Source organism: Phoca vitulina, unplaced genomic scaffold (assembly GCF_004348235.1).
Source record: "Phoca vitulina isolate PV1807 unplaced genomic scaffold, GSC_HSeal_1.0 scaffold27, whole genome shotgun sequence".
NCBI classification, from domain to species: Eukaryota; Metazoa; Chordata; class Mammalia; order Carnivora; family Phocidae; genus Phoca; species Phoca vitulina.
In genome coordinates this window covers 24,378,255-24,449,813 of record NW_022589730.1, presented here as the reverse complement: position 1 = coordinate 24,449,813, position 71,559 = coordinate 24,378,255, and the positions used below count along the sequence as shown (strand labels likewise).

Genomic DNA, 71,559 nt, shown 5'->3' with positions numbered 1-71,559 from the left:
CACAGGACAGGCCCCTGTGATAATCATTTCCCTCTAGCAAGCTAGAGTCCCACTGGTCCACACCCACACACAGAACTGTGTCCTGCCTCAATGCCTCTGTCCATGCTCTTTTCAGAGGCTTCTGAATTCTCTCTTTCCTGCTCTCTCCCTTTCTAAATCATTCACCTGCTTTGGGGCTCTGTCCACATTCCAAATTTCCAAAATACTGACTATGTAATCCTGACTAACCTACACGGTATCCATGTACCTTCTGACACTGTTTGTTTGGAACATGACAACTGATTCTATAACTGAATTATTTAAAAAAAAAAAAAAAAAAAAAAAACACACTGAAGAAGTAATACAGTGGACCCTGAACAAATTAAAAAAAAAAACCAAACACTGAGGAAGTAATACAGTGGACCCTGAACAATGCAGCGGTTAGGAACACCAACCCCTACAAAGTAGAAAATCCACATGTAACTTCAGACCCAAAACTTAACCTCTAATAGCCTACTGTCGACCAGAAGCCTTACCGATAACATTCAGTAGATTAACACATATTTTGTATGTGTATTATATACTGTATTCTTACAATAAATTTAGCTGGAGAAAAGACTAAAATCATAAAGAAAATCATAAAGAAAATACATTTACAGTACTGTATTGTGAAAAATGTGAAAAAAAAAACCCATGTTTGGGCGCCTGGGTGGCTCAGTTGGTTAAGCGACTGCCTTCGGCTCAGGTCATGATCCTGGAGTCCCGGGATCGAGTTCCGCATCGGGCTCCCTGCTCGGCAGGGAGCCTGCTTCTCCCTCTGACCCTCCCCCCTCTCATGCTCTCTGTCTCTCATTCTCTCTCTCAAATAAATAAATAAAATAAAATAAAATAAAATAAAATAAAATAAAATAAAATAAAATAAAAAACCCATGTTTAAGTGGCCCTGCAGAGTTCAAATCTGTGTTGTTCAAGGGTCAACTTTAATTTCCGCTGAAGGACAGAGTGATGACCACAGGTGATGCAGTTAGAATAGCTAATAAAATGAAAGCCTGATCCTGGCCTTTCTACTGAAAATCTTTCAGTGGTTCCCTCTGATACTAGGACAAAATCAAAACTGCTTAGTATTTTCTACAAGGCCCCTCAAATTGGCCAAACCCCCAGCGCTCACCTCTTCAGTTTTGCACAGCTGCCATGTTTTTCCTCACCACTGGGCTTTCCCTCGGCCGCCCCCTGACTGCGGCCAGTCCCCTCCTACTCCTGCCCCCTTCCCTCTGGCTCAGGACTCTGAGCATCACTCCTGCTTTGGTTGCCTCCAAAAAGAAGTACTGGTCGAGGGACACAGGGGTAGGGAAGAGGCTTTCATTAAATATCCTCTGGTACCTCCTGGGATTTAAACCAGAAGTGAAATAAACAAACATACGCCACTTCCTCCTGGAAATCTGTGACTCGCCCTGTCCCATTCTAACTCAGACACTGAGCTGCTGCTGTGTTCATGCTTCCCGGTACTTCTTCTGTAACAGCCTTTATCATACTCCACTGTACTCATCTACTGGTTTACAGATAGATTGTAAGTCCTTTGAGGGCAAGAGACGTTACCTAGTTCCTCATTATATCCTGAGAAGCAAATGAATAAATAATAGCTTATAAACAGTGAAAGGTCATCTGGTCCAGTCATTCTCAGTGACAAGCAGGACACATACTATAAATGTGTTCGCACACACTGCACACTCACGTGGGGATACTCAGATGCCCGCAAACCAAAAAAATAATAAGCACAGTTTTGTTTCTGGTTTTTGCTATTATTCAGTAATTTAGAAATGTATAAAATCAGCCATGCAAGTAATTTAAAAATATTTTATCAAGAAAAATAAACAGCACGTTACTTAAACTTTACTCTTAAATCAATCTTGATTTCATCTCAGAGTTTTGCTTCACAAGTAATTTGAATAAGGTGAAAAGTTAAAAACTATTGAAGAACCTAAATAGGATTTTGCAACCATGCCTGGAAACTCTTAACAAAATCTGATTACTCTAGTGCCAAAAATAATTTATAGTAAGGAAGGATTAGATTAGTCCTAAAGGCCTTACAGTTTCTAAAAAATTGGCAGACACCAATTTTTGGCTGCAAAAATGGGCTGCACTTGAAAACAGCACATATGGGTCCAAGGAATTCCAGGAGTGAGCAATCTCAAAAACGTCCAGATTCAGAATCTTCCCTACAGAGATTCATCTCAGTCCTGAGTAATTCACAAAGTAGGTAATCCCATCCCTGCCTCTGTCAATGAGGTGGCACCTGCTAGCTCAGAGTCAAGATCCTACAGGTCACACGTCAAACACCAGCACTGAGGGGGCGGGTGTCTCAAACAAAGCGACAGAGGTGCACCACCACAAGTGAAGCCCTTGGGGCTATTCCCCCCACACCCACGATATGCAGTGTATTAACTTTCAGCTTTTCACACTTCCTGAGATTCCTGTATACTTTTCTGTATAAACTAGGGTGAATTAAGAAAAAGGAATGACATCCAAAAGAACACATGAGAGCAGCAAAGCATCTTCGAGAAAGAGCAGTAATTAGCAAAGCAAACTAGAGAGCCATGGTAATTCAAACCATGAGGTAAACTCCAGAGGGTTAAGAAATAGACAGAAGTGGCTAACACCTTATTCCCATCACTGTTTCTTAAGCAGTCCATCCTGCCCCCAGTACTCCAAAGTGCCAGTTCGGCATAAGTCAAGTCCATGAGCACACAACACAGCCTTCTTCTTCTCCAAAAGTACTTAGCTATTTAGGTTATTTTCTTTGCCATTTAACTTTTAGAATCAGCTTATCAAAATCTCTCCACCTCACCCCTCCCCACCCCCGAAAAAAGCTGTTGGGATTTTAACTGGAATTGCCCTCTCTATAGGTCAATTGGGGAAGAACTGACTTTTTTGATAGTCTTCTAAATCTTCTCCATTGAGTTAAGTCTTCTTTAATGTCTTTCAGAAGACATGGAAGTACACTGTACTGTAGTTTACATAAGGGAAAAGAGGATTTGTTTTGACAACAAATGATGAAGTCTCCATATGCCCTTTCTTCTCTAAGTATTATTTCAACAGGCGCCATGGTACTCAGGGACAACTCCTCAAGGATTAAGGAAGTGGTTTCAAAATTTGCTGGTGCTACAGCTGTCTCCAGTTTGACCTCTCCTGCCCCTCCACAGCATCTTTAAATTTCCAAGGATCTCAGAAGCAGTAATAAGTACCCGCTTCATATAATGTGCAACTAATCCATGCTATCACATGAACTGCAAACTAAGTGAAACTTCTGAGGCCCAATCCAACTGTATCCAGAAGTTAGAAATTAAACTTTATTGCCAAAATACATAAATAGTTCACAAAAAGGAAATGCCAATAATCCTTAATCCTTAAACACATAAAAATAAACATAACCTTGATCACTAAACAAAGGCAAATTGAAACCATAAGGACCACAACACACATACGTACGTAGATTTTTTTTTTTTTTAATTCACCATAAAAAGACAGAGAGACAGTCCTTCCAAGCCTGGGATTGAGGGAGAGGGGAAATACTTGTCACCATTATACTATTTTCATTACTGAAAATTGGTAAAGGAAAAGAATTAAGTGTTTACCCTTATTTAATAATATAGTAAAAACTGTTATTTTCTATAACCTAAATGATGAAGGAAAGCTCTTCTTTACAGAAAAATTCAGTTAATAAATGTAGAAGAAATGACCAAATTAGAAATACCACCATTTTGTAATTTCTTACGAAACAGGTGATTCAGACCAAAATCATCAACATACTCAAACCTCTGAGCAAACTTAGCATAACTAAAACCACACATTTTCTGTATCCTGATGTTATACAAAGTATATATATAAAAGTATATATATATATATATATATATATAAAGTATATAAAATCACTTACATAATACCCTTACCAAAACTGTTTAAATTTTATCAAGCCTTTCAATCTGACTTCTAGTTTACAGAAAACACAAAAAATAAAGGAAAACACGTTACGAGATATGAGAAGCAATCAGGTAAATCAAGGTCGAACATTCTACAGAAAAACAGACTCAATTTATTCAAAAAATTAATAGCATGGGGAAAAAATTGTGGCAGGGGCTGGAGAGTGAATACTTCTAAAGACATTTAAGAAATATAACTACCAAATGCAACGTATCCACTGTATTTAGTTCCTAATGTTAGCAACCCTTATAAGACAACAGGGGGAATGTCAATATGGACTGGGTAGGAGGAATTACTGTTAATTTTGTTAGGTCTGATAATGGCATTATGGTCACAGAAGAAAACATCCTTATTTTACTTTAAAATACTTAAGAAACAAAAGTAGATGAAGCAAATACGGAAACAATCCAAATGATATTAATTATGAATGGATAAACAATATATGGTATATTCATACAATGAGCTACCACTCAGAAATAAAAAGGAATGAAGTATCGATACATGCCACAACATAACATATTCACAGACTTCAGGGACTAAAACATCTTTAGGTGGCCACTATTCTGCCTGTCACACTAAACCTGTTAAGAAAGAAAAAAAACAAATTTGGGACACCTGGGTGGCTCAGTTGGTTAAGCATCTGCCTACGGCTTAGGTCATGATCCCAGGGTCCTGGGATCGAGTCCCACATTGGGCTCCTTGCTCAGCGGGAAGCCTGCTTCTCCCTCTGCTTGCCGCTCCCCCTGCTTGCACACACTCTCTCTCTCTGACAAATAAATAAATCTTTAAAAAAATAATAAAATTAAAAATTAAAAAAATAAAAATTTTACACTGCAGATACTGAATATATGGGAATTCAATATTCTAGTCACTCTACATTATTATAAAAACTGATAGACATACAAAGTTAAAAATGAGATATTGGTTTTCATGTATCAAACTGGCATAGGTCAGAGTCTAAAAATGCATTAAACTGACAAAAATGTGGGAAAACAGACCTTCCCATACTCTGCTATAGGAGTATAAATTGGTGTGACTTTCATGTAACAGTTTAGCAATATCTACAAAAATTATAAACACACACACACACACACACACACAAAAACACAGAACACTCTAACCCAGCAATTTTACTTTGGGGAATTTATACTAGAGATGTATTTGTACATATGGGAAATGATGTATGCAGCATTATTTGTTATAACAAAAGCCTAAAAAACAACGTCCACAAACAGAAAACTGATTAAGTATATTCTACAGATACTCTGCGAGCATTTAAAAGAATAAGACAGTTGCATATAAGCAAATATATATATATATATATATATATATATATATACATACACACACATACATACACACACACACACAAGATACATTTTACTTAACCGTGGGGGGAAAAAAGCAAGGACAGCAGCAGAAAAAGAAAAAGGTATGTGTAGGATGCTAGCACTTGCGTTCAAATAATTTTCTAAAACTACATGGATACGTGCTTACGTAACCTCGTACTACTCTAGAAAATGCAAAAGAAACTGCTATGAGGAGTCATCTCTGGGGAAGGGAGATGGCTGGGTGGAAGAAAGGAGAGAGAAAACTGTATTTCCTACTCGCATACCTACTGGCACATGTATGACAGAGGATGGATCGATGGACAGACAGAACATTAAGAACATTTTTTTTTTTAAATCAGCATACCACTCAAGTTCATGTGGCCTTCTACATGAATTTTCAATCTCCAAGTAATCTTTTACCTGCTGGTTGGTGCGGGGAAAGAAAATGAGAGAAGCTGATTCCAGAACGGGTCGTTCTCAGAGACAGATTCTGTGCCCGATAACTTTTTTAAGTACTCATTTTTAGGAAGATCACCGATTCTGCTGCTGTTCGATCCCATCTTTAATCTGGTAGATAATTTGCCCTTAAGCCTTCATTTCCACAAGACAACCTATAAAGAATGAAAAGAAATTTCAAACTTGTTCACAATTAGTCATCATATTTTTCCTATCTTTGGCATAAATGTGTAAAAAAAAAAAAACTGTAAACTTACTTAAGGAAATCACACTTCTCTTTATTTTTAAATATATTAGACACCAGATACAGAGTTATAAAGGAGAGAAATGGGGCTAAATCTGTCTTAGCCAAAACACACACAAAAATCCAAGTGTATGCTTGTAGATCTTTGAATGGGCACACCTCTGCCTAAGAATACATCTCAAAGCAAATTCCTAACAATGACAACTTATTACAAATTGTCTGAAAATGAGGCTCCTTTACAATAAACGATGGTGATAGAGACTGGATGTCTTGAATGTGCTCAGAAGAAGAGCAAGCAGTTGAAGTGATGACCACAGGCTACCTATGCTCAGGGGAGAATGAGACTTGAACTGAGTTACATGCTGAACGAGAATGGCCTCCCTGTTCCAAAGCAGTCACTTCGTGTCCTTCTTGTTCTGCTGTCATGCACACCAGCATTTATCGGCATGTCTCTTCTCCTAAACCATGCGGCATTTGGTTTTTTGGGGTTTTGGTTTTTGGTTTTTTTGGCGAGGGAGGGAGAGACGGACGGAGGGAGAAGAAGAATCGGAAGCAGGCTCCACACCCAGCCCGGAGCCCAGCATCAATCTAATGACCCTGAGATCATGACCCGAGACAAAATCAAGAGCTAGACGCTTAACTGACTCAACCACCCAGGCCCCTCTTATTCATCTTTCTATCCCCAATGTCTAGATATTTAGGCATTCCCTAAATAGTATGCTGAAGGAAAGAGTAGGTGAATAAATGTTTAGCATCTTCAATATTTGTTGTGGTTGGCCACTAAGGGGAAAACTAATAGTTTAGTTAAAATATGAATCACTATTTTCATCAAATCACACTTAACCTAGTTCCAGACCATGTTCTATCTCAACTAGTTCAAGAAAAATCTCTCACTGACAATAAAAAAAAATGGTGGTGAGATGAGTAATAAATTACACTATGTTAAAAATTACCATCGCAATGAAAGCAAACGATATCCAAAGGAAGCTCAGGTTGGATAAGAATTTATATTAGTAGTGACTTACTTTCTTAAGTCTATCCCTCCTTAGTCCAGAGACACTGAAGCCAACATCAGAATTTGGAAGCACGGCTTCCACGTTCTCTTTGGAACTATGGGACTGGCTTAGGCTAAATTATCTAAAGACATGAGGCTCCCCCAATGCACATGGACAGCTGGTCTTCCGAATAGGAGGGTGAAATACTGATCTGGTTTCTTGTCACCTGCCCCTGAACTCAAGACCACTACTACTTTCCTCTTCCCTACTCAGGGGACAGAGACCCAAAACCAGCTGGCTCCAACTAATCCTCCATATCAAGCCATAAGTCTTGATTTTGGTTTAATTTCTTAAATAAGGAATTAAGCCTCATTAGGAAATATTATAAAAATATTCTGCAATATATAAATGCCTTACTTATTATAACTTATTTCAAAGCTATTTTATACATTTTAAGCCATTTAGAATTAAGTTTTTTAATATAATCTTATAATGGGGTACATTACACTAATGAAAGTGAATTAACAAGAGCTACAATTACCAACATGGACATATCTCAAAAATACATATTAAAAAAAGTGCTACAGAATAATAGACATGGTATGATTTCATTTATATGATTTTTACAACATGCAAACAATATTATGGATATATTCATAGCTACTGTAAGTATGAAAACATACACAGGAAAAATACACAGCAAATTCAGAAGAATGCTTTTACATAGTGTTATCAGGAAAGGATCAGAGGAGCTTTAGCAGTATCAATAAATACTTTCTCAAACAGGAAAGGGGAAAGGAATAGAAGGAAGGGATGAAGCACATGTGGAAAATATACAGATTTGCTGAAAACTGACAGTATGGGGACACCTGGCTGGCTCAGTTGGAAGAGCATGTGATTCTTGATCTCAGGGTTGTGAGTTTGAGCCCTATGTTGGGTATAGAGATTACTAAAAAAAAAAAAAAAAAAGTAATAAAAATTTTTTAAAAATGAAATGAAAATGGACAGTATATACATGGGTTTTGGCCTATTACCCCTCTATTCCTGTCATTCATATATATATATATATACACACACACACATATACACACATATACATATTCATATATATATAAATTTATTTATTTATTTTTTTTAAAGAATAGTTTCTCAATCTCTCAGCAACAATACTGGAAGCTAGATAACAGGGAAGCAATGCCTTTAAAATACTAATAAAAAATAATTTTAACTAGATTTCTATAGCTAGCCAAGCTACCAGTTAAGTACGAAGGTACAATAAAGGCAATATTTTAGACTTGCCACAGCTAAAAAAAACCTCCCATGGACCCATTCTCTGGAAGCTACTGGAAGATGTATCCTTTCAATGTGAAGGAATAAAACAAGAAAAATGATGATAAGGAAGTCAAGAAGCAAAGGATGCAACACAAGACAGGGAAGACACATGCTCTAGATTGGGACAGGAGTCTAGACGGCCCCATGACCTCCACGGGAAGCAAACCAGAGAGCAACAGGTCACCTGATGTGTCTGACCTTATTCTGTGGAGGGTTACAATATCGTAAGAGAATCTGGCAGGAATGAATGATAGCTACATAGAAAATAAACGATTTTTTGGTAACTATGTACTTGGGAAAAAAAAAATCGTTCAAGAAAGGTCATGTATTCATAGTATACGACTCAACTCAACAGTTATCAATATTTATGTAATCATCATAATAGAAACAGTAAATAAAGATTTAACCAAAAATTGTGAGGTAACTATACTGGGAAGATGCTAAAAAAAGAAGTGGGAGTAGATTTAAGTGTGAAATCCTCATCTTCCGTAATAGGCAGGAAGTCAACAGAAATAGCTAAAAATTACTAAATCAGCAAATAACAGTAAAAGCATATTAGTTATGAATAAGGAGGCAAATAATGAGAAACAACAGCTAAGAGATCTGAGTGTGGCCTATTCTGGGGAAAAGGATTCTGGAGTGGGGAGGGTGGTCATGCAGTCTTTTCATTTTATGTCCATCACATTTTCTAATTTTTTAACTATATCTATATATTACTTTGATTTTAAAAATTAAATATTTTTAAGCTCCTTCACCTACTCAAATTTAAATGTTTAACATATATGGAAAACACAAAGTTATCATCATAACTAAATTCACAGTGACAAAAATGGAAATTATTCTTTACAGAGGCAAATAACTAACAAACTTTAAAAAATCTATTTATCTGATATAGTGCAATGTTAGTATTAGAGTTATCTCCCAAAATCAAAACTTCAAATTTCCACCATTTATGTGTTTACCGATAAGCAACAGTCATAGCTTGGCCAGAAAAGAGGAATTAAATTAAAACCCACTGCAGTGATAAACAGAGATCAATAAAACAAAACAGAAAATCCAGAAACAGACCCACTAGAGTACAACCAGCTGATTTTTGTCAACAATGCAAAAGCAATTCAATGGAGGAAGGACAGTTCTTTCAACAAATGGTGCTGGAACAACTGGACATCCATAAGCCAAACAAAACAAAACAAAACAAAAACCTGTATCTTAAAAGTTAACTCAAAATAACCATAGATCTAAGTGTAAAACATAGAACTCTAAAACCCTTTTTAGAAGACAACATAGGAGGGTGCCTGGGTGGCTCAGTCGTTAAGCGGCTGCCTTCGGCTCAGGTCATGATCCCAGGGTCCTGGGATCGAGCCCTGCATTGGGCTCCCTGCTCAGCGGGAAGCCTGCTTCTCCCTCTCCCACTCCCCCTGCTTGTGTTCCTGCTCTCGCTGTCTGTTTCTGTCAAATAAATAAATAAAATCTTTAAAAAAAAAAAAATAGAAGACAACATAGGAGAAAATCTTTGTGACTGGGGTTAGGAAGTACTTAGGCATTACACAAGAGCACAGATCATAAAAAAGTTGATAAGTTAAGCTTTACCAAAATTGAAAACGTTTGGTCGGTGAAAGACCCTGTTAAGAGGATGAAAAGCCACAGGCTTAGAGAAAATATTTGTAAGTCACATACCCAACAAAGGACTTGTATCCAGAACATATAAGGAACTCTCTAAAGTCAACAATAAGAAAACAATCCAATTAGAAAATATACAAAAGATTTTAACACATCACCAAAGAAGACATGGAAATGACAAACACATGAAAAGATATTCCATCATTATTAGCCATTCAGGGAACCACAAATTAAGACCATGATGACGTACTGCTACACATCTACTGGAATGGCTAAAATAAAAAAAAAATGACAGTACCAAATGCTGCCAAGGATGTACTGAAAGTAGCTCATATATTGCTAGTGGGAATGGAAAATGGAACAGCCCCCTCTGGAAAATGGTTCAACAGTTTCTTATAAAATTAAACAAAGGGGTGCCTGGGTGGCTGTTGGTTGTCTGCTTTCAGCTCAGGTCATGATCCTGGAGTCCTGGGATCCAGCCCCACGTACGGCTCCCTGCAGAGGGAGCTTCTCCCTCTCCCCCCCGCTTGTGCTCTCTCTCTCTCACTATCTCTCTCTCTAATAAATAAAATCTTTTTTAAAATTAAAAAAAAATTAAACATACACATACTATTCAACCCAGCAACTGTATTCCTGGACTATGATCCCAGAGAAATGAAAACTTAGGTTCACACAAAAAACTATATTCAAATATTCTTTCAACACATGAATGAACAAACAAACAGAGGTACATCCATACAATGGAATAAAAGAAGGTACTATTTGATACACCCAATAACTTGAATAGATCTCGAGGGCACTGTGAGTGAGAAAAGCCCATCCCAAAAGGTCACATCCTCAAAATAACAGCAACCCTGTGTTTGATTATTATAGTTTATATATAAGTGAATGAACAACAGGGATGAGGAAAGGGACAGGAGAGAGGAATCAGGAATATGTACTTTGTAATTATGAGGTACTTCTACTACCTGTGAAGTGGTAGAGTGTTATTTGAAAGTGGACTTGGATTAGTTGTAAATGTATACTGCAAACACAAGGGCAACCTCTAAAAAGTTTTAAAAAGTATAAGTGACATGCTAAGAAAGGACAGAAAATGGATTTATTTAAGTGCTCCATTAGAACCACAAAAGGCAGAAAGAGAAGACAAAAACAGGAACAAAAATAAGGGCAATGAATAGAAAACAGTAACAAATACTGGTAGACATTAATCCAACTTTATCATGTATCACTTGAACATCCATGGTCTAAATACACCAATTAAAAGAGACTGTCAAAGTGGATCAAAAAACAAGACCCAACTATATGCTGTCTACAAGAAACCCACTTTAAATATAAAAGACACATACAGATTAAAAGAGATGGAGAGATACACCATCTAACACTCATCAAACGAAAGCAGGAGAAGCTTTATTAATATTAGACACAGCCGCCTGCAGAGCAAGGAAACTTAGCAGGGATAAAAAATGGCATTCCACACTGACAAAGGGGTCAACGGTTTCAAGAAGACGTTATCATTAATGTGCACTGCCTAACATAACGGCGTCAAAATGCGTGAGGCAAACACTAATGCACTGCAAGAAGGGCGAGATGAATGCGCTATACCATAGCAGAAGACCTGAACACTCCTCTCTCAGAAATGGTCAGTAAGGACCTAGCTGATCTCAACACCATTATCAATCAAAACTGGATCTGACATCCATGGACTATTCTGTCCAACAACACAGGAATACACAGCTCACGTTGAATACCTCCCAAAACAGGCCACATTCTGGGCCATAAAACACATCCTAACTTAAATTTAAAAGAACAGAAATCATAAAATGCTTTGAGTGCTCCAAACCAATAAGCTAGAGAATAAAGAAACAATTTAGATGATTGCATGAGGAAATATTCTGACAAACGCAGAATACAGGACATTGTAAAGAACCACCTGGGTTCACCAAGAAGTCAATACCACAGTAACTAAAAGTGTGTGCATGGGGTAGGGAGCTTTTCTAAACTGAAGGAGACTAAAGGGATATTGTAACAACCAAATGTATATGTGACTCTTCAATGAACCCAGGTTTGGAAGAAGGAAAAAAAAATTATAAAAGACAATCTTGAGGGGAACCTGGGTGGCTCAGTCGGTTAAGTGTGTCTGCCTTCAGCTCGGGTATGATCCAGGGGTCCTGGGATCGAGCCCCACATCGGGCTCCCTGCTCAGTGGGAGCCTGCTTCTCCCTCTGCCTCCCACTCCCCCTGCTTGTGTGCTCTCTCTCAAATAAAAAAATTTTTTTAATTAAAAAAAAAAAAAAGACAATCTTGCGACCAAACTTGATGCAGATTGAATAGAAAATATTAAATGGACATAAGTGAGATAATGATAGCGTAACTGAGTAGGAAAATGACCTAATTCTTGGGAGACATGTGCTTAAATATTTAGGGGTAAAGCGTCATCATATCTGCAACTTCCTTTCAAATGGTTCAGAACAAAATAGAGACAAAGCAAACGTGGCAACTATTAACAATTGCTAATAGTTTATGAATGGAGGGATTAGGTGTTTATTACACTGTTCAACTTTTCTGTATGTTTGAAACTTACTAAAAATGAGTTTTGGTAGGGGTGCCTGGGTGGCTCAGTGGGTGAAGCGTCTGCCTTCAGCTCAGGTCGTGATCTCAGGGTCCTGGGATAGAGTCCCACATCAGGCTCCCTGCTCAGCAGGGAGTCTGTTTCTCCCTCTCCTTCTGCCGCTCCCCCACTTGTGCATGCTCTCTCTCTCAAATAAATAAAATCTTTTTAAAAAAAATGAGTTTTGGCAAACAGAAAGGCTACACACTATGACTCCATTTATGTAACACTCAAGATGACAAAACTCACGGTGAAGCACAGATCGGTGGCTGCTAGGCAGGGCACAGAGGGCTGGGGGGAAAAGGTGATCATAAAAGGGCAGCCTGAAGAAGTTCATTTGTGGGAATGGAAAAATTTGGTGTCCTGACTGCGGTGGTGGTGGTGGTGGTGGTGGTGGTGGTTGCATTAATCTGTACACGTGATGAAATTTCACAGAGTTATACACACACAAGGGAAAAAGAATACATGTAAAAACTGGAAAAATCCAAGTACAGTCGGCGGTCTGTTATGTTCCTGATGTAGATAATGTCCAATCCTTATATTAACACTGGGGGAAGACAGGTGAAAGGTACATGGGATTTCTCTGTATTACTTCTGCAACTTATCTGTCTATAATCACTGCAAAATGAAGTTTTAAAAAATCAGCTTAAAAAAGTCCAACCCCAAAGTCTGATCTATATGTGCAAGAAAGGTGCCAACAAGTCATACTAACAGGTACTTTCTGTCACGACCAGTAAGTTTATTTTTACGTATTAAGTTACTTCACCACCTATAATATCACATGATAAGATATTAGGATCTCACATTTAGTTTACTTAGTGTCTTGGAACGCTCTTTTACTTAGACTACTTTCCCCAAATAAGTTCGTTCAAGTCTTATTCAAAACCAAATTTTTTCAATAAAAGCAAGAGAAATCATGTGTTTGGGTCTTTTAGGGATTCCCCATTAACTTCAGAACTCTGGGGAATACACAGATTTTTGTCCTCAGCCACCTACGCAAAGGCACCGCTATTTCCTTTTGCTCAAAACTTTCCAATTCTTTTGTCTAATAATCCCTGACACTCCTGACAATGCATCAGTGAAATATTTTTTACAAAAACAACAAAAAAGACCTCCACAATTTGTTTATAGTCTTCTATTTATCTTGGAACTCTTGCTAATTACCAATTAGCATTGCGGGCCTAACAGTAGTTTACTAGATAAACACCCAAATGTGTCACAGGATCAAAATGGGGTAGTTGAGAAAATATTGGTTTATTGGCATGTACAACTTCTGAGTTCCTCTGGCTCTGCTGTGGGCTCCATTTCCCTTCTCTAGGCTTCATTACAATTAAAAGGATAAAAATGACACCAGATAAAAAGAAAATAAGAATCAGAACAATTTGTGTTCTCAATTCAATAGGCCAGTATTTTACTTTACTTGTGGTACCTTAAAAGCAATCAATTAAAAACAATTTACTTTGGGGGCGCCTGGGTGGCTCAGTTGGTTAACCGACTGCCTTCGGCTCAGGTCATGATCCTGGAGTCCCGGGATCGAGTCCCACATCGGGCTCCCTGCTTAGCAGGGAGTCTGCTTCTCCCTCTGACCCTCACCCCTCTCATTCTCTCTCTCTCTGTCATTCTCTCTCTCTCAAAAATAAATAAAAAAAAAAATTTTTTTTTTAAAAAAAACAAAAAAACAATTTACTTTGTGAGTTTAATTAGGTATATGAATGCTGAATTTTCAAAAGAACAAAATTCCATCCCACCTCTCCTAGATAAGGCAACAATGAGAAACATTATTATCATGGTCTACCAATGAAAATTTAAGTCAGACTTTATTTTTTATTGGTACTTTATTTTTTGAGTAAGTAATGCACATGGTGCAAACTACAAAGAGTTCACAGGGTATGTAGTAAAAAGTTTCCCATCTCATCTCTTAACCAACCTAGTTTCTCACTTAGAAAAAAAATATTACCAGTTTCTTGGGTATCATTCCAGATATTCTGTGTATATACAAACACATATTTTCCCCTTTATACACAGACCACAACACACTGTTCATGCCTCTTTGCTTTTTCTAGTTACTAAATATTAGAAATCACTACATAACTGTATATAAAGCACTCATTTTTATGACTCTGTAACATTCCAGTTTTTAATTTAATAAATCCTATACTGATGTGCACTTAAGTAGTTTACGGTCTTTTGCAATTATAAATCACTCTCCAATAGGTATCTGGCATGTGAGATATTTCACACGTGTATGACACTACAGGTAGGATAAATCCAGAGAAAGAGAATTGCTGGTCAAAGATTATGTGCATTTCCCATTTTGGTAGATACCGCTGAACGGTAGCAGAACATGCCACCTCAAAATATGCCACTTTGGCATTTTGGTGATTTTGAGCTACAGGCATTTGAAAAACACCAAATGCAGGGTGAGGCTTTCCCTGAACTCCCTTTAAGTGCCTAAAGACAGCTCCTCCAAAAGGAACTTCATTATCGTAAATCCCCTCCCTGGGAGTTTCACCAACCAGGTGACTCATCACAGGAAGAAAGACTAGAAGTGGACACCACACCCAGACACACAAACTATTGCACTTCCCATCTGTTCTTCTAAGGGTTCATTCCTCTTTCCTAAAAACCATTTACTCACCCGTAAGAGGTCTACATCTCCCTTCCCCTATCCCCATTAGGATGGTATTTAAGTCTGAATCCTATGCCACCTCCCTGGGTATCTCCTATGTGTAGATGAGGTACACATTAATAAACTTTTGTTTTCTCCTATTAATCTGTCTTCTATTACAAGGGTCTCAGCTAAGAACTCAGAAAGGTGGAGGGGGATTATTTTTCCTCCCCTACACCACCTAGCTGCCCTCTTTAGAGGCTGCCAGCCCACACTCCTCGCAGCAAGGCCTGTTTCTTCACACCACAGCCACCACCCTTTAATCAAACTTTCTGGTCCCTGCCAACTGATGAGACAAAATACTTTTTCAGCACAGTTTTAGTTTGCATTTCTTTCACCATGAAAGAGGTCATTACCTGTTCTTATCCTTTGCCTATTTTCTATTAATTTATAGGAAATAAATTTGATTTTCAAAGCTGCTAGGATAGACCACAAAGTTGTAAGATAAGTTCAATCCAGGACCACTATGAAACCCTTCTAAAATAACAATATGAATAAAGCCTATAAGCTTATCAGGAAAGACCGAACAGAATATTTACAAGCAAAACCAAGAAAGCCAACTGAGCACAAGGTGCAACGCCTCCCCTGCTGCTTTTCCTCACCAAACCCGAGAAATAATGCAAAAAAATTGTGTTTAATTGTAATTCCACAACCATGCTCAGAAATTCACAGGAGACCAGAAGTTGTGAGGAACCCCCATAAACTGGAAAACAGCTGGAGACGGACTGAGAAGGCAAACAGCATTCCAAGGCAGGCACAAGAGCCGTCAATCAAGGGCAGCCAGAGTATAAAGAGCAACTCCAGTCCACAAGCAGAAGGCCAGAAAAAAAGCCAGAGCCCAGGGGCAAGTGACAGGTGTGAGTAGGACACCCTGCCCCATCACCCTTGCCGAGCCCTCGCTCCCCTAGGAGCAACAATAAGGCACTATCTCCTGAGAACAGTGAAAGCAGTGCCTAAGGCAGCTGGAATGCCCAGGAAGGAAGAGCTCAGCCAAGCAAGACAACTAAGCCACTGAGGCATCGCTGTCAGGAAGTTCTACCGGCTCCCTACCCTCAGAGAAAGTAAAGTAGAAAACTGAGGCCCAATGGCATCTTCTCTGCAATGATTTATGCCAAGGATTCCAAACACAAACATAGATACAAACAAACACACACACACACACGCGCGCGCACACACACACACTAGCACGCGCACACACTCCACCTGAACACAATTTATTTGGAACTCCCAAGACCCTTAGCAATGAAACCCAGAATAAAATGGAACTTGAAAAACCCAGCATCCAATCACCTCACCTCCTAACAGCCCTGTTGCTTTGCCCTCTGGCTGTGCATCAGCCTTCCTCGGCTTTCAGCTCTTCTTTCTCTCAATATGTAACTGAGCCTGTCTCCTGGTTTCACTAGTGGCTTCCATGATAGGACTTTCAAATCTCTCCTAGTCCCAACCTTCCACCAGAGTGCCAGTTCTGTCTATATCCCTAAAATACTTAAGACTGTTTTTAACTCAAGGAAAATATATAAATATATAATTATATATAAAATCAGTAATTTTGTGGATAAACAATGCTCCTTACATAAGTCTAGACTAGAAATGGGAAGTGTACCATCGCTGATGCTTTCAGTAATAAACCTTTCAAAGGACCTATCTTTAATGCAGTGTAGTCAAGAACTTGACCTTGACACATAAAAAAACTGATACCATCCTCCTTCCCAAAACCACTTTCCCCTCTCAACTTCCCACTATCCCCCTAAAGCTCCCACTACGTAAGAACTACCTTGAAACTTTCTGTAGTATATATGTCCTGCCTCCTGAGGTAGATTACTCCTGTGAGACATAAATCAGGCTTTATTAATGTTCCTTCCCTCTCCCTAATTAACTTCCAGCACACTGCTAAAAAAACAAAAAAACAAAAACAAAAAGCAACTTGTTGAAACAGCCAAGGTCCCACAGCTAATAAATACATGAAAACATCTTCAGTATAAATTAGGAATAAAATATGTTAATTAAAACAATAAGGTATCATTTTTACCCATCATATTAGCAAAGGGTAAAAGGAAAGAACTGTGGTAGCATGAGGGCAATAAGGAAACAGGCACCCCATGAGTGTGTAGATATTTGACAGTATCTATCAAAATTTTAATTGTGTATACTCTTTGTGCCAGGATTTCATTTTTAGAAATTTATGTCACAGGTAAACTCATACCAGGTGACAAGTTCTATGCATACAGATGTTAATCATCTCATTGTTTGGAACAGCAAAGACATAAAATAATCCAGATGACAGTCATGACTACAGTATGGGATGAGCACAGAAAGGACTACTGCGTAGCCATGGAAAAGAATTGAGGCAGACCTTAGGTGTTGGTGTGTAAAGAAAAGATATCCAAGTAAAAACAAATAAGAAAGAGCTCATACAGTAAGACCCCACTCATTTAAATAAACATGTTCATTCCTACATGCGCCCAAGCCATGTCTTAAAGGGGACATAAACAATGGTCCAAGACTGATTACCCCTGAAGAATGGGACTAGAAATCTGGAGGGAAGGGACTTTTCACTTTAAGTCCTTTTGTACTGCCTGATTTTTTTTTAAACTATAAACACATTATAATTTAAAGTAAAAAAAAGCTAAATAAATGCATTGTTCTCTGGACATGCTCTCCTTCAGGAAGGACCTGAACATGCTTCTAGCTGGTGCTTTCACCCCTATGTGAGACCTATCCCAGGACTAACACTTCATCTTGACTTCTCAGTCAAAACCCAAGCATAAATGTTTACTAACTAGACATTTTAATCTGATGTCTTGCTGTTATCATAAATTCAAAAATAGAATTTAACATTTGCCCCACAAAGGAGCAACCCTTCAGAAGTCGCAATTTCTATCAATGTTATCAGCACTCTTGACTCAAGTGATCTCCCGTAAGCTAACATTTGTTCCTCAGACACCTGTCACGCATTTGCTATAAATGCTGGGTGTTATGATGGGTACTGAAAATGCAAAAATGAATAAAACCAGGTCCCTGCCATTAATGAACTCAGAGCCAAACAGGCCAAAAAATGATTATAACGTGGGGTATTACCACAGAGTTCTCCATACATGAGAAGCTCTGGAAAGACAGGTGCATCTGAGGCAGAGGAAACAGCCCGTGCAATGGTGCTCCTTCTTAGCCAATTTACTTCTCTGTTCTATATGCCAGGAACTAGTCTAAGTTCTCTACAACTGTCCATTTATTTAGTCCTCGTTAACAACTCTTAGAGGTGAACACAATTTTCTCATTTTAGAGATGAGGAAACTAAGGTACAGACGGGTTAAATAATTTGCCCAACGTCCCAGAGATAACAAGTGACAAAGCCAGGATTTGTACCCAGGCAATCTAATTCCCTAACGTGCCCATGTAGCTAATTGACCCATTCCAATCCAGTCCCTGGTCTTTCCCTTTACTAAAGAGACTCTCCAATGACATTAAGTCCTGTGGGAGGATGAAAAGTACAGCAATACAGTCAATAACATTTTAAGAACTTTGCATGGCGACAGATGATGACTACACTTAGCACAGTGAGCATTTCATAACATATATAACCATCGAATTACTATGCTGTACACCTGAAACTCACGTATTGTATGTTAACTATACTTCGATAAAAAATTAAAATGAAAAAAAGTCCTGTGGGTTCTTCGACAGCATCCACAATATCATCTTTTAAATCCACCTCTTCCTTTATATTCCTGCGGCCACCATGCGAGGCCAGGCTCCTGTAATCCCGTATGACCTAGTGCAACAGTATCCGGATTTCTTTGCCTCCCACCTCTTCGCCTGGATTCACTCTGCACACTCCACTACTGCATTAATCCTTAAAAGGAACTTCTGTCCAACGCTGCAATTAAGATCAAAGGTTCTAGTGTGAGACAGACCCTAATAAGTCTGTGTAGAGTGAGGATGAATCTCTGTTTCATGACCTAAAAACACCACTGTATAATAGGAAAAACAGTACTTAAAACGTGTAAGATTTTCTGAGGATGAAGCAGGATGAGGCAGCATGCAAAGCACTCAGGAAGGGACCCGGCAGAGCATGCTAGCCAAATAAAAGGTCAAATATAATAGATCTTTAATGTCAGTAAAATTACCACTTCCATCACTTCAATCACCAGCTCAAAAACATTCAATGATTCATCACCTGAAAAACAGAGTACAATATTGACATTTAAGACATTCCAGTCTGAAAGCTCACTTTCCAACTTTATTTCCAACTATGCTCCAAACCAGTGGTTCCCAAACTTAAACATACATAAAAACACCTGAGGAGTATGTGGTTAAAAATGCAAATGCCTGGGGCACCTGGGTGGCTCAGTCAATTGAGCCTCTGACTCTTGATTTCAGCTCAGGGCATGATCTCAGGGTCATGGGATCAAGCCCAGTGCCAGGCTCTGCGCTCAGCAGGGAGTCGGCTTGAGATTCTCTCTCTCCCTCTCCCTCTGCCCCTCCCCACCCCGAGCTCTCATACTCTCGCATATGTGCTCTCTCTCAAATAAATAAATCTTTAAAAAAAAAGAAAAAAAAGCAAATGTCTGGGCCCCAAAGATTCAGAATGTTGGGTTAGGGCCCAAGTATCTGCATTTTCTAAAAAGCATTCATACTGATTTGGATACAAGTAGTCTGTAACCTCAGTTTGCAAATAAGTGTCATAACAAAGTAGAGGCAAGCAGTCTTCTCAACATCTAGCATGCTCATCCACGCCTCTGTTCTGCCATTTGTGCCTGCCTCCCACTACCACATCTGATCCACAGCCCCTTCGACCCTATTCACTAAGCACAGAAGGAGCTCTCTCTTTCCTCTGTAGTCCTAAAGCATTCTATCTTCACCACTCATTTGGACTTCAGCGAGCCTTCCAGTAATACCTGGTTTGTTGTCTGACTCTCATACTGCTATTTAACTTTTCATGTCAATTATTTCCCCAAGTCAATTTTACCGTCATGAACAAAAGCAATACTCTGAATAGGAATTGGTATGCTCAATATTTTATATTTATGAAATATTTGATATATACATAAAATTAAATCTCCTTTTATGTGTACTGACTTGCTATCTCCTGATTCAATGTGCCTTAAATGGAAAGTAAACATCAGTGGATCTGAAAAATACATAACCAATTCTGTCCTAACACCCTCAAAATATGCAAATGACACACTAGTGTACTTTGTCCCAACTTAGGCTGAGAATCCATTAATCATAACCTATATTCCACAATCGCCTGCTTCCTGAGAAAGGAAAAAAATACGCATGCCCCTCATTTGTACTCGAGACTTTAAGGCGAAACCTCACAGTTGAAACAGGAGACTAGAGAAATAGGGGGCAATGGTCACTGGCCAAAGGACATGTTAAACACACAGGTGCCGTCAGTCCACCAAGTAACAGAACATTCTCTAAAAGATTACTATGTTCCAAGTGCTATATTGAGTACCCTGAGGTATTCCACTTCAGCGAAATGTAAGTAATGAGAATAAAAAGATTAAGCTCTTGAAGATCAGAAGAGGTATGGAAGATGGAAAGGTGACAGAGGGTAGGAACTGAACCAGCAGACCTGAGGGAGCCCCAGTGTAAGTGCCTGCTAAAGGGGACCTGAAAAAGAAGCAAGCCAATCCACCCCATTGAACCCCACGAAGGCCAGAGAGCTGGGGAAAAGCACCATGAAGACAGGAGCAAGGTGCGGGGCTAAATAAAGTGGGCCCCCGCCAACCCCGCACCGCACAGGAGACCGTGTGTGTGCTCTCTGGAGAAATATGCCTGCAGACACTGGACTCCAAAGCCCAGGCTGGGAGGGTAATGAGAAGAAGGATGAGAACAGGAGAATGAAGTTCAAGTGTGCCTGCTGCAGGCACATGGTGGGCTTCCCCTCCTCCAAGGCAGGGGGCTGGATGAGTCTTCTCACGAGAAGCTGAAGGGGCACCCAGGGAAAAGTTAACAGACATCTGGGATCCCCCTCATTTCAAAAGCTGACCTGCCACCCCCAGCAATGCCCACCACTCAACAAAATCCACTCACACAAACCACTTCCAATCTTAAGTACAAGTGAACAAGTGAACAACCAAAAATCATTAGACTTGTGAGGAAAGCCTCCAACACAAAATATAGAAACCAAAATAAACCAGAGAAAGGAATTCTCAGGAATTCTCAGACATTCCAAAGAGGATTCTCAGAAAAAATTTAAAAATAAGACAGCCTCAGAGAGGTAAACCAGTAACATTAATAAATGCAAACATTTATTTAGCACGTACTATTCCCCAGGCACCATACAGGAAGACGTTACCAACTGAGCACTCATCACAGCAGACTGACGGGCCCTACCACAGAGCACTCCCAGTTCATGAGAGCAATGAACAGGAGGGCTAGCAAATCTAAAACACGACATTTCATCACAGCAGAGTGTCTTCCCAGCAACAAAAAATAAAAATGACGCTGCAACCAAAGTAAGGTTCCAAATGGCTCATGTGTTAACCAAACAAGAAAAGTCATGGACCAATCATGAGTTAAACTGAATGGTGTTTGATTACAGCAGCCAAAGAAATGCGTCCAGAAAAAAGAAACATCTTTCAGACCTGTCTTTCAATGAAAATACAGAGAACAGTCTGTATGGAACAATTACAGCTATGAATATTTTCCCAAAAAAGTGGAGAAAAATACTAATTCAGTACAGCCTGAAGTGGAATCTGCTAAGATGCATAATAACTGATGGTGGTAAAAATACATGTGAAGCAGAAGAAACTTAGATGGACAAATTTACAAACCTTGTGAAAATGCAAGGTGTTTAAAACCTACTCGTTATTCATTGCATGATCAATGAGCAGGAAGGTGGCATAAAATATCAGAATCTATCATATGTTATTGAACCAGTTACAAGAGTTAACTTCATTACTTTCATGAACTTAACCCATCATCAGTTCCATGAAAATTCTGTCAGAAACAGAAGCTGCATATCCTGATCTGTCCTACCACACAATACCATGGCTTAGCCAGGGTATAGTTTTATGGAAATTTTTCGAGCTCAGAGATGAGAACAAAATTTTTCTGAAGAACCTCCCTCAGCCACTATTATTGAACACTGAATGGCTTGAAAATTTGTTTTTGCTGCAGATTTGCTAATATTTCACAATGAGTTCAATCTAAAATTAAAAGGCCAAAAGCGCTTCCATGCAAAACCTACACTGAGCTAGTCATTTCGAGGACAATGGACACCGAATCACAAGTGATGTCAAGCTGCTTTACACACTTTGCATGCTGTAAAAAATTAAAATGAGATGCGAGATCTCCAATGCCACACAAATGTGCAATAGATATATTTTCCAAAATAAAACTACAGTTCCAGCATTTTTCAGACCTCAATACAAGTTCCACATTTCAAAAACCATTTAACTGTGCAACAAGAAGCTTCCACCTAACCCTCAATTGGAAGTGATTGGTGGGCAATGCGATGATTTGCTAAAAGGTAATTATCAAGAAAAGAATCTAGCAGAATTCTATAGATACCGTCTCCAAGCAATAAATATGCTCCACTAAAACCATATGTTCATGGATTGGCATCAGTATTTGGAGGTACCATGTAAAAAGATACTGTCAAAGATCAAAGAGAAAAAAATCTCATTACAAACCAACGTTAAATATGAACATTTGTGATCAATTTTGACTGAGGTTTAAAGATACCCTGTTAGATAAAATGTTATCCCCTCTCCTCCAAAAAGAGATTTCATTCTTCTCATTAGCAAACCTTATTATAAAAAACCTATTCTCAACCATTATCCTATTGTATTTTGAATTTCATCAGTAAAAAACTTGTTGAAATTTTTTCTCTCCTGTTACATAAGTACCTGTATAATATTCTTTGTTTTACCTCTTGGCCCACAAAGCCTAAAATATTTACAATCTGGCCCTTTACACAAATATATGCCAACTTTTGGCCTAGATAAATAAACTGAGGCAAAGAAAGATTAAGTGACTTGCTCCAGACTACAGAGTTAGAAAGTGGCGTACCAGGTTTCAGACCTAGGCAGGCTGGGTACAGAAACCACTATACCACATTGCTTCCATGAACCAAGAACAAGATGTCACAAAAAAGGAAACAGTCAAAGGACAAGAAAAGATACTTGAAAAGTTGTTTTAAAAACTGGACAGAAAGAAGATAAGGTCAAAGAAACTCCCATAATAAAGAACAAGAGACAAACAGATGGAAAACAGGAAATGTAAGCTTAGAAGACCCACTTAGATAGAAGGTCTTAATATATTAGTAACAGGAGCTCCAAAAAGCAAGCACGAACAAAACAGAGGGGTGTTAAGTCAAGACACTGTCGAGCTGGGTGTGAAGCATCTGAGATTTTATCTCACACGCACACTAACAAAGCCATGAAGCCTCTGGAATGGGGACCAAACAATTCTGTGCTCACAGCAAAAGCAGTGGCCACAGCAACATCTTGCATCAGTTTCCTGGGCCCTAATCCCCACAGGCCTTTCAAAGTATTTCGTAAAAATTAGTAATATGTTCATGAAAACATAAGCAAATGGGGGTGGGGAGCAGGGAAACCAGGTAAATTACTCAGCTCAGCAGTGAGCACTACTTACATACTCCTAGCAATGTAAACACTGAGCACTAAATTAGCCAAGAATTCTCACGTATCTCTACTGGAAGGGCTGGAAGAGAGGGGAGGAAGAGGAAGAGCACCTCATCTACCATAACAAGGAGTCATGAGATTGAGCCCCTGAGTTGGGCTCCGCACTCAGCAGGGAGTATGCTTAAAATTCTCTCTCCCCCTCTGCCCCTCCCTCTGCTCCGGCGCATGCACGCTCTAAAATAAATGAATAAATCTTTTTAAAAAAAAAAGGTATTCTAAGGTGAAGGGTTGCAAGAGATATTCTGAAGGAATTGTTAAGATTCAGTGACTGAATCAATCTAAAAAAGAAATTATGAGTCATATGACACACAAAATGTGTAGTGTTTAATTCTTCCAGTGTCCTTACTGGAGAATTAACAGCCACTTTTAGTGTCTGCATTTATTTATTTATTTATTTTAGAGACAGTGCGGTGTGTGCCAGCTGGGGGAGGGGCAGAGGGGGAGGAAGAGGGAAAGAAACCCAAGCAGACTCCACACTGAGCCTGGAGCCCAGCATGGGGCTTGATCTCACAACCCTGAGATCATGACCTGAGCCGAAACCAAGAGCCGGACGCTTAACCAACCGAGCCACACAGGCACCCCTGCTTTGTTTGTAAGTTGAGATATAACTGACATGTAGCATTATGTTAGTTTCTGGTGTACAACATAATGTTCCATATGCGTATATTGCAAAATGATCACAATTAAGTCTAGTTAACATCCATCACCATACATAATCACAATTTTTTCTTATGATGAAAACTTAAAAGATCTGTTAGCAAATTTCGAATATACAATAATTATTAACTATAGTCGCCATGTTGCACACTACACCTCCACGACTTATAATTAGAAGTTTATACCTTTTGACCAACTTTACCCATTTTGTCCACACACCCGGCCCCACCCCAAGCCCGCAACCCCGGCGTGGTATCTGCATATTTAAAGAATATGATAAAAATTAGAGAAGATCAAAAAGTACCAACCAAACTTCCTTAAAGAAATGAAAAAAAGAACAAAATATGTTAGTAAATAAGACCTATTTGTAAAGTTGTTCTCAACCCTACTAGCTTAGGTTATTTTGACTAGAAATAAGTAACCGGTAGATAACTTACACACTGTTTACATGCAGTTTTTAAGTAGAAGTTCGGAGCATTAACTCCACGAAGAACCTGCCAAGGCGAAACAAGCTGAAAGGCGGGAGCAGAGAGTGAACAATTCCCCTTACACTTAACTGAGAAGTGGTACGCTGAAACACACCATCATCAGGGCCAGGACCTTCACACCTGGCCACAGTCCAGGCCTTGAGAGCTAAGGTGGAATGTGGAACCCCCTCGGGAAGCAGCATACCAGACTAGAGGACTTCCTAAGTCCTGTCTACCTCCAAGACTCCGTCTTCTCTCCGTCCTGGGAAAGGATGAGCAGCAAAAGACATCTGGCCCCTCACCTATTCAGGCTCACAAGCCGTTTTCAACCAACCAGGTCACAGAAAAAAAAGTTGAGAAGGGGCCTCAAGCCCAAGTCTGTCAGGAGCTCATTCTTCCTGCACATTTTCTCACTTTAAGAGTTTTTCTGGGGGAGCCTGGGTGGCTCGGTCAGTTAAGCATCCGACTCTTGATTTCAGCTCAGGTCGTGATCTCAGGGTCGTGAGATCGAGCCCTGTGTCCGGCTCCACGCTGCGCATGGAGTCTGCTTGAGGTTCTCTCTCCCTCCCTGTCCCACTGCCCCTCCCCGCAACTCCCTCTCTCCAAAATAAAAGAAAAAAAAAAAAAGAGTCTTCCTGTTGAATTGGGGGTGCCTCAATCACCCACTGGGACAGAGGGATCTCTCAACAGGAACGCAGGAACCATCACTGCCCCAGTGGATGCTGAGCATTACATACACTCTGATTACAAGTATACAATACTTAAAAAACATAAATATAAGGAGACCAAAATGAAATAAAGACTTTACATGTTGTCACATTGCTTTTATGCTTAATCACTTTTAAAGGTCTCATTTTACCAAAACCTACACTGCAAGCACACAGGTATTTCCCATGTTTGTCATAGTCACTAAAAAGGAAAATGGAGTGGTCCTCTCCATCGTTAACCATACCCATTACCTAAAGTGAAAGATGACACATTGAATTTGTAGCAGCAAAGGAAGTCACTTCACCTAGGAAGTCTCAGCAAAATGTTCCAAAACATGGTAGGCAGAATAATAGCCCCCGAAGATGTCTATACCCTCATCTACGGAACCTGTGAGTGTTATCTTACCCGGCAGAGGGGACTTTGCAGCTATAATTAAGTTAAGGACCTTGAGATGGGGGAAATTCTCCTGACTTATCCAGGTGGGCCTGATCTTACCACACAGGTCCTTAACCTTTCCCAGCAGTGATCAGAGACCTACTACAGAATGGACGAAGAGATGCTGGCTTTGAAGATGGAGCACGAGGGCTGCAAACCAAGGAATAGCGGTGGCCTCTAGAAGCTGGAAGAGACAAGGAAACAGATTCTCCCCTAGAAACCTCCAGAAAAGAACAAAGCCTTGCTGACACACTGATTTTAGCCCAGTAAGGCCCATTTTGGACTTCAAAATACAGGACTTTAAAATAATTTGTATTGTTTTAAGATACTAAATTCGTGGTAACTTGTTAAGTAGGCATAGAAAACTAACACACACAGGGTGCCTGGGTGGCAGCTCAGATCATGATTTCAAGGTCCTGATATCGAGCCCCGCTTGGGGCTCTGCGCTCAGTGCCAAGTCTGCTTGTCCCTCTTCCTCCCCCTTGTCCCTCCTTCCCCCACCTTGTACTCTCTCTCTACAACAAATCTTAAAAAAAAAAAAAACTAATACGTAGTAAACAACTTCTAACAACATGTGAAAGTATCTACAAAAGTATAATCAAATTGCCCAAATATTTAGAGCAAGGAGACATAGTTATTTGTGCATGTATATTTCACTTTTTTAAAATTTGCACATGTGGTATCTCACTTCTGTTTTTCTCCTGCTCTCATGAAAACTCCATCAATTAAAATGCCAAAGTGACAATAAGTGACAATTCTTTGAACTTTTTGTAGAAGGATGAACCATATCAACCAAGAAAATGAAACAGGGTTACAGGATCAACTGGGAAAAAAACAGGAAACAATTATACCATGTTTTTTAGGGAGTCAAACATCAAAGTGTTTGCACTGTGTAATTCCCTTGTATCAAATGGATGCTACGTTTTTAAAAATAAGTCCTTCTAAATATTGATATTAAGAGCTTACTATTAATTTTTTTAGATGTGATAATAGTAATGTGGGCATATTAAAAAGAATGACTCAACCTTCTACAGATACACACTCAAATATTTACAGATGAAATAGTATGCCTATGATCTGCTTTAAAATAGTTGGGAGCGGGGATAGGAATGGATAAGGGAGTAGTTGAAAGTAAATTAGCCTGAGTTACTAATTGTTGAAGCTGGGTAATGGATACATGGGGGGATATTAAAATTATTTCAATATTTAAACTGTTCTGTATTTAAAAGTTACAAAAACAAAGTCCTTGGATTCTATCATAATAATACAGACTCAATATATTTAACAGTTGAATCTCCTTCCTGTGACATTGCCCCTCTCAAATCTCTGCCACTCAAGCACCTGCAACTTATAGTTTAATCAATTATTCTTTAATCCCCAACTCATTTTACCCTATTAACCTTAAAAGTTTCAGCAAGTCACTTAACCTCTAAGAGCCTGGTTCTTCATCTGCAGAATGGGAATATTTATACTTGGCCACTCTGAGTTGCCAAGAGAATTATCTATGATAAAAATTACAAAGCAAGAATAATCATTCTAGAAATCTATATATTCACAAATTTCATGCTCGGCAGCAACCATTCCCCTATTCCTCTAGATCTCTTCCCTTCCACCTCCAGTTCCTTTCTTGTGCCCTCTACCCGTCAGACCAAAGGCCTGGGTTCCTCTGTAAGATCACATTCCCCTCCACGGCCTCCAACACCCCTGTCTACACAGAAGCTTCTCTCTACATACCTCTCCCTCCAACCTCCCCTCTCCCCTTTCAGGGGTCCCACTCCATCTAAACCCCTATTCCGTCCATTCTGTGTACCCCATTGCCGGCCCTATCACAATCACCCCATCACTCCTCTACCCCAGTTCAGTACTTTCTGCGATCAGCTTTATCACCCACTACTGCCACCAGCTCTCAAACACCTGGGCTAACTTCCCACCCTTTCGGTTAAAACACAATTGCTAGTTGCCAGGAAGTGGGAAAGGGGGAAATAAAGAGTGACTGTTAATGGGTACGAGTTTCTTTTTTGGGCAACAAAAATATTCTGGAATTAGATAGCTGCACAACCCTGTGAATATGCTAAAAACCACTGAATTATACTTTAATTGTGATTTTAAAGGATGAATTTTATGGTATGTGAACTACTTCTCCGTAACAACGTGTACGTAAAAAAAAAAAAAAAAAAAAATGAAAAAGAAAATCAACACAATTGCTCACCCTGCCCATTACACGCCCATTTGTCAGACCAACATCGCCCCATCTCCCGATGTCTCTATCTACCTGCTCTTTGGTATCCCCCCAACTCTTAACACTAGACTCGGATAGAGGTCCCTCTCACTCTTGACTAACACACGCCCCCACCCTCTCAGTGCCACTGTGCCCTGGAAGGGGGCGGGGGAAGATGCGGGCGGGTCTCGCGGCCCAGGCACTGCCCCTCCAGGGTGGCCCAGTCCCCCACGGGCAGGAAAGGACCCTCTCTCCCGCCCCGGCGGAGCTGTCCCGCCGACGGGAGGTGAGGGTGTCCGCAAACCCGCTCGGACAAGGGGCTGGGGGCCCCGCCAGGCTTCCAGGGCCGTTCCGCTGGGGGCGGCGCCACAGCCCACCTGTCTCAGCCGGAGGGCAGATCCGCTTCCAGCTCCACCGACACAGGAGCGGGTGGCAGAGGGGGATCGGAAGAAGCCGCCGTCGCCGCCGCAGCCAGGGTGGCGCACGCCGGCTCAGGCCTCCATGTTTCCACGTCTCTGCGGCTGCGGCTCCGGCTCCAGCTCCCGCTCGACTCCGGCTCGGCTCCCGCCCCGGCAGCGTCCGTGCGGAGGCTGGGAGGCGGGGAGAGAAGAGGGAAGCGGCCGAGAACGCGGCTGGGGACCGAACGGCCGGGCGCGCTTCGGCCGACGGTCACGTGGCGCGCAGCGCGCAGACTTCTGGGAAATGTAGTCCTTCAGACGTTAGGCGTTTCTCCCCCCTCCTAGTGCGTCCAGGGCAACGGCAAAGCCACGTGGCAAATTCGAGAAGCGGCTAATCCGTTTTACTCATCGCGGGGCGCCTGGGTGGCTCAGCTGGTTAAGCTCACCCCACACCAGTAGTTCTGGTGGCTTAGCTTTGTTAAGGCCCCTGTTTATTCCAACTTGGATAACCATCCCAAAGCCAAGCCGTTCCTTGTAGGGCTCTGAGAAATTGGAAATAGGAAAATAATGTATCTTTGGGTGTGTTATTCTTTATTTTTATCTTTATTCTTTTGAAACCCTTTTGTCGAGAGCTGACTTTCAGAAAGTAATTTTTAATGGAGGCAGGTAGTAGGTCTGTAACTAACTGCACTATTTACAGAAAGGGCAGCTCCCATAGGAAAGAGTTTCGATTCAGTGCAAAGCCCAGAGAATTTGAAGTCAAATGAGCTGAAGTTACCAGACTGACATACGTCTTTGAGTTTTTCTCATCAGTTTCCTCGTCTTAAATACATACAAGATGATGGTGATAATTCTTCTCATACCGGACTATTGCCGAATCAGTAACAATAATTAACAAGTCACATTATGGGTTGTTTTCTATGTGCTATGCATTATTGTTTCTCCAGTAACACTGGGATAGATATCACTATTACTTCTGTTTTACAATCAGTGTGTCAAATGTACTCTGAGAAGTACCACACAGATCTTCCATATACTTTTCTAGCATCTGTTGCCAAAAAATTCCCCGAGCTTGCAGGATTATTTCAGGAAAACATACTAAAACACAAGATACCTGGGAGTCTTGCTGAAAAGAGGTGGGCACTACTATGTAGCCATTCTAAAGAATACTAGGGATACACACTCATGATATATCCAGCGGAAACAGTATGTATAATACCCAATTTTCATAAATGAATTATGTTTATGTTTACTATATATGTGTACACACACACAAAGGGGGGAAAAGGCTATCAGAATATTAATTACAAACTTTGGGGAATGAGATCCTATGTGACTAAATTCCATTTTTCCCTGTTTCCTATTTTTCCTGCGATGAATATGAGTTACGTGTACAGTTTAATAATTTTTGTTTTTAAAATTTAGTGAAAAGAGAGGCCCCCAAACCAAACTCAAAGTGCTTAATATTTTTGCCGGAACCAAAAATTATACCCTCTCCCTACCCCAAAATGATCTAGAAATAAATGTGAGCCTCTCTTCAGAACTAGCTTTATAGACCAAGAAACTATCCATTCTAGCTGAGGCAAACCTGTTATTAAAGTTTAATGCCCCCCCCATTTTTAATATTTTTTGGATAGCTTGAAATAAAAAGGGTCTTACCACTGTTCCTCAGTAAATGTCATAATGCTGCTAGGCAATCATCATAAATCAGAGTGTTAGATTAGGAATGGTTTTCCCAATATATGAAGCATGAGTTGGGGTAGCAATCCCTCACAAACTTTTTATTGTACATGTAAGGTGCTAAGTATTATCTTGGTCACCATCTCTCAACACTGCCAGAACCACTATCATGATAACTTTGACTGACTTGATTACATCAGTGTCTAGTTGGTGCAGAAACACTAGCAGGAAAGTCATGAAAACCCACTAAATGCGACTGGGTGTCCTGGTTGGATCCTAGAACCAAAAAAAAAGGCAATAGTGGGAAAACTTACGAAATCCAAATGAAGTCTGGAGTTTAGTTAAGGGTATTGTACCAATGTTAATTTCCTAGTTTTGCCAAATGTGTTACAGTTATAGAAGATACTAATATTAAAAGAAACTGGGTGAAGGATATACAGGAACTCTCTGTACTTTGCAACTCTTCTGTAAATCTAAAATTATTCCATGTGGTAGGCAGAATAATGGTCCCCCTGAAGACATCCACATCCTAGTCCCCTAAACCTATGACTATGTCAGGTTACATGGCAAAGGGTTGCAGATAGCATTAGGTTGCTAATCAGATGACTTTCAAATAGAGAGGTTACCCAGGATTATCAGGGTGGGCCTAATGTAATCACAAAAGTGACAAGTGAAAGGAAAGCAACAGAGTCATAAATATGGCTCTGCAACTGGATCAGCCTCTGCCCTCAACAGGGAGTCTGCTTGAGATTCTCTCTCTTCCTCTCCCTCTGTCCCTCCCCCGCTCCTGCTCATGCACTCTCTCTCACTCTCTCTAAAATAAATAAATACACCTTAAAAATAAATAAATATGGCTCTGTAAGAAGATCAAGTGATGTGATGTGAGGACCAGACATTTGAAGATGGCAAGAGACCGGGAATGTATGCAGTGGCCTCTAGAAGGTGAAAAAGACAAGGAAACAGATTATCCCCTAGAGCCTCCAGAAGGGAACCCAATCTTGCCAATACCTTGATTTTAGCTCAGTGAGAATCATGTCAGACTTCTGAGCTACAGAACTATGAGATAATAAATGTGTGTTGTTTTAAGCCACTAAATCCGTGGTAAGTTATTACAGCAGCAATACAAAATGAATACATTCAAAAATATAAAGTTTAATTAAGAAAGAAAACTTCCAAATGGCTGCCTGTCTTCCCAACACATTTTCAATCTGAGACTGTACCAATATTCATCCTACTTAGAAAGTAACTGTAAAACAGAAAACGTATAAAGAAAACGATACTTCGCTTTGGAAGGCATACAATTTTTATATTTTGCAGCAGCAGACTTATACCTTCCCAGCACATTTTGGTTAGACTATTATGAAAATCAACTATATCCAGAAATATGTTGAGTTACCCAGGAAAGCTAGTCAGGCAGTGAAATATCAAGTGAGGCATTGGAAAGATTATGGTGTCTTAAACTGCAGTCCTGCATAACGTCTTCATGCCCCTCGTTACTCAGAGACTTTTCAGAGAGACACTTGAAACGAAGACTGGTGTTCCTGATTGAGGACGTCCATTTGGCTCAATGATCCAACACATATTTACTTAGCAATTCTGTGTGCACTGTGCTTCAGACCTGAGCCTGACCTCAAGAAGTTTAAGGTCCAGTAGGGGAGACAAGCATTATACAATTAAAAATTGAGTTAAATTGCCATGAAGGACCAGATTAGCCAGCACAACTTGGTATCCAGCCCCAAAGGAACAGCTCTTTGAGAAATAAATGTGAAAATTAATCACCTGGGACTACCAGGACCAGAATTTTCATCATCATCTTAATAACAAGATTTACATCTGCAAAACTGAAATTTCCTTTGTTAATAAAACAAACAAAAACCAAACACAGAACGGATCTAAATCAACAAGAAGATTGGGTGGCTCAGTCGGTTGGACGTCTGCCTTCAGCTCAGGTTGTGATCTCAGGGTCCTGGGATCGAGCCCCATATTGCGTTGGGTTCCCTGCTCAGCAGGGAGTCTGCTTCTCCCTTTCCCTCTGCCTTTCCTCCTGCTGGTACTCTCTCTCTCTCTCTCTTGCGCTCACTCTCCCTCTCTCTCTCAAATAAATACATTTTAAAAAAATACAAATAAATCAACAAGACGTTATTCCAGAAGTGCTAAATGCCACCACGCCTTTTAGGAATATAATGGCTCTCCAACCCATCAAATGGTCTTGGTTATGGACACTGAGTAAACGTTTTACTAGGGGCTGACTCTCTTTTTAGAACCTAAAGGACCAAAAAGGACCAACACCTAACAGAAGGCCACTCTACAAGCAGGATCAAGACTACCTAGAGATTATATTTTCAAACCTGTTCTAAAAACAGTGCTCAGATTTTCAATGCCCTAAGAAAGAAGAGCAGACTTTGGAGTCAGATCTGTATTTAAGCCCTGGTTCCATAATTTATGAGCTGAATGATTTTGGAAAGCTACCATCTTGGCCAGTTCAGGCTGCTCTTAACAGAGCAGGGTAGAGTGGGTAGCTTAAACAACAGATACGTATTTCTCACAGTTCTGGAGGTGGGAAGTCCAAGCTCAAGGTGCTGGCAGATCCAGCGTCTGGTGACAGCATTTTCCTGATTTGCAGATAGCATCTTTTTATTGTATCCTCACATGGTAGAGAAAGAAAGCTCCCCTTTCTTCTAATAGGAACACTTATCTCAAAAAAAAAAGTCTTAAAAAAAATTTAAAAAACAAAAACACTTGCCTCATCACAGAGGCTCCACCCTTATGACCTGATCTAAACCTAATTACCTCCAAAAGGCCCACCTCTTAATGTCACCCCATGTGGGTTTAGTTTAAAATATATGTCTTTTAGGGGAACACAAACACGCAGTCCGTAACAGCTACTTGACTTCTCTGAGCCTAGTTTTCTTCTCTGTAAAAGAGAAGACAGTAATACCCCACTCACATCTCACGGTTGCTATGAGAGTTAAGTAATGCATGTAGCATGACTTTCTCTTTAAAGATTTTATTTATTTATTTATTTATTTATTTATTTATTTATTTAAGAGAGAGAGAGAGAGAGAGAGAGAGAGTGAGCGAGCAGGGGGAGGGGTAGAAGGAGAAGGAGAGAGAGAATCCTAAGTCGAATTTGCACTGAGCACACAGGGCTCGATCTCAGGACTCTGAGCTGAAATCGAGCTGGACACTTAACCGACTGAGCCCCCCAGGTGCTCCACATGCCTTTTTAAAATAAATGTTATTTCACCTGCATAGTCCAGATGGTAATCAACTCACATGTTGTCATTGCCAGTCCCTGGGCATTCCTCTGAAGAGGGATACAGATTAACCAGAACTAGATCATCTGGGCAGGGCAGTCAGGTTGGTGAGACATCTGGAAGTCCTGTCAGATACAGAATGGCTGGAGGAACTGAGTATGAACAACCAGACTAAGACTTGAGATAAGTAACTGCTCTCAGGAGGCATGACCAGACTTATTTTGTGTCACCCCCGAGAACCAAACTGGGACCAAAGGTTTGAAGTGAGAGGATACAGGTTTCAGCTCCATATAAGAACTTACTGACAAGGATATCGGTACTAACAAATAGCAATTCACATTATGGGCTGTTATGAGCTGTGCACTGTTATTTAAATCTCCAAACAACCCTGTGAGAAAGGGGTACTTACTGACTTGGAAAGCACTTCACAATAGTTTGTTAAGTGGAAGTTAGCTTATTGATAGTGAAATGGCCCACCCGGGAGAAACATGAGATTCTAAACCCTACATGTGTTCAAGCTGAGTCTAGTTGAACAGGTAGTCAGAATTACAACTGGGGGGCGCCTGGGGGGCTCAGTTGGTTAAGCATCTGCCTTTGGCTCAAGTCATGACCCCAGGGTCGTGGGATGGAGTCCCGGGGCCCTGCTCAGCGGAGAGCCTGCTTCTCCCTCTCTCTGCCCCTCCCCCCACCTGCTTGGGCTCTCGCTCTCTTGCTCTCAAATAAATAAATAAAATCTTAAAAAAAAAAGAAAGGAAGAAAGAAAAGAAAGAAAAGAAAGAAAGAAAGAAAGAAGAAAGAAAGAAAGAAAGAAAAAGATTACAGCTGGGAAGGAACATTGGCAATTAACCAAGGCCCTTCACTGGAGAGACGAGGAGCTGAGTGCCAGGGACGCGCGAGGGTCCGGCCGAGGACACACAGGCAGGGCGCTGCTGACCGCATGGAGCTCTAAGGCCTCACGGAAGCCGCAGGAATGCCGGCCGGTCGCACTCAGTCAGACTCCGCCGCCGACGGCCTGACGCTGCAAAGGCAGCGACTCCTCCGCTCCAGGCTGTCGCTGGCCGAGGGAGAGGCTCACAATGACCTCTCCGGGCCCTCCAAGCCCTCCCCTAGCTCAGCGACACACCTGTGCCTCGGGGTCCCCGTTCACCTTCCCTCCCCCGGAGCTCGGAGGCTGAGCCCGGGGAGAAGGGCTTGGGGCTGCCGGACCGCCACAGTCCCCCAGGCCGCCCTCCGGAGGAGCTGTCGGAGGGACAAAGCCAGGGGAGCAGGCAGCACGCGTGGCAGTCGTCAGTCTCCCTCCCGCTGGGGACACATCAGGGTGAGTCACTAACTAATATTAGTTAATGAATTAGTCTGGAAAACAGCTGCCCGGGCCAGACACGGTTCTAAAGTTGCAGGTGTATTAACTCACTGGTCATGACGACCCTCCGGAATAGGTACGTTATCATCCCCATTTTACAGCCCAAAGTTAAATAGACTTCCCGGACGTCACAAAACTGGCAAGTGACGATACGAACCCGAACCCGAACCCAGGCCGTCTGGCTGCAGAGCCCACGCTTACTCGCCGGAAAAGGCCCCCTCCGAGCTCGTTCGACTAACACCCGCAGTACGTGGAGATCCACGCCCACGTCCGCAGAGTTATTTTGTCTTTCCAACCAAAATGGACAGCAAAACCTGGCTGTGTCAGTTAGGGTTGCTCTGACAAAGTACCACAAACTGAGTGATTTCGACAATAGATATTTATTGTCTTGTAGTTCTGGAGGCCAGAAGTCCGGAATCCAGGTGTTGGCAAGGTTGGTTCTTGCAGAGGCCATGAGGGGGGATCTGTTCCGTGCCCCCCAGCTAGCATCTGGCGGTTTCCTGGCAATCTTTGGAGTCCCGTGGCTTGTAGAAGGGTCACTCCAATCTCTGCCTTCCTCTTCTTGTGGTAGTCTCTCTGCGTGCATGTGTCTCTGTGTCCCAATTTCCTTTTTGTAAGAATACCAGTCATAGTGGATTAGGAGTCATGTGCCAAGGACTACAAGCAGCCTCTAGGAGCTAAGAGTGGGCCCTAGCTGACCAGAAGAAAAACCAGGACCTGTCCTACAACAGCAAGAAAATGGATTCTGCCGACAACCAGCAAGCCTGGGAGCCAGGATGAGAACTGTGGACCTGGCCAACATCATGTTTTTAGCCTGGTGAAACCCTGAGCGGAGAATCCAGCCACACCACATCAATTTCTGACCTACAAAAACTGTGAGGTGATGAATTTGTGCTGTTTTAAGCCACTAAATTTGTGATAATTTGTTATGCAGCGATAGAAAAGGAACACACCAAGGAAACACACCAAAGGAAACACCAAATGAAACTTCACCTGCTGAATTACAAGTCAGGATGCAGGACTTCTGTCTACAGCTGTGCATGTGCAATGCATAGGTCTAAGGGCATCATTTACATTGTTGTCCATGTGAATGGTGCCCTCTGAAATTGGGCAGTGCACGTTCAGCACAACTTTACATAGCAGTCCTACAGGAGACCCCACTCTTGCCCTGTTCTAGCATCTTGGCTACCTCCCTTAACCATAGTAGAAATGAGAGCATTGGCCTAGATGTACTCAAAATTCCCTACCAGTTCAACATTTGGAGCGGTTAGTATATTTTGTGACTACTCTACCACACACTGACCCTTGTTTCCCTAGTTTCTTACCTTCTTAATTTTAACCTCTTGCTTCACATAAGTTTTCCCACAGTCTTTGCTTCTTAAGAAGCTGTCACCATGTCAATGAATAAGGCTTTGAGGATGGAAGCCAGTAGCTCCCTGGGGAGGAAACTACGAGGAACCTTCTCTCCTTTTGATTATGAATGCACTCAGGACATTTAGCTTTAGAGCATTCAGAAGGCTTAAGATCAGTGGTTGAAAAAGTTCTTTTCCATCCTATCAGTCTGTCGAATAGACCAGCTGGCCACGGGTAATCACTTGGAGGAAGTGCTGACTCACCTGTGTTTCCTAGGACGGCAGCTTAGTAATGAAGAAAATGTAACGAAACCCGAGTCTTTCGGGAGAGCCTTGAAGAATTAGCTGGGAAAATGAGCCTGTCTCACAAAGAGACCGGAAGTGCTGTTAAAATGAACTAAAGCAAAAACAAGCCACTGAAAACTAGGTAAGTCTGTCATGCTGGTGCAAGGCGAGCAAAATTGAAACTTGAAAACAGGTCCACAAACACTGCTCAGTGCATACTCCGCTCTCCATTTCTGCTCAGTTGTTCCCACTGAGGTCTTACAGGTCTTAGGAGCTGTGATTGCTCCATAAGGGATCAATATTTTAAGACCTAAGAGGATAGTTTTGAAATCCTGGACTCTCCACGTAACATCTTTAAACTCTTTTTTCTGATTTCTTTGGATTTCAAGGTTTTCTAAAAATCAGATGAGATCATGTGTGTGAAATACTCTTGCACCAGATATTAGTGTTTAACACAGTAGCTTTTACTAGAAAGGCACCCCTGAAATATGACTGACAGATGGCAGGACTGGTATTTTGGGATAAGACAACACTTATGTGGTATAAAACACTGGCTACCAAATCCAGTCCAAGGGTAGGTGACAAGTTTTTACCAATCAACTATAAAAAAGAAAAATAAAGGGGCGATTGGGTGGCTCAGTTGGTTAAGCATCTGACTTTGGCTCAGGTTGTGATCTCAGGATCCTGGGATGGAGCCCCATGTGGAGCCCCACACTGGGACTCCGCACTCAGTGGGGAGTCCGCTTGTGCCTCTCCCTCTGCCCCTCCCCCTGCTCACGAGCATGCTCTCAAATAAATAAAATCTTTAAAAAAGAAAAAAAAGAAAAATATGGACAAAACAGTGAATTTTCCATAAAAATTTTTCATAAATTTATTCAAACTAATGGGCTATTGTTTTCCTTTATTCTTGTGTTCTTTTTCATTCTTTTGGTGTCAAAATGTCTTATGAAATAATGGTGATATATACCTTCTTAAAATACTCTTGGGCCAAATAAAGTTGTCAACTGTGTATCAGTCCCCTCAACCGTTTTAAATTTTTTTTTTTTTACTAGTGTGTAAAACACAAGACTGGGAACCAGTGCTTGAGTGTGAGACTGTTAGAAGGGGCAAAGGCCTCAGAAGACCAGCAATTCTTAGGAAGGTGGGTTTACATGAACTGGGATGATCCAGGGAACTTTTTAAATTATTCACACTCAAACTCAAAGAATATTGAATTAGAAAACTGGTGTGCTACAGAAAAAATGAGAGCATAAACGAAGAAAGAGGATGTGGGATCCAGGAATCAAGAGATCCAGCACATCCGGTAAGCGCTGTGAATTGTGCAAGACTGTTGAATCTCAGATCTGTACCTCTGAAACAAATAATGCAATATATGTTAAGAAAGAAAAAAAGAAGAAGAATGTAGCAGGAGGGGAAGAATGAAGGGGGGGAAATCGGAGGGGGAGAAGAACCATGAGAGACGATGGACGCTGAAAAACAAACTGAGGGTTCTAGAGGGGAGGGGGGTGGGAGGATGGGTTAGCCTGGTGATGGGTATTGAGGAGGGCACGTTCTGCATGGAGCACTGGGTGTTATGCACAAACAATGAATCATGGAACACTATATCTAAAACTAATGATGTAATGTATGGGGATTAACATAACAATAAAAAAAATTAAAAAAAAAAAAAGAGAGATGCAGCACAGGAGTGGTAAAGGAGAGTCCCAAGAACTGCCCCTGCGCATCAGGCCTCTGCAACAACCAGTCAGGAGAGGAAGTACGTGGGGAGAAAAAGGTAATTAATAACTCCGGGAAAGCAATGCTTGTATGTGAAAGGAAACACAACCATGCTACAGTAGTCCCCCCTTACCCGTGGGGGATATGTTCCAAGACCCACAGTGGATTTCTGAAACCGTGGATAGCACCGAACCCTAGACGTACTGTTTTGTCCTACACATACATACCTATGATAAAGTTTAATTTATAAATCAGACAGAGTGGGGCGCCTGGATGGCCCAGTCAGCTAAGTGTCTGCCTTCGGCTCAGGTCATGATCCCAGGGTCCTGGGATGGAGCCCCGCATTGGGCTCCCTGCTCAGGGGGACGTCTGCTTCACCCTCTCCCTCCCCCTGCTCTCCAATGAAAAAAATTTTTGAAAATAAAAACTTAAATCACAGTAAGAGATTAACAGTAATAGAACAATTATCACCTACTGTAACAAGTTGTGAATGTGATCACTCTCAAAATATCTTACTGAACTGTACCTATCCTCCTCCTTGTGAGGATGTGAGGTTAAAATGCCTACATGTTGAGCTGAAGTTAGGTGAAGGAGTTGGCATTGTGATGTAGTGTTAGGCTGCTGTTGACCTGACCATACATCTGGAGGATCATCTGCTTCCAGACTTTGGTTGACTGCAGGTAACAGAAATTGTAGAAGCTGAAGATAAGGGGAGACTACTACACACATACCCTACACAGTGAGGAGTTCCTGCATGCTCATTGTATTAGTGTCCCAGAAAGCAGATGGCACCCCTGAGATAATGCAGTAACCCAGAGCCAGCAGTAAGAGATGCTATCACCCCATCAGGCCCAAAAGGACAAGGTGAGGGAGAGGTTAGTGGAAACTGAAAGGAGTCACACGCAGTTGGCCAACTTGGAGGTGCAGGGACTTTTGGCTGAGGAACACAATTGACCTGAAGGGGACCTGAAGGGAGGCAGCAGAGGGAATAAATACCCTGACCTCCCACCTTCCTTCCCTTCCTCCTACCTTCCCATCTCCTGCTACAGATCCCCACTGGCGAAACCCAACAGAATCTAGAGGTCAGGGGAAGTCTGTTGATGTAGTTCATACAGTTTCTTGGGCAGCAAAGTAGGGTAAAGGCAGCAGATTTGGAAGGCAAATGGACGGCAGATGGTGCAGTCATGATGATATACTAATTAATGATAACTCAAATTTACAAAAACATAATTAGGAGGAGGTGTGGGAGACGTAGAGGGGCTTACAGTGTAAGAGAGCTGTATCTGAACCATGGCAGAAAGTCAGTAAGAGCTGACAACTCCAAAAATAGCAGCATATATGTATGTATTATTTAGAAATACGGAGATAAAAGAGAAGACACAGCAACAGCTAAATGAGTAACGCCTTTGGGGACTAAGGGAGTACGGACATTATAAGCCTTACAATATTATGATTTTTTAAAAATGGTGTATTCAGGGGCACCTGGGTGGCTCAGTCTTTAAGTGTCTGCCTTCAGCTCAGGTCATGGTCCCAGGGTCCTGGGATCGAGTCCCACATCGGGCTCCCTGCTCCGCGAGAGGCCTGCTTCTCCCTCTCCCCCTGCTTGTGTTCCCTCTCTCGCTGTGTCTCTCTCTGTCAAATAAATAAAATCTTAAATAAATAAATAAAAATGATATATTTAATAAAAACAAATTAAAGTTGTTAGAGGGGCACCTGGGTGGCTCAGTCAGTCAAATGTCTGACTCGTGATTTCAGTTTAGGTCTTGCTTGATCTCAGGATCCTGAGTTCAAGCCCCACACTGGACACCACACCCAGTGTGGAGCCTACTTAAAAAAAAATTTTAAAAAGTTGGTAGAAGGTACACAGAAAACTAACAGTGGTTACATCTGTGGAGCTAGAATAAGGGTAAAGAAAGAACATTAACTGTTCCTTTAACTTGCTCTTGCATTCTTTTACTATGAACAACTTTTTTTTTTAAGTATTTAAGTAATCTCTACACCCAACGTGGGGCTTGAACCCACAACCCTGAGATCAAGAGCTGTAAGCTCCACTGACTGAGCCAGCCAAGTGTCCCAACATCTCCTATTTTTATAATATAATTTTTATACCTTAAAAAAAAAAAAGCCTAATCAGAGGCTATCCTGTGCAAAAAAAACCCACCACAACCTAATCAACTGAATATAGTCAGTAAAGGGGACTGATTTTATCCTTCAGGTGGGTTGGAGCAGAAAAACTGAAAACTACTGATCTGTATCAAACGAAATCCAGGATTAATCAATGACTTGACCATACATGCAGCTTAATAGAGCCTCAGTTAGGACCGAGGACTTCAAGAGCAGGACTTCCTTTTAACCGCTCCTTCTAACCCCATAGGGAATAAACATACAATATTAAGATAAGGCTCATCATCTTTGAATATTTATACATCCCTACACTAATGTGAAGCAGCCCAGGGATGAAAGACCATATGGAGACCCAGAGCAGCAAAGAACTACCCAGTCCCGTGTTAAAAACCACTAAATTCTGGAGTGTCTTGTTATGCAACAACAATGGATACAATCTACTCTTTAAAAAAAAAAAAAAAAGATTGTTGTTTCACAACTATCCAGATGCTATCACACTATAATTCTGCTTTCTGATGTGGCAAAAAATATGTTTTAAATATTTAAACTGTAAAGGAAAAAAAGAACCACAGACTAAACTGAATATTTAATATACTTTGTAAGAACAGAAGAAATGCAACAAGGATTAGAATTTTATAATATACATTAGATATTTCTGCAAAAGGTATTCCATTTTTCAAAGGTGTTTCCCCGATTTTCCTGTCTTTTCTATTTTCCTCAGAGCAATAAGCAGGAATTACTACTCTCAGAAGTAGGTTGCTCTGTTGTATTGGACAGTAATCACATCTTTAGGTTTCAAGTCCTCATCATCTCCCCAAACCCCTTTTCCTTTCACCGTACAGTCTCACTGCACTGTTTCACGGTAACATTGTACTCTGCTCAAATTCAAAGAGCCTGAACGAAAGCAAGAGGCCCAAGGATTTTTGAGTACTGGTTTGGTAGCAGTGTCCACTGGCACAGACCTTCTATTTATTCATAACTACAATAATAGAAATGGAAGCTACTTCAATGAAACAGGAACTCAGGAATGAGATCATTAAATATAACTAAACACATTTTAAATATAAATACCATGTATTTCCTGATTAGTATCAGGTAGTAAGCTATCTATCCCAAATTCTGGTCTCAGAGAAAAAGGTCAGAGACAATTACAAGCAAGGTGCTTCATATTATCATGTCCATTTTTAAAACAATGAGATCCTTTGGAACAATCACTTCAGTCTTTCTTTTTATCAGAGATTTCCGTTGGTCCTTTTGCTGGTAATCCATTTATGTCTGCGTCCTAAAATTAAAAAAAAAACAAACATTTTAGATATTATTATAACTCGTTATCAAGAAGTCTTCTCTTTGAAAACCGACAACAAATTTCAGAATGAAAAAACTCTGCTTCTGGAAATGTGCAGGGTGGCTAAATTAGGAGAGAACACAAGTGAGGTCAAACTTAACAAGAACCAATGCTAAAAAGAGTTGTCCAAATATTCACTTTAAAAAATAACTTCATTTTGTTTTTTTAGAAATCTCTATGATCCCCCCAACTAAATTTCTTTCTTTCTTTCTTTCTTTTTTTTTTTAGGATTTTATTTATTTGACAAAGAGAGACACAGTGAGAGAGGGAACACAAGCAGGGGGAGTGGGAGAGGGAGACGCAGGCTTCCCGCGAAGCAGGGAGCCCGATGCGGGGTTCAATCTCAGGACCCTGGGACCATGCTCTGAGCCGAAGGCAGACGCTTATCGACTGAGCCACCCAGGCGCCCCTAAATTTCTTATCATTCAGTGAAACTGGCATATTTTAGTATCATCTCTTCTCATCCATTAGTTATTTACTATTATTCTTACCAGCCAATAAATATTGGTTATTATCTTGGCATTAAGACAAGGAACAAACACACTAATCAGAAGTCCAGTTTAAAACCTTAGTTTAAACCAAATGTTAGTTACTAAAAAACTCACCAAACCCCTTATTTTAAAAAAAGAAATTGGGGCGCCTGGGTGGCTCGGTTGGTTGAGTGTCTGCCTTCAGCTCAGGTCATGATCCCAGGGTCCTGGGACTGAGCCCTGCTTTGGGCTCCCTGCTCAACGGGAAGCCTGCTTCTCCCCCTCCCCCTACCTGTAGCTCCCCTTGCTTGTGCTCTCTTGGTCAAATAAATAAATAAAATCTTAAAAAAAAAAAAATTAAGCCTAAGCACCTGGGCAGCTCAGTTGGTTGGATGTCTAACCCTTGGTCTGGGCTCGCGTCATGGTCTCAGAGTGGTGGGAGAGAGCCCCACAAAGGGCTTGATCCTGAGCATGGAGCCTGCTTAGGATTCTCTCTCTCTTTCTCTCTCTCTCTCTGTCCCGACCCCACCCCCCAGCTCACACTCTCCCTCTGAATAAATAAAATCTTAAAAAAAAAAAAAGAAATTAAGACACATTAATGAAGCTTCTGGTTCCAAATACTTGCCTAGGCAAGTATTTCCCCCTGACTGTACCACCCTCGTCACCTGCCTTTATTCAAGGTATTTTAATGTTCTTACCTTACAGTCTACCTTGCCTTTGTTTTTATCGTGGGATTCTCGAAGAGCTTTTCTAGGCCACATACGACTAACAAAGGGGGAAATCAGAGGATATATGTATGGCTCCAGGAATTTTTTGTAGATCCAGAGCAGAATCGGAATGACGATGCAAGGAATGCACACCATCCTCCCAGGCTGGAGTTCCTGAACTGCTGACATGCATGAAAAAACCAATCAGTTCATCACAGATTAATGACTGAAGGAATTTACCTAGATGAAGATATTTGAAAGGACTATTTCTACATTAAAGGAAAAACCTAAATCCTTTATTAGCTAAAAGCACGAATCTATTAAATAAAAATGCTGCTCTCTGTAAAGATACAAGAGGTGGTAGATGTGAAAATAACAGTGAGATGCCTGCCTCCAAACCTCTCCAATCACTGCTTCCCAACCATAAATTGTAAGGATAAAGGAAAGACACTAACTTTTGCTGGGTACTAGGCAGTTAGGCCGTTTGCCTTTATCAACTCATGTAATTTTCAAAAACTCCAGCCTCATCATCTTCGGAGACTGACAGTAGTGATTAGCTAAACCTCCAAGGCTAAGGCAAATCCTGTAATAAGGAATTCACTAAGGTATCACTTTGGAAGACCTGCAGGCTGCAAACCAGCTGGACTTTCCCAAGCAACAAATCTTCTTTGATATATTTGCTTTTTTTCTTTTTAATAGCAATTAAGGTAAACTGAGTAATGAAAATATTTTATTTGGTATTATTATTGTTGTAAGTACACTGTCCATTTCAAAAAATCTCCCTCTAGGGGAGACTGGGGAGCTCAGTCAGTTAAGGGCCCGACTCTTGGTTTCAGCTCAGGTGGTGAGATCAAGCTCCTGAGTTGGGAATCAGCGCTCAGCAGGGAGTTGCTTGAGTTCTCTCCCTTTGCCCCTCCCCCCACGCACATGTGGGTGCTCTCTCTCAAATAAATAAATCTTTTTTAAAAAAGTTAACACCTCTAATTTCCTCGATGATTAGAAATTATCTTGGAATTTCTCCAAATCAGCAATTTCTTGAAAAAGAACCAATACTACTTCCATAATATACTATTGAACCAAAGACCTCTTAAATTTACTGAAATTTTAGGCCTGAAAAACTAAGAAGCTTCAGAACAGTGCATAAAGCTAATAATTCACGATGTTAAAATTTATTTTCAAAATATTATAAATTTAGTAGTATTTGCTGTCAAAGGAGTCAGCATCATGACTACACTAAGGCCATTTAAAATTATTCACAATACCAATGAGCAGTGGTAGGGGCGCCTGGGTGGCTCAGTCGTTAAGCGTCTGCCTTCGGCTCAGGTCATGATCCTAGGGTCCTGGGATCGAGCCCCGCATCGGACTCCCTGCTCAGCAGGAAGCCTGCTTCTCCCTCTCCCATTCCCCCTGCTTGTGTTCCCTCTCTTGCTGTGTCTCTCTCTGTCAAATAAATAAATAAAATCTTAAAAAAAACACAAATGAGCAGTGGTATAGATAACCCAATCTCAACGTCACTTTGAAATGAATTATGAGATATATAAACAAACATATAAATGTATATCAAGGAACGATCAGCTATTTTATAAAGGATTCATAGCTAAAATTCAAAACGATCAGCTATTTTATAAAGGATTCATAGCTAAAAAAATTCATATTTTTTTAAAGATTTTATTTATTTGACAGAGAGACAGCGAGAGAGGGAATACAAACAGGGGGAGTGGGAGAGGGAGAAGCAGGCTTCCCGCGGAGCAGGGAGCCCGATGTGGGGCTCGATCCCAGGACCCTGGGATCATGACCTGAGCCACCCAGGCGCCCCAGAGTTGGATTCTTTAAAAGAGTCCCCTGGTCAAACTAAAGTAACAATTTAAGAATTTACCAAAATATTGTTTCAGAATTTTAAAGAGCATATTTTCTGATTAAAGTTAAGTCAAAATGAGCAGTGAGTCTTTTTCAGCATTTTCTAAGGAATCATTATTTTTGGCCATAGACATTTAGAACTTCATCTGGAGAGACTTAAGAGGTGATCTGGTTTAGGTCTGGCACTCTGGACACCATAGCCTAATAATCAGAGCAGACTGGCTGGGAGCTGCCCAGATTTGAGACCTGCTTTCACCACTTTCGAGATGGTGTTCTTGGGCAAATTATTTAAGGAGTCTGTGCCTTGATGCCCTCCTGTGGAAAATGAAGACAATAGCCTATCTCCTAGGGATGTAAATGTGGATCAGATATGTCAATAACGAATATAAAGCTCAGAAGAGTGTGTGCATGTATTAAGTACTATGTAACTGTTGTTACCCCCCCCCCCCCCGCCCACACACACAAACAGATCCAAAAGTTGCCACCTGTCCAAAGTTCACAGAGAGCTAAATAGTAACTAGAGTTGGCTAAGACCAGAATTCCCAATTCTGGTTTCCTAGCTCAATTCTCTTGCCTTTTTCCCTAACAAAAATACAATGATTAAGTTATTCCCCTCTTACCAAGCCTTCAAAACCCAACTTAAACCCTTCACAACAACTGAGGGTTCCCAGGACTAGGTTAAGTTAATGACTGGCAGTCCATCACAGATTCATTTTCACCTACTTCTAATTATTGTGTTTTAAATAATTTCCCAAGAACAAGTGCTACCCATCACTTATGTCATAATCATGGCCTGTATAAAAATTGTTAGCTCTCTTCATAATGAAACTACTGTATTTTATCTCTTTCTTAATCCTTACATGACTCTTTGGGGTGAGATTTCACTTCAGACATGTGGAAAATACGGCTTATAAAGATCTAGAAGGTGCTATGATAAATTGATAAAGTATTTTATTTGTTCTCACCAAACCAATTCTCAGATAGTACAACAAAGCCAGCAAAATGGACTTAAACTGTCGGAGGAGAGGGATTTTCTTTCATTCGGCTTCGTACAAGATAACAATGGAATACAGAGGAAAAGGCTGAGGCTCTATTTGAAATCGGGCAGGTACCGTGGGGGAACGCCACCTCCCTTCAAGTAACCCAGTTTAGCACATTATTTCACGGGGCAGGTTGAGTCCAAGACAACGACTGAAAAGACAGGAGAGAGCAAGAGCGAACGGTGGTGAAGATGACAGGAGAGCGAAATGGAGCCGACAATACAGGCCAAGGAAGAGAATAAACGCACAGAAAGACAGTGAGACGTGAGACGCAGGGCAGCAGGTGGGCGGCCGTGGACAGAGGCGGCAGGGGCGCGCGTCCGGAGGGCGAAGCAGGATGTACCGGGAGAGCGCCGGCGGGCCGCGGGGGCTCCCAGAGCAGTCCAACCGCGAGCGGCTGGGGCTCGCTCAGCGCCGCCCGGGCTGGAGCCTGCAAAGCGGCTCCACAGCACCAGGGCCACCGCCCACCTCCGCCCGACCCCAAGCCGCCAGCCCGAGCCCACCCGACCCCACTCACCCGCGACCCCGGGTCCGAGTGTAAATGTCCGCACTTCCGGAGGGAGGGCCGTGCTGCCGCAGAGCCAATGGGCACCGCAAAGGGGCCGACAAAGGCGCACCTGCGTCAGCCGGAGCACGCACAGGACGTAACGGTGACGCCCAAGCGGAGGCGCGGCCCGGCTTCCGGTGCAGCCACCAAGCGCTCAAACCCTGCAGATGGCGAGGAAGTGCAGGGCTTTCCTGTCCTGGATGCTGGAGCAAAATCCAAGACATTGAGGAAAGATTAACGCCAGTGCCAGTGGCTCACCACCATTGGGAAGGTTACTGCACCTGCATGTGAGGGCGAGGATGTTATCCAGCACAACTGTGGCTCGACCCCTGTGAGTCGAAAAGGGCTGGAAGGTGTTTTAAGCGTTTAAAATAAATGGCTATACCCCTTTACACCGACTAGGACAGCGGTAAGCCAACTGGGGAAATTGGAACCCTCACAGTTGGTATGACAGCTTTGCCTCTTGGTTAGAGACCCAAGAGAAATGAAAATGTTATGCAAAGTTAAAGCCAGTGACAAAGGGCCATTTGCATGAAATGTCCAGAAAAGGCAAATCTACATAGACATCTACATAATGGTTGCTCAAAACTATAGGGTCTGGTAAGGAGTGACGGCAAACTACTGCCAAGGTTCCTCTTTAGGATAATGAAAATGTCCAAAAATTTGCCTGGTGATGGATGCATAATTGAATATAATAAAAACTACTGAATTGTAATTGGGTTAATCGTACAATGTGCTCAATCTCAAAGTGGTTGGAAAAAAATTCAGAAATATGCCCATGCTCAAATTCCATTATGCAAAGCACCAAGAAATTCAAAATAGCATGTTTATGAACCAAAATTAATGGCACAGGACAAACAGAATAACCTTTCTAGTTCTAATCGGAAGAAAACTCATTTGACCCATTTTGTGAAGATACTACTTGAAATATGTTTAATAATAAAAGGCCACCAACATTCTCTTTTTATTTTTATTTGCATTTATTCTGCAGAATTTACTCCCGGGCCATAAGTTTTTGTTTCTTCAGTTTCTTCTGGGATATCTGGGAAAGAAACAAAAATAAAAGGTCTGTTACAAGTTTGCTGGAGAAACTCGCAATACATCTTGAATAGGTTGTAGCTCAGGAAAAATAGGAAACATCAATGTAAAAGGGAGTCCTTTGGCATAGAGAAATGGCATGGGGAGAGGGACAGATGTAAGGAAATTAGAGTAAGCTGGGAGTTTGTGAAGACTGGGGGCAGGGAGACCATTTGTAAGTGGCAACAAGAACGAAGACAATAGGGGCATCTGGGTGGCTATGTCGGTTAAATGTCGAGTGTCCCACTCTTAGTTTTGTTTGGCTCATGATCTCAGGATCATGAGATCGAGCCTGGAGTGGGGCTCTGTGCTTGAGATTCTCGCCTTCTGCCCCTCCCCCCCACTCTCACTCTTTCTAAAATCTTAAAAAAAAAAAAAAAAAGAATGGAAGACATTGTATTTAAGCAACAAAATCAATAGAAGTTAAATTCATTAGGCACAAAGGGAAGGAGTCCAGAATCACTCCCAGGTTCCCAAGCTTGAAGAACTGAATGAGATTCAGTGTTACTGAAAACAAGCTTATTTGGAGAGGTGGGGAGAGGGGAAGGGCCCGTTTTTTGCACATGTTGCATTTAAAGTGGCTATGGACATATAGGTGGGGCCATCAGCAGATAATTATAGTTCTGATATAATAAAATACATTAAAAAAATACAAATAAAACTGACCAAAGAAAGTAGTTTACCTTTTTCTTCTGTGCAACCTCCTCTTCTGGTTTAGGAACAATCTGCTCTTTTTCAGTAAGGATCATCTCAATGTGGCAGGGAGAGCTCATGTATGGGTTAATCCGACCATGAGCCCTGTACGTTCTACGCCGCATCTTGGGGGCTTTGTTCACCTGGATGTGCTCAATGACCAGAGAATCAACATCTAAACCCTGGCAAGAGGGAGAACAAAATGAAATCAACATCTTTATCTCAACACCACAAACCCTATCATTGTATCAAGTCCTCACCCTTACAAGGCAATTCTAAGACTCTACATAGCATATCTGTTCAAACAGCTGTTTGCTTTTACCTTTATTCTAAGCATCTTTCCTTAAGTCTAAATAACTATCAAAACTCAATGCTATATGCAGTTTGTAAGTGGCCTCCCTAGAAGTCATTGAGGAGAGTGGATCTGGTAGTATCAATTTCTAAGCATTGATGAAAAACAAGATTTTGGCAGTGCAGTTTAGCAGCTAGAAGGGTTATAGCCAAGTCTACATTAACTCCAGTTCTGGCTCAGATTTCCAAATACAAAGGGTAATGGATAATGCACAAAACAGACCCTGCTTTGTTGACTATATTCACTGTTTTAGTATCTCACATTTAACCTCTCTCTCCATTATGAACACAGGCAACAAACCACATTAACCATTACTAAGGCAATCATTTTGGGAACCTCTTCTCGTTCCTTTGTAATACCAAGATTTCTACTGCTTGCATTTACAAGTATTTTTTGAAGTTCACAAGTCATACTACCAAAAATGTCTATGATACCAGAAAGATTATAAACCCTTGAGTAAAATACATGAGAGAAAATGGTGGGTTTTTGTTGGGACCGGGGTTATAGGGGAAAACAGACTTAAGACCATGCTTTTGAACATCTTCACAGACAAAATTTTGGTTTTCCGGAAATCGGAGGTGGAGATGAAAAAAAAAAACGGGAAATTTAGTTACTGAGAAGCCAAGACAAAGAAACAAATCTGGACAACAGCAACAGTACTTGAACCACCATCCAAGTCGTATACATATGAAGATGTTAATGGTTTGGGTACCTTAAGTTCAGCATTACTCTCTGCATTTTTAAGCATGTGCAGCAAAAATTCAGCACTCTTCTTGGGCCACCGACCCTGTGTCCAGCCCCACTGTTTGGCCTGAAAGAAATCCAAGAGAGGTGATTAGTCATTTCCCCTGATTTAAATCAGTGTTACAATCAAGATGAATTTATTTTATGAAGGTTGCTCAGAACACAGTTTTTTTCATGGTTAATCCAAAGGTGTCCTAAGTTGGTCATCACAGCAACCAGAAAGAACCCGATTAAAGGCAGATCCTAACCATTGTTACCCCACCCAATCACTTTGTTACAATGTCATTTCAAATAGCAACTAAGAGCTCTCACCTGGGCACACCTACCAACTCCACCATTGTAGCGACGGAATGGCACACACTGTTTCTGTAAAGTGACGTCTTTCAGATACTTAGTGGCTTTTCGGATATGCATACCCTTGATGGCCTGGGCAGTTTCACGTGTGTTCTAAGTATAGACAGTAAAAACTGAGTTAACCTTGTTAAAGGATGACAATTCTTCAAGTAAACATTTTTTTTCAAAATGTCAACATTGAATTAAACACTTCCCATTCTTGAAAGATGAGCTAATGTACAGAGAGAAAAAAAATCTGTGCTTAAAAGCGAGGGAGAATTGGCTTAAAGTTCGGGAAAAACAAATCCCAAACCTCTGTTAACTGTAATGTTTTAATCCCATCACCTTGTAACTGTGTATGTCCCATTCTCTTCTCTACACTAGTTTAAGTAGTTCTCCTTAGTTTTACCCAATTCCATGAACCTTAAAGTGCTCATTGTATGATTGATGGTTACAGAATCACTATCTTGAAGGTGACCGCTCAGAACTATTCGTTTTCATGGTAAATCCAAAGGTGTCCTAAGAAACGCATCACTGCAGTCACCTTTTCAGAATGGGGGGGGGGGGGGATTCACTGGAACACGTGACACAACTCTTAGAACGCAAAAATTGGTTCCCATACCTTAAAGTGAACACGAAGATTTGAACCTCTTGATTTACATGCTAAGAAACAAAAAGTTTTGGTTAATTTGGGGTATCTCATTGTTCCTTTTACCCCCCAAAATAAGGAATATATTGTTCACTTACATTTCGTAGGGTTTTCTGGGTCAAGCGAATAGCGAACCATTTTCAGAGGTCACCTGGAAGGGAGCGGGAAGGAACTCTGTCAACACGAATTTACGGTCACCGACGCAGTTTAAGTGTGTATTAACTACCACCAACAGCCGCTCAGAAGGTACTTGTTTTCATGGTTAATCCAAAGGTGTCCTAAGAAAGGCCATCATCGCGGCCATCCTCTTCTCCAGTGCTTTCTCCCCCTGCATCTACTAGGGCCTGCGGCAGTGCTGACACAGACTAGTGCCACAGACCTCAGCAGCCCTCTCCCTCTGAAGGAAAATACAGTTCCAATCCCCCTCTGGATCCCTCAGGAGTAAAAGGATTCGACGCCTCGGCGCGGCAGGACGCTTCTCTCTGGAGAACGCGCTGCCGTCTCCCCAGTACTTCTGGGCTGTTACGTTAAGCGCCATCGAACTTCAAACACTCGTTCAAACGGATGAAGGCTCAACCCGACTTCACTTTGATTCCCCCAAAACGTTCTCTCGTTGCAGCCACACACGCGCCGCGTACTCAGCCGGCACTCACCGAAAGTCACTGGCCCTCGGGAGTCGGAAACGGCACTGACCACAGGCCGCCCGTACCCCTCGCCACCCCCATTCCCGCCCATCGCGGCCTTCTGCTCCGACACGTCCCCCTGCACCGAGGGACATCCCCTTCAGCGAAGAATCGATAGCCGCAGAAGCCTTCCTCCCGGGGACATGGACATCAGCGCCACCAAAGCCAGGATGGCGGCGATGACCGGAGGATTCAGCAGCCAGGGAGACATGGCAGTCACTCACCTCAGGCCGCTTAGGGGAAAAGGAAGAGCAGAGGCCCCTGGGAGAATTCATGAGAACTCGATCTCTCGCGAGATTTCCAGCCGAGGGGGGGGGGGGGAAGTGATTTGAAGGAAGGCGGAGCTCTAGGAGAAAGGGAATGTGGAATATGTTTTAGAAGGTCTGGAAACGAATTGCCCTTTTAGGGAATATCTCAAAATTCTCCTTTTTTTGGTATCCAGAAATAAAGTTATGGATTTTAAATTTCAATCAATTAAAAAGAGGCTTATAGTTCTAGGATAGGATCACGTATTATTAGATATAGACGAGACATTTATTCGCCAACATTTGTTAGATTTGATTATGTGATCATGTACCCCTAAAAGTGGTTAGTAAATGGACAATTAAGAAGATGCAAAGGATGGGATGGTAATTACGATAATCAGAAAATTCTCAGGAGGGGAATATCACCCAGTCAGGTGTACTACAATGGTTGAAGAGGGACACTTCTAGATCTTCTTCTGGTGCAGAAAAACTCTTGGCCGCTATCTTTCCTTTCTTCTCACCCAAGTCATCTATCTGGTTATTCCCTCACAGCCATTGGTGGTCTTAGCACTTAGCTTTGGGTCTTCTATTACAAGGCGCCATCACTCCAGGCAAATTCAAACTCTAAGTGAAAGAACTCTGGACAATGGCTCTAAGCACTCTTGGTTCCTTGACCAGGATTCCAGAGACCTCAGTCCCAGATCCCTCTCCTGGACTCCACTCCCATTGCCAGGTAGAGGTTGGATTCCATGGTCTTTCCTCAGTAGTTCCCATCCCTCACGTGGCTTCAACCGCAAGCTGAGCCAACTCCACATCTCTCATCCACTCCACATCTCTTGCTTGAGCTAGTCCCAGACAGACATCAAATTACTCCGCAGTTTAAGTTCTTACCTTTGGGTTGAATTAATTTTTGTAACTCAATTTTGTTTGACATAAGGGTCTAAATTAACTTTTTGCATATGGATAGTCAATTTTTCTGGAACCATTTGTTGAAAACACTGTCTTTTCTTTATTGAATTGCTGTCGCACTTTTATTGAAAATCAATTGACCAGAAAGGGGAGGATTTATTTCTGGACTTTCAATTATGTTCTATCGATCTATTTGATTATCTTTGCATCAACATCTCACTGTCCTGTAACTTTACAGTGAAATTTGAAATCAGCTAGTATATGTTTTCTGAAATTGTTTTGTCTCTTCTGGGTCCTCTATATTTCCATATAAATTTTAGGACCAGCTTGTTAATTTCTCAGAAAGCCTGCTGGGATTTTGATAGGGTTAGCATTGAATCTCTAGATCAGTTTGAAGAGAATTGCCATTGAAGAATTTTAAGTCTTATATCTGCGAACAACAAAAAAATCTGTTTAAATCTTTTATCATTTCTCTTAGCAATGTTCTGTAGTTTTCAGAGTACAAGTTTTGTTCTTTAATTTTTTTATGCTATTGTGAGTGACATTTTTTTTTTAAAGATTTATTTATTTATTTGAGAGAGAGAGTGCACGCATGTGGGCACACAGGCACCAGCGTGAAGGGGGGAGGGGCAGAGGGAGAGGGAGAGAAGCCGCTGAGCGTGGAGCCCGCTCTCTGGGACGGGGCGGGGCGGGGAGGCGAGGGGGCCGGATCTCATGACCCTGAGATTATGACCTGAGCCAAAACCAAGAGTCGGATGCTTGACCGACTGAGCCACCCAGGCACCCTGAGTGACATTATTTTTTAATTTCATTTTTGGATTGTTCATCACTAGTATGTAAAAATAGAACTGATTTCTACATTTTCAACTTGTTTCCTTCACCCTGCTATATTCCTTAGGACACCTTCCTTTCTCCTTCCTTCCTTCCTCACCCCCGTTTTTATTTGCCTTCTTACAGGGGGCCAGAATGTCCTCCACAATAATAAATAGAAGTAATGAAGATGGACACCACTGTCTTTTTCCCAGTCCTATGGAAAAAAATCTTCTGTCTTTCACGAGTAAATATGATATTACCAATAGTTTTCTCATAGACCTTTATCAGGTTGTGGAAGTATTTTTTTCATGAGTGGGTGTTGAATTTTGTCATGTGTTTTTTCTGCATCTGTTGAGTTGATCATGTGGTTTTTGTCCTTTATTCTGTTAGTGTGGTGTACTATGTTAATTGATTTTTAATTGTTAACTAACCTTGCATGCCTGGGATAAACCCTGCTTGGCTGTGGCATATAATCCTTTTCCAGTTTTACTGGATATTCTGTTTACAGGGATACTGTAGTTTTTTTGTGATGTCTCTGGCTTTGGTATTAGGGTAATGTTGGTTTTACAGAATGAGTCAGGAAATCTTTCCTCCTCTGTTTTATGAAAAAGTGTGTGAAGGATTGGTATTATTTCTTCTTTACATATTTCATAAAATCTACTATGTGGGATATTTTAAATTTTTGAGAGAAACAACAATACTTGATATGGGTCAGTCATCATGCAAATGACTTGCTAGAGTTAGTTCATAATTTCAACATTAGATATTTACTACATTCCTTTTGATACCATTATATCTTTGCAAAGGTGGGGTTTCTGTGGTTGCTTTGATGAAAAGAGAGTAGTCTGTAAAAATCATCATGGAACAGGAAATGAAGGTGGTAGTGTCCAATAAGATCCCAAGGTCTGCAAACTTGTACAATGCCCAGAAGATGCACATATCTCAGTAAGAAATTGTTATTTAGGAAGTAAATGAATTGTTATTTAAGAATAAAATAAGTTTAAGAAATAAATACGATCTTTGTCTTCATTTTGTGCATGTTATTTTTTTCAAATGGCCACTAAGGATATATTTATAATATTAATAGATTTAATACATAGTATTTATAATAGGATTACATATTTATTGACTTTTGGGAACTAACTAGGAAATGGAACTGTTGGGTATTTCTTTTGTCCTATAAATACTGAAAAATTAGTGAGATACTAAAGGTGCTGTGAACCCAGAAAGTTTGGGAGCCTCTGCAAGAGTGTGGATAGAGAAGAATACAAGGTCTACGGTTGAGAACACATGCTCTACCATGCAGATGTCAAGGAAGGGGCACAGACCAGCAAAAAAGGACTCAAAGAGCAATGAGGGGAGAGGGAGACCAGAAAAGTTGGTATCACAGAGGCCATGAGAAGCTCCTTTCAATGCTGTGATGTTAGGTAGGATGACGACAAGAAAGTAACCACTAGATTCTGTAAAAGGGAGGTCAGTGGTGGTCTTTGCAAGAGAACTCTTTGTGGAGCGGTGGGATTGAACGCCAGATTGGAGCCAGAGGAGACAATAAAGGGAAGGGAAATTTTACTGTGAAACAGAACAAAGAAAAGTGGCAGCAGCTGGAGGGAAATGTAAGAATAAGAGAGACTTCTAAAAATATTTTGTAAGACATGCGTATAGTAATTAATTCAAAAGAATCAAAAGGATATATAAGAAAATGAAGTTCTCCTCTGTTATGGACTAAACTGTGTCCCCTAGAATTTATATGTTGAAGTTCTAACTCTGGGGCCTTAGAATGTGACTATTTGGAGAAAGGACCTTTAAAGAGGTAATTAAAGTAAAATGAGTTTATATGGATGTCCAGTATGATTAGTGATCCAATATGAGTAGTGTCCTTACAAGAAGAGACTAGGATACACACACACAGATTGAGGAGGAGACATCTGCAAAGTCAAGGAGAAAGGCCTCAGAAGAAACCAAGCCTGCTTAAACCTTTACCTTGGACTTCTAGTCTCTAGAACTGTAAGAAAATAAATTTCTGTTTAAGCCTGCCAATCTGTGGTACTTTGTTATGAAAGCCCAAACACACGGATATACCTTCTCTCCTCAATAACTCCCAGTTCCCTACTTTCAAGGCTTCCACCAATACTAGCATTATATCCTTTCCGAAAAATTCTATGAATTACAAATACCCCCAGAATAGTATACTATATACAATCTTCTGCATCTTGCTTTTTGTTTATCTTAACAATAAACCTTGGGAAAAGCTTCCACATCAGTATATATAAAGTTATTTCACTTAAAAAATAGAGTTGTAGTCTATTGGATGGACATAGCATAATTTATCTCTCTATTGATGGACATTCAGTTTGTTTTCAAACTTTTGCTTTTAAAAACAAGTCTGGAATAAATGCTCTGTATACAGGTCATTTTACACATGTGAGATTATTTGCAGGATAAATTTCCAGAAATGGTACTGTTAGATCAAAGTGCAAATACATTTAGAACTTTGATATATATGTGGTCAAATTGCACTCTGTAGTGTTTAGAAAAATTTATACTCTAAATAGCAGCGTTTGAGAGTACATGTTTTCCACACCTTCACAACACAGTGGATTATCAACCCTCTTTACCTTTGCCAATCTGATATGTGGAAAATAGCATTTCACTGAAGTTTTGATTTACATTTTTCTTACGAGAGAGGTTGAGAATTTTTTCAAAAGTGTATGAAAAGCCATTAAAAAGCTGTAAAATAAATAAAAAGTATTTAAAAGCCGTTTGTATTCCTTTTCTGCAAATTGTTCATATTCTTTGTTTTTTATTGTGTTGTTGATCTTTTTCTTCTTAATTTGTATAAACTCTTTATACACTAAGAGATTAACCATTAGTCTAAGAAAAGTTTCCAACATCCGGCGGCGGGATGCTCTCGACAGGTATGGTCTGGGGTGACGGGGTGCTAGACTTATGCCCCCCCTTTCCTGAGGGCCCCCCGCGCGTCGAAAGAAGTGAGCTCACCGCCCAAAGCAACGAATGCGTGTTGGCTCTTCTGGCCATGGCCATGGGGACGTTCCAATACAGCCTCTGCCCTGACCTGGAAGCTCCCGGAGGGCTGCAGTGTAGGTGCCCAAGGGAGGCACAAGGCCCGCTATCTTGATCATATGCTAATTAAAGGAAGAGTTTAGAAGATGGGAGACACTGAAGAAGAGTGGCACAGCTGTGAGTCCTCTAGTTGAGAGAGAGAGAGACTGACTCTGCAAAAAAGAAGGTATAATTGTAAGAGCTGAGTTCTTGCAAAGGAGAGTGGAGATGGATCTAGAGCATAAGTGTCCCAAGAGCATGGCGAGAGCACACCATTCCTGGTAGCCGGAGAGGACCTGGAGACTGTGGAGTGGGTGCAGGCAGTTTGGTAGATAAGGTTATAGGAAGGTAATAGGAAGAAACATGGTTGACGTTCGACAGCACTTAGTAGGAGCCAGGCATGGTTTCAAGCATTTCACGTGGGTTTTCTCACTGAGAAAACTTTGAGGTGTCCTTGCAGTTCCCATTCTCTTAAACCACCAGAGGGATTTTGGAGAGAGGTCATTTACTGAATATCTCAGGGAGCATGTGCCCCGCTTAATGTGGGTTTCAGAGTCTCTGCCTTGGAAGTGGATAATAATAAAATCTGGAGCTATGTGGCACTGGTGGTCGGAATGAAGAGAATCTGGCGATAGAAGGTAGTAGAAGGTTTTGCAGCAGGTGATTCTGAAGGCACTGCAAAATGCAAGACTGATTTCCCATGACAAGGAACATAAGAAGGAACATATTCCTAATACCCCTAAATATGCAACTGTCATAACATTCCACTTAGTGTTGTCAGATTACCTCTAATATGTCATAGCGTGGTGCTTAAGGGCATAGACGCTGCGGCCGGACTTCTAGTTTCAAATGTCATCGCCTACCTCCTTGTCAACGGCTGCCATTCGCTAGCTGTCTGACCTGGAGAAAGTTACTTAAGTTTCCTGCATCTCAGTTTCCTTATCTTTTTTTTTTCATATATATATATATATATATATATATATATATATATATATATAGTTATGTTAATCACCATACTCAGTTGCCTTATCTTTATCTTTCCTTATCTGTAAAATAGGAATGATGATAATAGAGCCTCCGCTATAGGGTTGTTATGAGGATTAAATGAGTTAGTTATTTGTGGAGCACTTAGAACAGTGCCTGGTACATAGAAAGTACTGCATTAGTACTTGTCAAAAAAAACTACTATGTTTCAGAGAAGGATTTCCTAGATTAACAGCATGACATATTATGGATTTCTTTTTTTTTAAAAATGTTTTTTTCATAGCATTTCATCATATCTAAATTTTGTTGCAAAGTTATGGACATTTTGGGGTACTTTTCCAGCAGTAGTTTAGTACCCCATCTTCATGCAGGGCACTGTTTTAGGATATAGGAAATACTTTCTAAGTTACAGCAGGAAACATCACAACAGTTACTAAAATCTGGCTGAAGACCCTTTTACGTTTTTATTTTATTAATTTTTTTTTAAAGATTTTTATTTATTTATTGAGAGAGAGAGAGAATGATAGAGAGCATGAGAAGGAGGAGGGTCAGAGGGAGAAGCAGACTCCCTGCTGAGCAGGGAGCCTGATGCGGGACTCGATCCAAGGACCCTGAGATCATGACCTGAGCCGAAGGCAGACACTTAACAGACTGAGCCACCCAGGCGCCTCAACAGTGTGGGCATAAGTCTGCTAGGGTTGCTGTAACAAAATGCCCCAGACTGAGTGGCCTAAACCACAGACTTTTGACAATTTCTTTCTTTCTGTCATTCATGAGTCCATTTGACCAAGAAGCTGCTGCATATGCAGGGCGGGCCGTGTGCTGTCTATGTATGGTAAATGCCAAGAGGCAGTCTACTGTCTAATTAGGAAGATAGCAAGACACAGACACATTCTATAAAGGAGTGAACACAATGCAAGCGATGCCATAAAACAACCCAGGATTCATGCCCTGAAGACTTGTGCAGCTCTTTAGTGTTGCAGACCGTGTTCTCTGGCACAGTGGAAGTTTTGTGGCAGAGGGACAACATGCCAATCCTGCTTGAATAAATGCTACAATAGCCTTTAAGGGTTTGGCCGACCACATACTGGGTCAAGCTGGGTTAAATTGGGAGAAGGGTTCTATTCCTGAAACCAATTGTTCTTCCCAGAAAGCAGAGTTGGAGGCAGAGCTTAAGTAGTGCTCATGGATTCAATACTGTGGAAAGGAGGCCGGACTGATCAGAGGACCAAGTTAGGCCGTGATGCAGTCCAGTGAAGGCTTCAGCCAACACCCCAACCCCACCGAGGGGAACTCTGGAGCTGGATGTTCCTACAGAGTTGTCCCAAGTTGGGTGGAGGCTGGGCTTTTGTACCACCCATGGATCAGTCACTGGATGTGGTCTTCCCCAGGAAGGAGATGCGACCTTGGGTGAGGCAGTTTTCTTCAGCTAATCCTCAGAGAGGACTGACAGATGGAGAGTAAGTCCTTCACTCCTGAAGAGAGACCAGGGAGGCACATCTCAGGGTCCACAACAACGGGCAGTATTGTTTTATTTCACAGATAAGAAAAACAAGGTTCAAAGGGGGCAGGGTGGGGATTTGAACCCACCTCTACCCTCAGTGTCTATGTTCTTTCTCTGCCTCCTTGCTGCCAGTTCTGCATATTCCTGCCTTCCTGACTGCTTACCGTGACCTTCACATTTCCTGGCTCAATGTGGCTAGCCTCACTTCCCCATCCAGCCTCGGGGCAGTCCGTTTCATGACTGGCTGTGAAGCTTCACCCCAGCTTTTGCAAGACTCTCCAGGGCCTGGCCCACACTCCCACCTTCTCCAACTACTGTTGCCTGCATTCATCAGGAGGGACCTAACGGAGGCAGGTTGAGGAGAATTATTCCGGTTCTGAGGTGCCAGGTGGATTGGGGAGGCCAGGAACCTCAGACTGCTTCGTGGCAGAGACCCAGGAAAACTAGCAGATATTCAGACATGAGGTCGAGTTTGGCAAAGGTGAAGAAGGTGGGAGTGGCATACAGGATTGAAACACAACTCCCCCAAGAACTTCTTTTTTTTTTTTTTTAAGATTTTTATTTATTTATTTATTTGACAGAGAGACACAGCGAGAGAGGGAACACAAGCAGGGGGAGTGGGAGAGGGAGAAGCAGGCTTCCCGTGGAGCAGGGAGCCTGATGCGGGGCTCGATGCGGGGCTCGATGCGGGGCTCGATGCGGGGCTCGATGCGGGGCTCGATGCGGGGCTCGATCCCAGGACCCCGGGATCATGACCTGAGCCAAAGGCAGACGTTTAACAACTGAGCCACCCAGGCACCTTCCCCCAAGACCTTCTATTAGCTTCTCCATAATGGTGACCTCTGGGACTTCATTTATTATGTAGATCTCCAGGGAGTAGCAGGAAACAACAAACTCAGACTTTCAAAGTAGTAGCCATTCTCCTCTCTGACCTGACAAGTCAAGAAGGCAAGTGGGCCCTGTGGGAGTTTGACAGTTTGTCCAAACAACTGTTTTTTAGTTGATGCTATAAATCTCTTGGGAAAAAAATCTGTTGGCCTGGTCGTTCTGTCGGCCAATATGGATTAGTCTGACCATCTTCTCAGATAAGACTGTCTTTGGGGATTTTCACATGAGTGAATATTCAATGTTCTGTCTCTTAGCCTTGTCATCCATCTCCCTGCCCCTTTGTATAATTCTCTTCAGCGGGTTGGCTCCTGGGCCCCCAGGACAGCCAAGGGAGGAGAGTCTTAATCCCTTGGCAGAGATTAATCTGCTCTCCTCAGTCTAAACCTCCCTCCAGTGCTGTTTGAGCTTCACTTAGAACTGGGCTTTATTTGCCAGGAAAGAGAAATTCTTTTCATGACAATAAGGAAAATGTAATCTCTTATTCAGGGGGTCAGAGGCCTTTTCTTTGCCTCTCTGGTCCGTTTCTCCTCTACCTCCCAGAGCTCCCACGGGGGGGGGGGGGTGCAGAGGAGATCACCTAGAGGGGTCCTGGCATCTAGTAACTGGGGATGAAATGTCTCAGTGCAAGTTGTTTGGCTTTGCTGAGCTTTGCTCCTTCATCTGTGAAAAGGAAGATCACAAAGCCAATTGTACTGGGTTGCTGAGAAAGTTATAAGAGAAAGTTAAAAGACAATGTGAATAGCAAAAAACAGATAGTCAGTTCATATTGGCTCTTTCTTTCTTCCCTTCTCCTTACAATTTACCCTGGGACATCACCTGATCTGATACTTTTCCCAAAGCAAGGATTTCCTCTATGACATTCTGAAGTGCTTATCCTCTGGGTGTCTCCTCCAGATCCATTCTCTGGTGTCTGTGCCCTGCTCTGGGCCCCACGAGGCTGAGCCTACCGTCAGCCTGGGGACCCAGGCCTCCCTGTCAGCTGACTTCTCGTTGGCTGTAGCCAATGATGAGCATGGGCAGGAATTGAGAGGTCAGGGGGAGAGGAGTTGGGCTATTTCTTCCCAGCTCCCTTGCTACCTTGGCACCAGGTTCTGGAGTGGCTCTGTCCCTCCCAGACTACATCCCCTGCCAGATTGCCCCTCCTCCCAGGCTCAGATTTCCCTGGGCTCCATTACGATTTCTCCTTTCCTTGTCCCATCAGTCCTGGGTGTGGAAACATCTCTCTGTTGTTGTGAGGTTTCTGGTGTTTCCGTGTCCCTTGTTAGTTTGCCCACATCTCTCGAGTTTCTTAAAGCCTCTTCTGGTGAACTCTGCACGGAATTTTTCCTGCTAGCCTATAAAGAGAGGGTATCCACCCTCTATTTGAATACTGCTAGGGACCAGAGCTCAGTATTTGTCTTTTTCACTCCCATTTCAAAAATAAAAATGTACTTGAGAATGGAGCTAATATTTAGGGTGCAGCTACTGCATGCTGAATGCTATGCACGCTTCATCATACTTCTTCCCCATGATGACTTTGTGAGGAAGGTTGTAATGCCCACATTTCGCAGAGGATGGGCTTGAGACTCGGGGAAGTTCTGTACGTTGCGCTGGATCCTGCAGCTAATAGGTGGCACGGGATGCACCTGACTGAGGTTGGCCTGACTCCAGCGTTTGTTCTCTGCATTACGCCTGCCTGTCATAGGGGAGAATTCCAGAAAGGGGAAACTGGAAAAACGGGAAAATGTGCCTTCGATTTCACAATTTTGCCAAGGGCTAGCCTGGAAAAAAACCTTAATATTGTTCATAAAAACTTCTTTTTGAGGCGTACTTTCTGTTGTGGGCTGGCTGAGGGACACCATGGGCCACTAGATGGCACCCGTTCAGCACTGGGTAAAGCTTTTCTCTATCATTTTGTGGGCAAAGGGTGTGGGTAGCATGTTCTGTTTACCTTGACATGTAAATATGACTTTGATCTAATGAACTCTGTATTTCCTCCAAACTGGGCTGACTTTTAAGTTTTTCAAAGCTGAGGCTCTGAGTGGGCAGTGAGTGGGGTTGGGGGTAGGGCGGGGCGGGGTGGGAAAGTGAGGAGAAAGAATGATAAAGCCTCACCCTGGGGGGGAAACCCCCGCAGCTTAGAGGAAAACAGTACTGACCTATGAGACCCAACCAAGCAAAACTCTCTCAAAGACGGTGAGACCATTAGAGCGGGAAGGGTCTGATGAGGTCCAACCCTCTCATTACCCAGATGAAGAACCATTCTTCTGTTGCTGTCTGTGTAACAGAAAGTGATCCCCAGCTTACCCAGTTGTGCAAACAAAAAATATTGTCCTGACATTTCTTGCCTTGTGGCCTTCCAGGTGGTGGGGGCCTTTTGTAAGGCACCTAGATAAAGTGTGTAGCTTTTGCTCCCCTCTCTTTGTTTTTGAAGGGGACTTCTTTTCTTTTTGTCCATGTGACATTCTCTAGACAAATTTTTCAGGTTTTTTTTCTTCTTTAAATTAATTTTATTTTATTTAAGATTTTATTTATTTATTTGACAGAGCAAGAGAGCACAAGCAGGGGGAACTGCAGGTAGAGGGAGAAGCAGGCTCCCCGCCGAGCAGGGAGCCCGATGCATGACTCGAACCCAGGACCCTGGGATCATGACCTGAGCCGAAGGCAGATGCTTAACCGACTGAGCCACCCAGGCACCCCTCTTCTTTAAATTTATGATTTAAATGTTAAAAACAGGGAATACATTTATCTGGTTCAACAAATCAAAACAATATAAAAAAAGTCAAATAAAAAGTCTCAAGCCCATCTCTTTCCCCAGGGTGATTTCTGTAGTGGCCACATTTTTTTGAAATAAAATGTTGAGCCATAAGGTCTGATAAGTACCAGAAAACTGTGCCTGGATGGTGTTCCTGTCCTGGAAAATGTGGAAGCCATTGTCACTGCCGCTAGTCCAGAGCTCCTTATCTTTTGCCAGGTCCCTGGGGGAGTCCTTTCACTCCTGGAGGAAGGCTTTGTCCCCTACTTTGTGAGCCCTGCAAGAGACCCTGCGCCTGCCTAGCCTCCTCACTTCAGAGCCTCTAGACCTTCCTTTTTTTTTTTTTTTTTAAGATTTTATTTATTTAAGCGAGTGAGAGAGAGAGAGAGAGAGAGAGAGAGAGACTGAGCAGGGAGAGCAGCAGAGGGAGAGGAAGAAGCAGACTCCCCGCTAAGGAGGGAGCCCCACGTGGGGCTTGATCCCAGGACCCTGGGATCATGACCGAGCTGAAGGCAGACACTTAACCGACTGAGCCACCCAGGCGCCCCAAAGCCTCTAGACCTTCCTAAGGCTTGCTTCTTCCAGGCCCCGCCTCCTCCCCGGTTCAGCATCCACGGGGCTCCCGCTCTGCCTTTAGACATACCAACTCCTCTTTCTCTTCCCTCAACTCTTTACTGCCCCTTTCTTCCCCTTTCTGCCATTAGAGTTCTCCCCAGATGAGCTACTGAGACTTCTTCAGCACTTAGTTCAGTTTGCTACAATTTAGTTAGCACCTAGGATGTATGAGTAACGTGCTAGATGAGAAACATTCAAAGATAAAAAAAGAGGTGGTCTCTGCCTCTATGACTCTTAAGCCCAGACCTAAGTTAGTGACTTACCGGGGTTATGTGCACTAATGCAGGGATGGTCCAACCAGGCTGAGTGCAGAGTGGGGAGCCAATAGTTCTGGGTCTGATGTTGATAGTCACCGCATACTGAGCCCTCCAGGCGCAGGAGCTTGGGATATTAAAGTCTGGATGCTGCCTCCTCAGACAGGGCCCCTAGGGTCAGTGTGCTCCCCTTTCTTGAGTTCTCTGCCTTGTGCCATATTTTTGGAAGCTGTTCCTCTAGGAAGCCCTCCAAGACAGGGCCTTTTCCAGATCTGACCTTCCCCAGGGGCTACCCCATGCTCCAAATGTCAAAAAAAAAAAAAAGCTGTGCTCTTTCCCTCAGAGCCCTATGTTTGTTTCCCAGGGTGGCAGCCCGCTCATGTGAGGACAGTACATTTTCCTGAAGGGCCCTTCCCAGCTAAGGAATGCAAGTGCATTTTAATAGAGCTCTGGAAAGGCATTTCTTTAACATGAAGGATTCTAGGTCACAAGTATGTTTTGAAGATTAGCGATAAACTAGAAAGACTCTGAGGAGGGAGGAACAATGGATGGAGGTGTTGGTGCTGGTGAAATGTTAGATGAGGACCAGAAAATGGAAAAAAACAAAACAAAACAAACCCAACCCTGCAAATAATTGAACACTTACTTATCGTATGCTAAGCACTGGCTGAGAATTTTGCTTACGTCCTCCCAGAGCCTCTCAGAGTATCCGTTTTCTAGTGTTGCAAACAATATCACAGACTTAGTGGTTTAAAACAACACATGTATTATCTTAGAGTTTCTGTGTATCAGGAGTCCAGGCGAGGTTGGATTCTCTTTAAGACTGCAACTGAGGTCTAGGTTCTCATCCGAAGGCTTGACCGGGAGAGGATCTGCCAGTTGTTGGCAAGATTCAGGTCTTGGCTGGCTGTCATAGAGGGCCTCAGTTTCTCCCTGGTGTCCCCTGGAGGCCAGCGTCAGTTCCTAGTTAGTTGGTGGCCAGAGCCTGCCCTCAGCCCCTCGCCACATGGGCCTCACCCACATGGCTGCTTGCTTCATCAAAGCCGACAAGGAGAGTGTCAGTTAGGGAGATGGATGTTAGACTCTTACGTAACATAATTATGGAAGTGTCACATATCCTGTCACCTTTGCTGTATTGTACACTTTGGAAGTGTGTCACACGTCTTGCCCCATACTCAAGGGAGCATGCACAAGGGCATAAGACCAGGGGTTGGTGTCACAGGGGACATCTCAGAGTCTGTCTGCCCTACATCTCAGAAGTGGGCATTTCTGGTCTCATTATACAGGTGCAGAAAAGGAAGATGAGCATATTAAGTGACTTGCCCTTAGTGCACTTAGACAGAAAGTAGCAGATGAGGGATTCCAAACATGGCCTCTCCCATTGGAAGTTCATAGCCACTGTGTTACAAAGGTAAATTGTGGGTGTTTGACTTGGATTGGAGAAGACTCAGATCAGAGGTGGTTCTCATACCGACAGTCTTCTGGAACTTGGGTTACCACTTAGATGAGGGTGTAGACAGAACTAAAATCAATACTGGGAATTGTCAGGAATAGATTTAACCGCAAATAAAGAATTTCTACCACTTCCAGTGACCTCAGTAGACTAAGCTGACTGCCTCCTGAAGTGGCCTGTTCCTTTCATTACTTGAGTTCAGCTGGCATCCCTGGCAGCATGGAACTTGTCCTGGACACCGGAGGGAATTCCATCACTGGATGGGAATCTGCTGGCTAGGAATTGAAATCTCAGTGGAGATTTCAGTGGAGACTGTATCTCCTGAAGGACATTAAAGCTGGTCATTGCAGAACCCAGCAGCCAGGTGGAGGAGAGATCCCAGATAAAGTTGAGCTTCACTCTGCTTGTGAATCTGTCCAGGTCCATAACCCCTGGCAGAGGCCCCCAGAATGCTTCTCCTTGTCCCCACTGAGGTCTGCCCGGGAGGAAAGGTCAGGATGACGGTGGCAGTTGACATGTGGATGTGCCCTTGGAGGCCTTCAAAGACACTTTTTTTAGGCTTTATTATTCTGACTGTGCAGATAAGGAGGTTGACCAACCAGGGAAGAGAAAGTGGAGGCCACTGTCCAGTATCTCTTGGCAGGTCACACTCAATTCTTTCCTGCTCACATCAGCTGGGGTTGCAACAGCTCCCAGTTACACTGTATCCGAGCTGGTCAGCCCATGGCAGAGTCTTGTCCGGTTGGAAGCCCCAGGCCAATGAGCTGAAGTGAACACCTCACCCCACTATTTACTGCTCCTAGAACAAATTCCTTGTCTTGCTGATAACTCTTTGTGTGTAGCTGCAATTGTGCCAAAGTTATCAGTTCTGGAACAATGTGCATAACTTTGCATGAATAGTAGAGCTCCTTTCATTTATTTATTTATTTTGCTGAATAGAATTACTATTACTCCCTCTAGGAGTTTCTGACATAAAGTAAGCCCCAAGTAGAAGCTTTTGTATCATCATATTAATTGTTGAACAGACTTGGAGCTGGATTTCTATGGGGGGGGGGGGCCAAAGGCCTATAGGTCAAAGATATCCTTTTCGGATCGTGATTCAAATGATACCTGATTAATTCTTTGTTTGCTGATTATATTCTCCCAGGCAGAGCGTAATTTGAGGAAAACAAGGAGTGTGTGCATGTGTGTCCTATGGAGATGGGGAGTGAGCCCTCTCTTTCTCCCCCTGTACAAGGTGGCTTGGTTCGTTCACTCTCTCCTTGTGCCTCTGGGCCTTTGTGCCTGTTGATGCCCTTGCCTGGGAAGCCTTGTCTATTTCTCTAATTTCGTGAGCAGAGCACCAATAAGGGCATTGGGAAATCTCGTTCCAGCCCCAATTCTAGCATTGATGTGCAGGGTACACATGGCCCCAAGCACCTGACCTCATTGAATGTTCATTCCTGATGTGTGGCAGGAAATACTTGTTGACTTACCCACCCAGACAGTGGGAAGATCTGCCTGACCTACCCACCCTGCTGGGTAGCTGTAGGGATTAAATGATATAACAGACTTTTAAGCAGGATTATTCTTGACTCCTGTCCATCATTGGTGCCCAAGCCAGAGCCTTCAGAGACATTCTAGCCCACAGTGCATGCTCCCTTCTGCTTTGTCACTTATTTAGCCTTATACCGTTTTACTAATTTATGATCTATTTATGTGTGTGCTTTACCTAATCCTCTTGTACATAAGCTCTTTTTCTGCTCCTTTGAATTCTTTCAATGCCTAGTGTGATGCCTTAATCATAACTGCATTTAGTCTTTGTGGATTGAGTACTTAATTGAAGCTGGATCCATGGAGGGAGATTTATTTTAAAGGGACCACCCAATGTAAGGACCTTAGGTTTGAGATCATTTTATGCCCCCTTTCATGGTGGAATGAAGAATGAATAACACAGTCGGAATGAATAATTCAGTATGTCACAAGTTGGAAAGGGAGAAAAAAACAGGGCATCTATACATGTCATTTTCAATCATCTTGACTTGAATTGCCTGGTCTTATTTGGTCAAACAATAACAGCTGGGAGAAAATGGTTAAACTTATTACTTGGTTCTTTGAGACAAAGTAGCTGGCTGATTGACTGTCCTGCTCGGCTGAATGTGCCAGCCTTGGAGGCCACGACGGGGAACTGAACTGAGGCCAATAGGATCAAACCCAGGGAGCAGACAGCTGCCAGAAACACCTTCATTTTTGCCTTGTTGGTGTAACCTTGTTCACAGCGAAGACACAGAAGGGAAAAGACTTGGAGAGCGAGAGAGGAAAAGAAAAGACAGATAGTGAGGAAGGGCCAGGAGGACGCAAAGGAACCTATACGCTAATGCTCAGAGAGTATCCCGAGTATCTGTGGGAGGACCACGGGAGGGCTTGCCCCACATGCTGACAGAGGACGGGCATTTCTTTCAGCTCTTCTCCCCAGAGGGAGGTCAGCAGTCATCCCCTGCCCTCTCCCCAGCAGGCAGCAAACGTCCCCTCACTCTACCTCTGCACAAGCCTGGCCTCAGAGATTCCTCTCAAGCCCTCAAGTCCGAGTTCTCCAGAGAAAGAGAGCCAACAGTACATATATACGGTAGCTGTAGGGATTAAATGATAGAAGTTAAAGCAGGATTCTTTCTTGACTCTTGATTATTTCTTGACTAGATTTATAGTGTGTGTGAGAAAGATCTATTGATTTTGTTTTAAGGAATTGGTTCCCATAATTATGGAGGCTTAGCAAATCCAAAATCTGCCGGGTAGGCTGGCAGGCTGGAGACCCAGGGAAGAATTGCAGTTCGAGCCCAAAGGCCATTTGCTGGCAGAATTGGCTCTTTCTCAAGGGGTCTCAGCCCTTTTTCTCTCAGATCCCTCTCCTGATTCGATGAGGCCCACTCAAATTACAGAGGGTAATCTGCTTTGTCCAGTCTCCTGATTTAAATGTTAATCTCACGTAAAAAATACCTTCATAGAAACATCTGGGATAATGTTTGACCAAGTATCTGGGTACTTTGGCCCAGCTAAGCTGACATGTAAAACTAACCATCGTACCTGGGAAGGGAAGGCAGAATTGACTCTGGAGGGAAGGGAGTGGTGAAGTAGCTTCTCACCACCCCTTTTCTTTGTCATCGTTATTTATTTATTTATTTATATTTTCTTTTCTTTTTAAGAGTTAAAAAAATTTTTTTTTTTTTTTTAAAGATTTTATTTATTTGATAGAGAGAGACACAGTGAGAGAAGGAACACAAGCAGGGGGAGTGGGAGAGGGAGAAGCAGGCTTCCCGCCGAGCAGGGAGCCCGATGCGGGGCTCGATCCCAGGACTCCGGGATCATGACCTGAGCTGAAGGCAGACACTTAACGACTGAGCCACCCAGGCGCCCCTTAAAAAATTTTTAAATCTTAGGTAGGCTCCATGCCTAGCATGGAGCCCTATGCAGGGCTTGAACTCATGACTCTGAGATCAAGACCTGAGCTGAAATCAAGAGTCAGAGGCTTAACTGGCTGAGCCACCCAGGCGCCCCAATTTATTTATATTTTCAAACAAGAATATAGGCACATGATAAACAATTTAAACAGTCTAGAAAGGTATATGGTGGAAAGTGAGTCTACCTTCTACTCCTATTTTTTGGGGATTGTCTCAGAGACCTTATATGGATGTAAAAGCATATTCCCATAGACAGTAACATATGTGACACACATCACATGCTATACCTTCCTTTTTTTCACTTAAAGTAAGAATTGGAGTTTTTCTATATCAGCTTGTGTTGCTTTACTGCATTCTTTGCAATGGCCACGTAGTATTCCGCAGTGCACTGATACAGTCTCCTAGCCATGTGGGGACAGGTTGTCTCCAATCTGTTGCTATTGAAAACTGTATTGCAGGACACCTGGGTGGCTCAGTCGGTGAAGCGTCTGCCTTCGGCTCAGGTCATGATCCCAGGGTCCTGGGATGGAGTCTCACATTAGGCTCCTTGCTCAGTGGGGAGCTTCTCCCTCTGCCTGCCGCTCCCCCTGCTTGTGCACTATCTCTCTCTCTCTCTCTCTCCAATAAATAAATAAATAAATAAATAAATAAATAAATAAATAAATAAATAAATAAAATCTTAAAAAGAAAAGAAAGCTGTATTGCAACAAACGTCCTTACATACCTGTCCTTGAAGCAGTCCTTTCCCTACTAAGGCACTCGACTTCCCTGATGCATCATTCAGGTGAGTGCAATAAAGTTTTTCTGACATAGTCCCTGACTCTCCCAGCCATATCTTGCCTTAGCTCAACCTTTCTATGCAAAGCTTGTGCCCCTCCCGCCGGCTCAATCCCTCCCTCCAGTAAGAAATTAATCTCCCTCTGGTTTCTTGAGACTCCGCTCAATTGGATGGTGTCTGCATGCATGTCTTTATCCCACCCCAAACGTGGGTCTTCAGATCCAGCCAGGCTGGCTCTTTGTTGAAGAGAGCCTGTATATTTTTCTGAGCTTATTCCAGAGGCAGGAGCATTCAGATTCAAATTTCTCCCGACACTTGGCTTCAGTCAAAGTGACCGAGGAGAATAAATTGCAGCCAGACAGGCCGCACAATTCTCCTGCTTGGCAGAGAGTTTTGTCGGCTGCAAATCCTGTCACCAGGCGGGCAGACATCCTCATTGCCCCCCTTGGGCTCTGAGCTTAGCTGGGAGCCTGCTTCTCCTTCTGCCTCTGCCCCTCCCCTACTCCCTGCTTGTGCTTTCTCTCTCTCTCTCTCTCAAATAAATAAATAAAATCTTAAAAAAAAAAAATCATTGCATTTCTGGAAGGTGCTGGTTGGAATGTGAGGGCTGAGTCCAGCCCCTTTTCTGAGAGGAGCCTGGGTTTTCCCAGCTCACTGATGTGAAGTGTGGACGTGCTTACATTTTCTGTGGCTACCAAAAAAGTTTCATTCTTCTCACATGGGCAGGTGGTGTGTGTCCAGGGTGAGCCAGCCACACAGAAAGTTCTGACCTGGCACCCATTGTCCACCTGAGAGTAGATCCGACAGAACTGGGACTGAGGGACACAAGACAGGAAAGGGCTTGTTTCATGTTTGTGAGAAAGAAGTTTATCTCCCCACTGAGTTTAAAATATATGCATTACCTCTTCCCACTTCACCAGAGTAAAACTTGTTCATTTTAGGAAATAAGGACAGACAAAAAGAAGAAATCACCAATAATCCCAATCCTCAGAGTAATAATATTTTATATTTTGATGTATGATTTCCCAAATATGCACACACTCACGTGCCCACACCCTACACATATTTTACTTGTATTACTATGCCTCCTGCTTTTGTTCTGATTATTTTTTTTTTAAAGATTTTATTTATTTATTTGACAGAGAGAGACACAGCGAGAGAGGGAACACAAGCAGGGGGAGTGGGAGAAGGAGAAGCAGGCTTCCCGCTGAGCAGGGAGCCCGATGTGGGGCTCGATCCCAGGACCCTGGGATCAGGACCTGAGCCGAAGGCAGATGCTTAACCGACTGAGCCACCTGGGTGCCCCTGATTATTTCTCTTAAAAAATATAAGAATCTTCCAACAACCAAAATGGTCCAAGAATATAATCCGATGCCTCAAAAACAGTGGGGCCCCAACTCTGGAAGTGTTTGGGCAGAGGTTTGACAGGGATGTTGTAGAAGAGATTTCTGCAGTAGGTGAGCAGTTAGATTAGAAGCTTTTAAGGATTCGATGCACTTCAGGCCTTGGCAAAGTTTCCTCTGTGGGTCGCTGGAACCCTTGGGCAGGTGGCCCCTGGCGCCCTGCCTTCCTGGCTCACCCTCCTTCATCAGTTCTGCAAGTCCTCAGCCTGGCTCTGCTGGGAGGCCCAGTGGAGGCCCCACAACACAAAATCAGCGTTCTTTGCTACTCCTCCCCCTGCACTGTCACCAGCCCCTGGGAAACAGCCTTACTTGCTGAGGCTGTCTTTAGTGGAAGCTTTACTTTCAAGCAATGACCTAACTGATTCTTTTCTTAATACAAAAGAGAGAATATTCTATTTCTATTCTATTGTAATCCTCCTGGGGGCACTTTGGATTTTTTATTTAGCACTCCACAGCTGGGATGTGTGTGTGTGTGTGTATTTGTGTGTGTGTGTGTGCGCTTGCACGCTCGCACACGTATCTGCACTTCACGTGATATTGTGTGAGGTTTTTAGTTGCCCAAATTATCCCACTGCAATTATTTCCTCCTATTCAAATCTTCTCACACTGACTCGTGCTTCAGTAAGTGGGCAAATGCCTGGGTTTGCAAACTGGCATGTATTGAGAATTTGGTTCGTCAAAGTATGTGTCAGTTTATCAACTTAATTTTAATTCTTAGGGTTAAAATTATGAAATAGTTCAAGAACACAGAACAGCACAGAAAATATTATTGGCCTCCATATATCCCATTCATTTGATTTAACAAATATGTAATATGTTGCCTTATTTACTTCGGAAATTTCTCCTTTTGCAGGAAATAATTTTTTTTTTAAAGATTTTATTTATTTATTCGACAGAGAGAGAGATAGTGAGAGGGAACACAAGCAGGGGGAGTGGGAGACGGAGAAGCAGGCTTCCCGCTGAGCAGGGAGCCCGATGCGGGGCTCGATCCCAAGACCCCGGGATCACGACCTGAGCCGAAGGCAGACGCCTAATGACTGAGCCACCCAGGCGCCCCTGCAGGAAATAATATTAAAGGCCAATACTCTCATTCCACCTTGTTCCCTCCCTTCAGGTTAACCACTAAACCGAAATTGCATGTTTTTATACTTTTATTACCTACATGAATGAGGCTGTGATAGTACGTCATATTCTTGCTTCTTCTTGAGATTTACTCAATGGTGTCGCATTGTAGATAGAATTTGTAGCCTCTGTTTTACACTTAACACTGTGGTTTTGAGATTGTGTTGATCAAAGAGGTTCTCATGGATTTCATTTTCAATATTATGTAGTGTGCCATAGTTTGCAGGGGTACAACTCATGCATCCATTTTCCTAACTGGACGTTTAGGTTGTCCCTCCCCCCCCCACTCCCCACCCCCCACCCCCTGTTGCTGATGCTATTGCAGATAAGGCTGCTGGGAA

At 42.2% G+C, this 71,559-nt stretch overlaps 3 protein-coding genes and 3 non-coding genes across 11 annotated transcripts in view; all 6 read right to left on the bottom strand.

The window, feature by feature from the left end:
- The window catches only part of DYM (dymeclin), a 419,774-nt gene extending 390,748 nt beyond the window's left edge, over positions 1 to 29,026 (bottom strand). For all 5 annotated transcript variants that reach the window (XM_032422734.1, XM_032422732.1, XM_032422736.1 and 2 more), the window contains exons 1-2: positions 28,731 to 29,026; positions 5,709 to 5,899 (exon numbers count right to left, since the gene is read on the bottom strand). In XM_032422734.1, the coding sequence (XP_032278625.1) occupies positions 5,709 to 5,848 (140 nt within the window). In that variant the 5' untranslated portion in view covers positions 5,849 to 5,899; positions 28,731 to 29,026. The remainder of the gene's footprint in view (positions 1 to 5,708; positions 5,900 to 28,730) is intronic.
- A 12,078-nt stretch (positions 29,027 to 41,104) lies between these two features.
- On the bottom strand, positions 41,105 to 46,560 carry CUNH18orf32 (chromosome unknown C18orf32 homolog). The gene is made up of 3 exons (XM_032422755.1): positions 46,462 to 46,560; positions 43,039 to 43,226; positions 41,105 to 41,807 (listed from the first exon to the last, which is right to left on the bottom strand). Exons 2-3 carry the CDS (start codon positions 43,201 to 43,203, stop codon positions 41,742 to 41,744), a joined length of 231 nt encoding a protein of 76 aa, XP_032278646.1. The 5' UTR covers positions 43,204 to 43,226; positions 46,462 to 46,560; the 3' UTR covers positions 41,105 to 41,741.
- An 899-nt stretch (positions 46,561 to 47,459) lies between these two features.
- On the bottom strand, positions 47,460 to 51,329 carry LOC116643760 (60S ribosomal protein L17). Of its 2 annotated transcripts, none has more exons than XM_032422753.1 (7): positions 51,247 to 51,329; positions 50,438 to 50,490; positions 50,313 to 50,353; positions 49,670 to 49,804; positions 49,326 to 49,424; positions 48,252 to 48,443; positions 47,460 to 47,533 (listed from the first exon to the last, which is right to left on the bottom strand). In XM_032422753.1, the coding sequence occupies exons 2-7, from the start codon at positions 50,475 to 50,477 to the stop codon at positions 47,486 to 47,488; spliced, it is 555 nt and encodes a 184-aa protein (XP_032278644.1). In that variant the 5' UTR covers positions 50,478 to 50,490; positions 51,247 to 51,329; the 3' UTR covers positions 47,460 to 47,485. The 2 variants fall into 2 exon arrangements, with proteins under 2 accessions (XP_032278644.1, XP_032278645.1); XM_032422754.1 differs by lacking the exon at positions 51,247 to 51,329 and adding an exon at positions 50,993 to 51,240.
- Positions 49,508 to 49,572, bottom strand: LOC116643875. Its single transcript, XR_004301656.1, has one exon. It is a non-coding gene; the product is annotated as a small nucleolar RNA SNORD58 (small nucleolar RNA).
- Positions 50,167 to 50,230, bottom strand: LOC116643877. Its single transcript, XR_004301659.1, has one exon. It is a non-coding gene; the product is annotated as a small nucleolar RNA SNORD58 (small nucleolar RNA).
- On the bottom strand, positions 50,574 to 50,639 carry LOC116643876. Its single transcript, XR_004301657.1, has one exon. It is a non-coding gene; the product is annotated as a small nucleolar RNA SNORD58 (small nucleolar RNA).
- Positions 51,330 to 71,559: the final 20,230 nt, after the last annotated feature.

Bases quoted from the DNA above. Each gene is read 5' to 3' on its own strand.
- CUNH18orf32 (XM_032422755.1), bottom strand. From the start codon at position 43,203: ATGGTGTGCATTCCTTGCATCGTCATTCCGATTCTGCTCTGGATCTAC. The intron at 41,808-43,038 runs GTAAGAACATTA...TTTTAATTTTAG, and splicing joins AAGGCAAGGTAGACTGTAAG to GACGCAGACATAAATGGATT.
- LOC116643760 (XM_032422753.1), bottom strand. From the start codon at position 50,477: ATGGTTCGCTATTCGCTTGACCCAGAAAACCCTACGAAAT. The intron at 49,425-49,669 runs GTGAGAGCTCTT...GATTTCTTTCAG, and splicing joins GAGTTGGTAGGTGTGCCCAG to GCCAAACAGTGGGGCTGGAC. The intron at 48,444-49,325 runs GTACCCAAACCA...CCCTCTTGCCAG, and splicing joins AGAGTAATGCTGAACTTAAG to GGTTTAGATGTTGATTCTCT.